The 72,089-nt window shown below is 34.5% G+C and overlaps 1 long non-coding RNA gene and 1 pseudogene across 1 annotated transcript; one reads left to right on the forward strand and one right to left on the reverse strand.

The window, feature by feature from the left end:
• Positions 1–2,948: 2,948 nt before the first annotated feature.
• Positions 2,949–5,761, reverse strand: LOC102952889 (annotated as a pseudogene).
• A 25,273-nt stretch (positions 5,762–31,034) lies between these two features.
• Positions 31,035–37,856, forward strand: LOC122230623. The gene is made up of 3 exons (XR_006207628.1): positions 31,035–31,149; positions 32,583–32,797; positions 37,398–37,856. It is a non-coding gene; the product is annotated as an uncharacterized LOC122230623 (long non-coding RNA).
• The last annotated feature ends 34,233 nt before the right edge of the window (positions 37,857–72,089 follow it).

Here is a 72,089-nt window from a genome sequence, read left to right on the forward strand (position 1 = left end):
GAGTGGTAGAAACTCACTAAAAATTTAATGCCCTATAGCAATAATTAGATTAGTTTGTTTTCTTTATTTAAGACTTAAATTTGCAGAAAATCCTATTACCAGGGAGAATATAAGCCTTGTCTAAAATGTTCTGTGATTCCTCAATTCATCTTAAAACAATTGCTGAATAGCCTGTAGAGGCTGCCCAGCAAGCAATGAGGGAATACCTACCACCATTCGTTTCAGATATAACCAGAGAAGTTAATACATGAGTAGCAGCCTCCAAAAGACTAGAATCAAGAACATCAGGGAAAACAGAAACAGCAGTTCCTTTCAGAGAGTAGAATCAGTGTGTAAAGTGACCATTGCACAATGATGGCAAGATTTAAGAATTGTCAGTACCCTTAGCAGGGCACTCCTCTCATCTCCTAGTTTTACTCGTATATTCTGGTTATTTTTCTGTGACTGTCTCTCCCCGCTCTATTACTATAATTTGATTGTTTAGGGGTGGTGCATAGAAAACTTTCTAGGTCTTACATTGATTTCTTAAAAAGATCCATATTGCCATCTCAAGGATATTGGTATCCATGAATTTGAATTAGATGAAGGAATTGGATGAAATTGTGTGGTGTCTTCATTAACAAACATCCTAAGTAAAAGAGTGGCAGTAAAACATACATTTGGTAACCAAAATGTTAGATTTTTTAAAGAGCACTCTGTGCTCATTAAATGTAGTATTTTCTCTTTCTTCTAGGAATACAGTTAGAATATGTTTCCTGTGCCCTTTTGGAGTGAGTTTGAGCCACAGTCCTAAGTTATAACCAATGGGACGTAGATGAAAATGATATACAAATACTTTTGTGATGGGGCTATAAGTACCTTTCTCACAACATTCTACATTTCCTTTCTTTATCCATTTGTATATCTTATAAAGAGGATACACGAAAATCTCCAGTGCCCTAGGTAATAGTATTTAGTCACTGAATGGTTGCATGGAGATACATGTCCTACAAATATACACACATAATCTCTGACCCTCATGGAATGTTTATTAGAGACACAACAAAGCTTTGCAGTAATAAGCCATTGTGTTTAGGCTTTTTTTGTTTTTTAATTATAGCAACTAGTGTTATTTTTCTTGACTAATAACATCCATGGGAACAACCAATATAAGTTGTACTTTGGAACATCAGAGAATTAATTTAATTAATTATCTTAAGGTTTACTTGCTTTTGAAAAAAATTGAAACCTTTTTTTTTATCATTTACAAAATCCTATTGTTATAAGGTGTAGGTATTTGAGATATTTAATTCCTCTCATTTTTTAAAAAAAATTTAAATGCTTATTTATTTTTGAGAGAGACAGAGAGAGACAGAGAGAAAGAGAGAGAGAGAGAGAGGGAGAGAGAAACAGTGCACAGCTGGGGAGGGGCAGAGAAAGAGGGAGACAGAATCTGAAGCAGGCTCCAGGCTCTGAGCTGTCAGCCCACGTGGGGCTCGAACTCGCAAACTTTGAAATCATGAGCTGAGCCAAAATCAGAAGCTCAACTGACTGAGCCACCCAGGAGCCCCTCCTCTCTATTTTATTCCAATGTCCTTGTCTTTTTTTTTTTTTGCCGGGCATTATACATTTTGTACAATTGTGGAATTTGAGGTAAAGGTTTGCAATACATTTCTTTTTATTTCCTGTCCTATATTTCTAAAAGAGATGATTTCCCATTCTCTCCTTACAACTAGAATGAAGTGGACAAGATTGATTTTTCCACCATAAGTAGAAATGGAAGCTTGTTAGCTAAGTTAACTTTATTATACACCTGGGAAGAAAGTTACATTTTCTGCATATTAGATATATTATAAATTTTAAACTTACATTATTTTTGACTACAGTTGCTTGCTTTTGAATAGGTCTTATCTGGTGCCTTTCTGTGAATTCTATTGTTTTTCCTCTTTTTGTGATAGCTTTATGTATAATTTAAGTAGATATACATAAATATTTTAATTATTCATCATTTATATGCTTTATATAGAAAGATAGGACTTTCTACTTTGAATCTTGTAATTTAACATATTCACATGTTTTGTGAGTTTTATGTCATTATATTTATTCTAACTATTTTATGTTTGAAACTTACCACGCATTCTAATTTTTCTTTTCTAAATTGTATTGGATTAATTGAATTTTCTTTGTTATGTAATATTTAAAGTTAAAACTTATATCTTCACTTTACTGACTTGAATGTTGGAAGAAAATAATAACACAAGTTTTTATATATTTTTTGGAATACAAAATTAATAACTGTTACACTGCAAATATTCACAATTCATAAAATAAATTAATTATAAACTAATTTAAATAAAGCTAAATATTTAAATATTTCAAAAATTAGGAACATAAATACCAAATAAAGAATAATCTAAATATAAATGCTGAACACATGCAGTTATTCTAACATACTTATTAGCAGATGAAATCCATCCAAAATTATAGAAAAAAATACAAAATGAAATAATAAAAAGTTTATAGAAAAATTAAAATGATATGATAGTATTATTTAGAAGGCAAGATTGCCAAACAATATTAAGAAAAGTTAGAAACAAGGCCAGATCTATGTATAGTTTGATTCCAATTACACTGATAAATGCTCTCTCACACACACAGACTGGAAAGAACCACACCAAAATAATAGTAGGAATTATACTGTGCTGTAGAATTATGGGTAATGCCTCTTTTGTCTTTTTAATTTTTTTGCTTCAACATTTTCCATGTATTCTAATTATTTTCAACTAAAGCCTAGAACTGTAGGAAGAGGAAAAGCAATGACAAGACAAATATGGCATGATGCATCCACTAATAATAGAAAGGGACTTCCGAGGACTTTATCCCATGCCCCAATCTGGGAAGCACAAAACACCATCTCTGCACACCCTGGAAGAGTTTCGGATGCCAGTGGACTCTCTCCCCAACTAGCCTCACCTCTCAGCTTTCTGAAGGTGACCTGTGGAAAGACACTATTCCATGATCTGTTGGAAGTCTTCCTCAAATAGCTGCTTAAACAACTTTTTTTAGGTTTGCTGCATTCCAGGACCTTCTTGGTATGCTCTGCATCTAGTTCAGCTCTGAAGCTTTAAAGTTCCTTCCTTTTATTTTTCTTATACTTATGTATCGTTGTAATTCACACTGCCCACATAAATCCTCCAGATTCGGCAGGCAGTTCTCTATCTTCTCAAAACTAGCCTCTAAATAAAAGTCTGATTTGCTGTCATGGATTTTAAGTCTGTTATGAGCGCTGGAAGCTGCTGAAGTTACTCCTGTAATTCGATTAGGGCTTATCTTCTTTTTCTCCCAGTGTGTTGAAAGCGTAGCCACCTCACTATCCACCAACCCTCCAGCACGTGCACATTGCTTGGCTCTTCTGTGACATGTAGCTCTTGTATCTTCATATCTGCTAAGTGGTTCTAGTCTAACAGAGTACTTTGGCAAATATGGAATACTTTGGGGTCAATTTTTCCAGTTGCTGAAAAGCTTTCTGAATTTTATTAGCTAGGGGAATTATATAAAGACTCTTATAACCTAACTCTAAATATTTTTATCTGATTTCTTTAATCCTTGAATAGTATCTCTTTTCAGTAGTACATTTTAAATTGTTTTTTTAAAGCAATGAGACATTTTAATTCATATGAGTTCTGCCTTTTGAGAAAATGAAACATTCCCAGTTCTTTGTCTTCTTTAGTTTCACCATGCTTACACTTCAGTGCAGTATTGCCTATATCACTTAGAACATTCTTATTTTCATACCCTTCCTATTCAAAGACCTTTGAATGAGTGAAAGTTATTCTAGCAATAAAGCTTTGCTTTGTAAATTATAATTGTCTTCCTTCTCTGGAGGAGTTTGTGATTTAGAATTCTTTCTAAACTATGGTATCTTTGTTCCATTCAAAATATTAATGTAGAATTTCAAAGTACGTCAAGGATAATGAGAACTTTTAAATTTTGAATTTCTGCACATCCTTCAAGGGAAAAAATTACAGATCAGTAAAGTTAGATAATAAAATCATCCATAGTTAATACCAACAGCATAACTAGGACAAAGAGAATGCCATACATTTTAATTTACCTAATGGTGAATAACTACCTAAGACCACAGATTGTGTTTAATGCCTGTACTTGAATGGAGCCAGTACCTGAATGGAGAGTCACAGGTAGTTGTGATGAACATAAGGGACTGCTGTTGAATCCTATTGGGAATGACTACAGATAACACCTAATAATATTCATTTTCTATAGTAGAAAAGTAGAACCAGGACAGGGGGCCTGGGTGGCTTAAGCCAAACCAAGCTAGTTGGTTAAGTGTCCGACTTCATTTCGGGTCATGATCTCATGGTTAGTGGGTTCAAGTCCCCCATCGGGCTCTGTCTGTACTGACAGCACAGAGCCTGGTGTCCACTTGGGATTCTCTGTCTCCCTCTCTCTCTGCGCCTCCCCTGATAATGCTCTGTCTCTCTCTCTCAAAAATAAATTAACATTAAATTAAAAAAAAAAAAAGAATGAAAGAAAAAGTAGAACCAGGGTAAGAAAGCGCAGAAAACATTAACAGAGAACGTTAATTGCACTTCAAAATGTGTGCTACCGAGGATGGTGGTGTCATGCAGGCATCAAGTCTGCAGACAATGGAAAATCTTTATAAAGGGACTCCTTGGAGGCCTGATGGTGAAGAGATATAAAGAAGTGCCTGAAAATTAAAGCCTCGTTGGAATTAGAAAATAGCAAAAAATATAAAATGTTGGACCAGAAGAGATTCCGTTAATTTCCATTTGTTAGAGACATCACTGTAGCAACGGGATAGCTTGGTATTGAGCTAAGAAGTGAAGGAAGTCACCAAACCTCACCTTTATAGGCTCTTTGTACTGTTAGTCCCAGAAAATTCAACACACTAATCAAAACAGCAAAATGTGAACCTGAACCCATTAAAGTTACCGTAAGAATAAAAGAAAACATGAGCATTCTATTTCTTAACCAAAAAGTTCTCTAAATTAAAAAACAAAAACTGTAACACCATTCTGATATGAATTAAATGTAATTCAACAAGCATTTTCAGAATCAAAATAGCACTAAAACTCAGAAATACAAAGAGTCTGGCTACAAATGGACACATGAAAGCATATAAAATAAGACCTGACTGAAGAAATTAAATAAAAGACAATAGTCTCTGAGATGAAGACTAAATTGCAAGGTCTCCAACAAAGAATAGATATAGTCAAAAGCATAAAGGGGATTTAGACAATAAAAGTGAAAAAAAAGGCAAGAACAATATTTAAAAAGGCAAAAGTGAAAAGAAATGTGTATGTGTGTATGTATAAAGATCTAAGATATATAGCAAATTAGATGAAGTTTTATAGAAATGTTCTAGTTAATAAATGAAAAAAGTGATGGGGTACAGATCTACTTAGGTATATAGTATATACTCCCTATAGATCATATACTATAGATATACATGTATTATATATCTGTATATCTACATATATAAAAGCTTCAGAGTTTACTTTTCTAGTTACCTAGAATACAATGGTGAAGAAAACAATGGCTTACTCTCACTGTGGTGGAACAGGGCAAATGAAATTTTGGGTTTTATAATCCAGTGAAAGTTCCAGTGCATGTTAGGTGTGAACTAAGATGAGACCCCTATCTTTCTGATCTTCAGCAATACCACATGAAGAGGAGGAACTCCTATTTGATGTAACAGAATTGTCTTGTTGATAAAATAATGGTATTTGATAAAGGCCATTTTCACAACAAAAAGCAAGATTTCCGCTTTAACAAGTTATTTGAGTTTTCCAATAGTTTACCAATGTTAAATCTCAGTAAAAAGAAATCCATACAAAAATCTGTATATAACTTTAATGAAATTCAAGAAGAGTTCACCTCAAATGCAAGCAGCAATAAACATTATAGTTTGTATATTCTATACATATGTGCAAATGCATATGTACACATATACTTACATGTTTTGTTTATAATACCCTCAGTATTAAAATTAATTACAATATTTGTTATTAATGGAGGCAGTATACTTTATAAATATGCATTAAAATGTTTTTCCCTAAAATGTAATCACCATTATGCTATAATTTATACTTTGTATGATGATTCAGAAAGGATTATGAAGTGGGGTGTATGCATCGTATTTTTTTTTCAAAACTGAAGTTATTATATTGATGATAAAGCACACTGTTAGCAAGGGTAAAGAAAGAGACACCTTAAAAACTTCAGTTGGGTGTGAAAATTAGTTAAAATATCTAGAGGGCAATTATGGCACTCATATTTGGGGAAAAATAGAAATATCAATTTCATTTTTAGGAATAATTACCTTTATGGAAAGGTATTACAAAATTAAGTAAAATGAAAATTAACTTAAAATTCATAAATTCTAATTTTATAACTTAAAATATATTTCTAGAGAGACATAAATGTTGATATTCAACATATAAAATTAATATAAATATTTTAGAAAATACTGAACAATTAGGGAAAAAAATCACTAAAATTGATTATTTTATCTCATGTGTTTTGGGATAATAGCCACATAGTTAGAATGCTTTTTAATGTTGTTTTGCTTCATGTTATTTTTCTCAAAACACGTGTATTTCTCATAAAAATATGGAATATTGCCAAGATCCAAATAAACAACAATTCCAATATTTATAATGCTATATTGTTGATGTTAATGCTACATTTATTACCATATAAAAATACAAAGCGCATATCAAAAAATACTTATTTTTCCTCACAATTATTGTTGTAGTAAGACATACCTTTGAAGTTTTCATCAATGGTAAGAGTAAATGAATGTATGTTTTAATAATTCAAAAGATCTTATTACCTTCTGCTGCAAGCTAGAACCATCATTGCAAGAATGACTAGGGATAGGGGTGCCCAGGTGGCTCAGTCAGTTAAGCATCTGACCTCAGGTCATAATCTCACAGTTCATGAGTTCAAGTTCAGTTGGGCTCTGTGCTGACAGCTCAGAGCTTGGAGCTGGAGGCTGCTTTGGCTTCTGTGTCTCCTTCTCTCTCTGTTCCTTTCCCGCCTGTGCTCTTTCTCTCTCAAAAATAAATAAATAAACATTAAAAAAAAAAAAAGAATGACTAGGGAGAGATAAGCCTTAAGATAGTTGAATATTTCTTTATAGTTGCCTAACTTATTAATATCTTTAAGAAAAATTAACTCATTTCACTTAGCATAATACCCTCCAGTTCCTTCCACATTGTTGCAAATGGCAATATTTCGTTCCTTTTGATGGCTGAGTAATATTCCAGTGTATAAGAGACAAATCGAGAAACTCTTAACCACAGAGAGCACACTAATGGTTACCACAGGGGAGGTGGGTGGTATGGGTGAAACAGGTGATGGGATTAGGGAACGCACCTGTCGCGATGAGCACTGGGTGTTGTATGGAAGTGTTGAATCACTATATTATACACCTGAAACTAATATTACATTGTATACTAACTAACTGGAATTTAAATAAAAAATTTTTTAAACAAAAAAGGAAAGAAAAAGAAAAATTAACTCTCCTTGTCCTAAAATACATAGGAAATTTATGTTATTCCTCACAGTTATTAAATGATTTATATCTAGTGACTTGTTTATCAAATGGTAAAGTAGAATATCAAAAGCAGCAAATGTTCATTACACAATTAAGGCACTCAGGAAGCACATTATGATCCATTACAAATTATTTGTCAATTTTAACATTTTGTCAAGAAATCCTTACATTTTACTACAGTGGACATGGGAAACAAATTAACAACAACAAAAAAGGGATGATGATATATGTGATTTAACATATGTGTTTGCTCCACATTGTGCTTGTCTGAAAAAATGTTTAAACAGTCAAGTGATTTCATCTGTTTAGTCAAGCAAGAATACAATAAGCATTTTTCCCACAATACCATAATAACTGTATTACAGAGCTTCTATAAATTATAAATAATCTATAAAATAATTATAAAAAGCATGAGCCCTAGAGGTGAAAATTTCTGGATTCAAATCCTGGTTCCACTAGTAATCAGAAATGTGATTTGGAGAAAGTCGTATTCATTAGCTTCTTCATCTTTAAAATAAGGTTATTATGAAAATAAAAATGATTAGTATCAGACACGAAAAACCACTATATAAAACTTAGTCATGACTATTATTATAATTGTTATCATCTTTGCTGACAATACTATATTACCAACTACTGCTAGTGTTAGTAATACTGAAGGTAGTTATCATTTGAATTTTATCTGCCATAAAAACGCAATAACCTCTTCTGATAGCCTTTGGTAGAATATAAATTTCAACTTCCTGATCATGAAGCCATTCTTAATGTACAACTGAAATCTTAGTGTTTTTTGGAAGACAAACAACACAGTAGCGGGAGAAGCATTCATTATCTGCAGATTATGATGTGCAAACTTTTAAGCATGTGATTGAATTTTTACAACAGTCTTGAAGTAATTATTTGTATTCACATTTTGAAGATGCTGAAACTAAGTTCTAGTCTATAAATATCTGGCAGAGCCAACACTGCCTTTTACGGACAAAGGAATAAGTCAGTCTTTGACCCACAGTATTACAATTAAGCCATTCTTTAGGTTCAACACAAAGTAGCCCCATGTGTTTATTTTTCTGATGTTGGAGTGATACTATTACCAGATTATCTATCTAGAGAAGATGTAGGACTATAGATAGAATGTTGCTCCAGAGATTGAGAGACTTAATGTTGCCTAAATCACAGGGTTCTTGAGAGGGTGCAAGGAAATGTTTACAGAAATAAATTTGTGAACTGTGAGAATATATGTCACTGGAATACTACATAGCTTTGAGAGTGTTGTGATGGTTTTTGACAAAAATGGAGTATTCTGTAAAGTTTTTTTAAAGTTTATTTTTGAAAGAGAGAGAGAGAGAGAGCGGGGAGAGAGCAAGCGGGCGAGGGGGAGGAGCAGAGAGAGAGAGAGACAGAAGATCTGAAGCGGGCTTGCACTGACAGCCAAGAGCCCAATGGGGGGCCGTAACTCGTGAACTTGTGAGATCATGACCTGAGCTGAATTTGGACACTCAACTGACTGAGCCACCCAGGTGCCCCTAGTTTGTATAATTTTTAATAACTCGGGAGTCTCACATATCCAAGCAGAAATGCAGTTAACTTTTTTCATTTTGCTTTTTTATAATATCATAATCCACACATGATTTCTCTTTTTTTGGAATACTGTTTGCTAAATGTTGTTTTACTTCTATTCCTTTCTTTTTTTAAATATATTATAAACATTCAGTAACGGTCCTTGAGGGGCGCCTGGGTGACTCTCTCAGTTAAGCATCCGACTTCAGCTCAAGTCAGGATCTCCTGGCTGGTGGGTCCGAGCCCCACATTGGGCTCTGTGCTGACAGCTTAGGGCCTGGATCCTGCTTTGGATTCTGTCTCCCTCTCTCTCTCTGCCCCTCCCCCAGTCATGCTCGCTCTCTCTGTCTCTCTCTCTCAAAAATAAATCTAGAAAAATTAAAAAAAAAATGGTCCTTGAGAATTTACTTGCCTCTTGGAATTTGTGGGTACAGATAATCCCAAAATTTTAATTTTGCAATTATGAAACCTGTTACTAACTTCTTCAAGAATAATTATTTAAAAAAGAAATATATGCTGGGGTACCTGGGTGGCTCTGTCAGTTAAGCAGCCGACTTCGGCTCAGGTCATCATCTCACGGTTCACGAGTTCGAGCCCATCGTTGGGCTCTGTGCTGACAGCTCGGGGGGCCTGGAGCCTGTTAGGATTGTGTCTCCTCTCTCTCTCTGTGTCCATCCCTCCCTCAAGCTCTGTCTCTCTCTGTCTCAAAAGTAAATAAACATTAAAAAAATTAAAAAAAGGGGCGCCTGGGTGGCTTGGTGAGTTAAGTGTCCGACTTTGGCTCAGGTCATGATCACACGGTCCGTGGGTTCGAGCCCTGCGTAGGGCTCTGTGCTGACCGCTCAGAGCCTGGAGCCTGTTTCGGATTCTGTGTCTCCCTCTCTGACCCTCCCCGGTTCATGCTCTGTCTCTCTCTGTCTCAAAAATAAACGTTAAAAAAATTAAAAAAAAAGAAATATATGCTAATTTTGATTGAACGCAATTTTAGATGGTACTTCCTTTTGCTATCCTATATTATAAATAATGTTTGCAATGAAACTAGAAAATTTCAAAGTAATGATATCTTCATAGAATTGGTAATCACAATAGCTAATAATTCTGAATACTTGTATATCTGTCTCTTTTATGCCATTTCATCTTCATAACACTCCTAAGAGTTTTGTTATTGTCTATGTTTAAAGATAATTAAATTGAGGTCTCAAAAGGTTAGTTAGTTTTACCAAGATAGGGAAGTAAGAAATAAAAACTTAAGGTCTCAAGTATGATCCAGGATTCAAATGAAAGTGTCTGACTTCAAGAAAAATGTACTACTATGAGACATAGGGTCTTGATGAATCATGATTGCTATGTGAAATATGTAATTAGAACTATTAATATTCTCCTTATTCACGTATCTTCAGTTTACACCTACATTTCACCTATTGAAATTGTGAATTCTTAACCATTGTATCTTAGTTTCTTTCTATTCCCTCTCCTCCCCTTCCTCATTAAACATTTAAATAATGCTTACTATATCTAGGCACTGTTGCAAGTGCATCATATAGCTTCCATATCCTCAAAATTCTGCTCATTTTTATTTTGTGATTAAACTGCACTCTATTAGATCCAGTTTTGTTGAATTCAATTTTTAGGTCTAAAAATGCACCATATCAAGACATAGGTAGTTGCTTTGATTTGATTTGGATTTCTTTAAAAGTTACATTAAAATTGTAAATTAGGTGGCTGCATATTTTACATGTGAACTGAAACAATTTTGAGAATGAAATGGACAGTGAAAATAAATGTGTCAGAACAAGAGGAAAAATGCGGGACTCTCCTAGCATACCAGTCAACCCACTCATAATGAATAAATTAGAGTTCTCAATAGTAGGAAACAATTAGGCTAAGTGAACAACTTTTTAAATTTTTTGTAGGATGATCTTTTGAAAATATATATGCTAATGGTCAGCACTTCAAATGCTGAATTATTAATTCACACCTACTGTTACTACATTTGGTCATATCCTTAAAGTCCCAAAGTTTGCACTTTCAGTTGTAGAATTACACATAAAAGAATCACTAAAGCATTACATTTCAGCCTGTATAGACCCAAGAAACAGGTTATTCAGTGAGTTTGTTTACAGATGATATCTCAATATAATATTGCTTGAGGCAGATCCTGGACCTCCTCAGTACATCTCATTGCCTTCTAGGGATTTAGAGTGTGGATATGGGGGGATTCTGTCACAAGAAAGCGACTAAAAGTGGCTCTATCTGCTTCCATTTTGATTTAGCCTGCAAGTCACTAAAGGAAGCTTAAGTTGATTTGTAGACTTTCATAAATTAAATTTCAGAAATACCATGGGTTTCATTAACAGAATTTCAGCATTGCAATTTTGAGCTTTTATATCTCTCCAAGTTACTTACTGAAATAAATGATTGTGAGATCTTCAGCACTATCAGTGTCTGGCACATCATTATGATCGTCATGAAACATTTGGATAATTCTCACTGTATGCTAGGCACAGTTCAAAGAGCGTTAGGTAGAGTATTTCCTCTTACCCATAAGATCAAACTAGTATTGTCGTACTTATTTTGCAGATAACTAAACTAAGGCACAAAGAGACTAAGTTACCTGCTAACGGTACATAGCTGGAAGGTGGCAAAATCAGAGTTGGTTCTTCAGTCTGCACTCTTTAACCATTATACCATGTTGCTCCTGATTTATATTCTATTAATGATACATCTGTTATCTCATCTGAATTTTAGTATAAACCAGTGAAGTAGTCCGGATAGCTATTGTATTCTCAAATTATGGATAAAAATAATCAAGCTCAAAATTACAAATAAAAATAATTCAAGCGTCTTGCGCAAGCTTATGCAACAAGAGGTACAAGTGGCATCTGGAAAGGGAAAATCTAAATATAATTCCAGTCCTCTTTCAACTACATCATCCTAAATTAAAAGGCTAGAATACATCTGAAGAAAAGTGGGGTATACTGAAAGAATGATTCTAAACTTAAATTCACTTTTTTTTCTAAGACTAAATATATATCAGAATATGTTTAATGTTAAATCATAACTGGGAGGGCACAAGCAGGAATACAGACACAAGAGCAAGGCAAAGAATGATGTGCAAATGCCTCTAATAAACTAATTGCACAGAATATTTCAAAGACTCAGCAAGCACCTTTATCCATGGTGAACATGATTCATCATCCATGCCCACTTCCATATGTAACTCCTTCATAGTCTTCTTTCCTGCATATCTTTTGTGTTTCCTGCTTTAAATGCCCAATTTTTAAAGAATCATTAAGCTAATAGGAATATGTACTGGGAAATTCATGAGAAGCTGAATACTAATATATCTTTTGCTTACTCTTCTCCTTAAACTTGAATTAATTGGGAGTCTATATTAGTAATGTCTACAGCCTTATTGTTCCTATATAATCTTCAAACATTGAACTCTAGAATAATAATCTTAATCAACTCCCTGGAGTCTCTGAAACTTTAATTTCTTCACCTAAAACAAAATCAAGCAAAACAAAGTGATATCCTAACTACTTAGTTGTCATTAGGATCAAATGAAATAGTATATAAGGAAAGCTATGTAAAATGTAAAAAAAAAATTGAAATATAAAAACAGTAAATCCATGTGAATCATATAATAAATTCTTACCAAATATTAGGGGCTTTGTATATGGTTATCTTTCCCACTTTTTATGAAACCTATTTTATGGGACTTGTTTTTAACCTACCTGCTTATTTCCAATTCAGTTCTTGTGTTTATTGTTGTTTTGTCATCCTTCACTACCTCCCTGAGTGGAGAACTGATCCTGAAACCAGATAAACTGACTCCGATTCCATTCAAGCAGTTCCTACTAAATAGAATGAAAAATGTGGTCATTTGATTTGTGTACTTAGTGAAGATAAATACCTAGTGCTGAATAAATATTGGATGCTTATGAACTTAAAATTAAGCTACCAGATAAGTAAAATTTCTGGTCTGTCCTCTGGACCAGTTTCTTACTATGATTTATTTCCCCCTCCCCTCTTTTCTTCTTTGTATCTCAGCATCAAACAGGATTAAGGCAAACTAAATATCTTGGTCACATACTTTGTAATTAGTATCCAGCCTACTGTAATCTGGCATCTTTCGCCACTGAAAATTGTCTATTCTAGCGATTTAGTTCAGTCTTTTTCATTTGTTCTTTGAACATTTGAAACTATTCATAACCTTTTTTTTCTTGAAATTTTTTTACTATTTTGCTTCTACAAAGCCATTTTGCTCACTTATGAACATTTCTTCTCAATCCATACGTCTGTTTTCTTTCCTTCCCCTGCAATCTGACACTCCTCCCTTGATTGTTTCATCCATTTCCTGATTGGTTAGTCGTACTCTGAAGGCTTCTAAATCTGTATCTCTAGTCCAGGTAACTACCCTGGGTTCCAGAAAAATATATAACTAAATATACATTTTCTCCTAGTGCTCCCATAGATATGTAAAACAAGCAAGCCAAATGTGAAACATGTTCTTTCTTACTATTTCCTATAGTAACTAACAAGTGGCTAAAGCCAGAATTATGGAAGCAGTTTAGACTACTTAAAACATTTTATCCCTTTTTCAGAGCTGTCATTAGATTCTGTATATTGAACTTAATATGACTGTCTCCACCTCTGCAGTTTTTGGTCTCATAGTATCTTGGATATTGTTATCTAATGTTGTAATATCTAGCATTATAATATAAAATCACACAGTCTGGAGTGCCCCATCAAATGTCCCTTCGCAACTGTAAACTATATACTTGTACTAAAGTCATAATTGAGTTATTTTCCTGTTTAAAAATATTTAATGACCTCTGTCATGTACAAAATAGATCTCAAACTTCAAAAAAATGGACTGAGAGACTTTTTATGATATACTTCTTCTTATCTTTGCAATCTTTAACCTGTTATTTTCTTTCTCACTTAAACTACTGTTGAGTCTTAACTCGTATTTAAACTTTCTGGTTCAATTTATATGTGTTTTTTTTTTCCAAGAAATGTACATACACTACTGTAAATGTAGTTTCTCCTCCTCATGATTTTTTTCTTGTAATTTTCTTAATAACATTTTCTTTTCTCTAGCTTAGTTTATTGTAAGAATACAGCATGTAATACATATAACACACAACATGTGTGTTAATTGACTATTTAAGTTATCAATAAGACTCTGGTGAACAGTAGGTTATTTGTAAATTTGGGGGGAGTCAAAAGTTATATGCAGATTTTCCACCGTAAGAGGGGTCACTGTTCCTAATGCTTGCATTGTTCAAGGGTCAGATGTATAGTGATTGGCTACATCTACTTCCAGAACATACTATAATGTGGTTTGCCTTCAGATCTCTACTCACCTGAAGATGAGTATAATTCCTGAAATGGTACATCCTGTATATCTTAACACGTGTATCAAGGTTTAGTTAAAATATCATTCTAAAGTAAAATGTTCATTCTATAACTAACCTAGGATTTTCTCACATATTTTTTTCATCAATCAGGTTCTGTTTTGTTTTTGTTTTTGCCAGGTCCACATGCAGTCATGGTTTAGATGCCCTTTACTTATTTTGCGATTATTCTTTGCTGCTAACTCCATTGAAGTAACCCTTTTCTTCTTACCACTTAGACCTAATTCTCATTTCTCATTCTAGGCATGCCATTTGCATTTGGTTACAGACATTGTTTTCACTCTGCTTTTCCTTGAATAAGATGACACTTATTCAGTGTCTATATTCATCTATTCTCAGGTTACATAATTCCTTGCATAAGCAGCCTAGGCTCTTAGCCACATTGCAGAGAACATTACTGATCTTTACTGTGAGCCGTTTTCGTATCATATGTGGTGCTGCAGCAAGATAAATTGCCAGTGGATTTGTGCAATCCTTTTGTTGGGAAAACACAGCACTTGTAATTAAACACTTAAATTGAGTCTTTTGGGTCAAAGACCTAGTTATTTCATCACAATAACAGTGAGATTCTCAATGAGATGCATGGTGTCCTCCGTTACCTCTTGTTTTGCTAAGTGAAAAGTTTCAAGAAAATAGAAAACTTCAGGCTTGTAATGTAGGTCACAGATGTCAGATTTCAGGTTTACCTAAGTTCTTTAATGCTTTTAAAGCTTTAATGAGGTTTAGTTTATGTACAATAAACTGCATATATTTAAATTCTGCATTTTTGATATAACATTTTAAGCCATCATCATATTCAAGGTACTAAATATTTCTATCAAATCCTACAGATTCTTATGGCCCTATTAATATACACCCTTCACTATCCCATTCTCAAGCCAAAACTGATCAGATCTGTGCCACCATTGAATTGATGACATATTCCAAAATTTTATAAAAATATAATAACATATGCAATCTTTTCTTTATGTCCTCTTTTATTCTAGAAAAGGATTTTGAAATTTTTTCATGTTGTATATAGCAATAGTTTGTTCCTATTACTGATGAGTAGTATTCCATTGTATAGATTGTATAGATTCAATTGTAGAGATATACCATAACTTGTTTTTCCATTTTCCTACTGATGACGTTTAGTTATTATACATAGTTTCTCTGTATGTGCACATACAAGTCTCTTAAACACGTTTTAATTTCTCATGGTAGTGAATTACCAAACTTGTTTCCAGATTGGCTTATGATGTATATTGGCTTATGTTACATTACAAAGTGGTCTTTTTATGTTTTAATTTTAATTTATTAGAATTTTTTCAAATTCAAGAATAATCAACATACAGTGTTATATTAGTTTCAGGTGTGCAATATAATGATTCAACAATTCTATGTTTCTCAGTGCTCGTCAAGATAAGAATACTTTATTTTTAAGATAAAGATACTCTTAATATCCTTTATTTCACCCATTCCCCTCACCCACCTCACCTCTGACAGCCATTAGTTCTCCATTTTTAAGTTGTTTTTTAGTTTCCCCTTTTTTTTTGCTTCATTTGTTTTGTGTTTTTTTTTTTAATTCCACATATGAGTGAGATAATATGGTATTTGTCTTTTCTTGACTTATTTTACTTAGCATTATAACCTCTAGGTCCATGTTGTTGCAAATTGCAAGATTTCATTCTTTTTTATGACTGAATCATATTTCATTTTGTGTGTGTGTGTGTGTATGTTTGTGTATACCACTCTTCTTTATTCATCTATCAGTGGACTCTTGAGTTGTTTCCATGTATTGGCTATTGTAAATAATGCTGCAATAAACATGGAGGAGCATATATCTTTTCAAATTAGTGTTTTGATTTTCTTTGGGTAAATAGCCAGTAGTGGAATTAATAAGTCGTATGGTAATTCTATTTTTTATTTTTTGAGACACCTTTATACTGTTTTCCATAGTGGTTGTGCCAGTTTGCATTCCAGCTAACCGTGCACAATTTTTCCTTTATTTCTTGTTTTTGTTTTGTTTTGTTTTTTACTTTAACCACTTAACAGGCATGAGATAATATCTCATTGTGGCTTTGATTTGTATTTTCCTAATGATTAGAGACATTGGGTATATTTTCATGAGTCTGTTGACCATCTGTATGTCTTCCTTGGAAAATGTCTTTTCATATTCTCTGCCTGTTTTTAATTGGATTGTTTGCTTTTTTTGTGTTAAGTTATATGCTCTTTATATATTTTGGATACTAACCCCTTATCAGATATATCATTTACAAATATCTTCTCCCATTTAGTGCGTTCCTTTTGTGTTTTGTTAATAGTTTGCTTCACTGTGCAAAAGCTTTTTATTTTAGTATAGTCCCAATAGTTTACTTTTGTTTTTGCTTCCCTTGCCAGAGGAGACATAGCTAGAAAAAATGTTTCTATGGCCAGTGTCAAAGAAATGATCACCTTTGTTCTCTTCTAGGTTTTTATTATTTTGAAGGCTCGCATTTAGGTCTTTAATCCATTTTGAGTTTATTTTTGTGTATGGTATAAAGTGCTCTAGTTTTTGCTTTTGCATGTAGCTGTCTAGTTTTCCCAGCACCATTTGTTGAAGAGATTGTCTTTGCCACAAGATGGTATTTTTAAATGTCCAGGATTCAAATTTTAATTTACTGAAATCATCTCCATAACAATGAGTGAGACAAGGTCTTCATCCCACTTCACCCATCTGTAAAATGGGGACAAAATATAACCCCATTTAAAGGTTGTATGACTAAAACTAATAATAAACATTAAGCATAAAACAGAGTGATTAGAAACATATTCAAAATTGCATTATCAATATGATTGGTTTCATGGCATGACCTAATTGGTAGATTGTGGAAAATAAAACTTTATGAACTATCTTTTTTTTTAAGTTTATTTATTTATTTTTGAGAGAGAAGGAGAGAGCAGGGGAGGTGCAGAGAGAGAAAGAGAGAGAATCTCAAGCAGTCTCTGCACTGTCAGCACAGAGCCTGATGTGGAGCTTGATCCCATGAACAGTGAGATCATGACCTGACTTTGGTATCATGGTAATGCAGGCTTCATAGAGGGAATTTGGAAGCTTTCCTTACTCTTTTATTTTTTTTGGAATAGTTTGAGAAGAATGGGTATTAAACGTTTGGTAGAATTCACCTGTGAAGCCATCTGGTCCTGGAGTTTTGGTTGTTGGGAGTGTTTTGATTACTGATTCAGTTTTATTGCTGGAGGTCCATCTGTCCAAAGTTTCTGTTTCTTCTTAATTATGTTTCAGGAGGGAATATGTTTCTAGGAATTTATCCTTTCTTCTGGTTGTCCAGTTTGTTAGCATACAATTCTTCATAATATTCTCTTATAGTTCTTTGTATTTCTGTTGCATTGTTTTTAATTCTCCTCTTTCTTTTGCATTTTGTTTGCATACCCTCTCGTTTTTTATGAGTCTGGCCAAGGATTATTAATTTTGTTGATGTTTTCAAAGAGCCAGATCCTGCTCTCATTGACCCATTCTGTTTTATTTTTCTTTTTAGTTTCTGTTTATTTCTGATCTAGTCTGTATTATTTCCTTCCTTTTACTACTTTTGGGTTCTGTTCTTTTTTTAGTTCCTTCAGAATTTCTTTTTCCAACGTTTATTCATTTTTTGAGAGGGGGGGAGGGGCAGAGAAAGAGGGCGACACAGAATCCGAAGCAAGCTCCAGGCTCTGAACTGCCAGCAAAATGCCTGACATGGGGCTTGAACCCACAAACCGCAAGATTATGACCTGAGCCGAAGCCAGATGCTTAACCAACTGAGCCACCCAAGCACCTCTCTAGTTCCTGTAAATGTAAGTTAGATTGTTTATTTGACATCTTCTTGCTTTTCGAGATAGGTCTATGTTGCTGTAAACTTCCCTCTTAGAACAACTTTTGTTGAATCCCAATGATTTTGTACCATTGTGTTTTCGTTTTCATTTGTGTGTATTTTTTTTAATTCTCCCTTGATTTCTTGTTTGACTCATTCATTGTTTACTAGTATGTTATTTAACCTCTCTATATTTGTGTTCTTTCCAGATCTTTTTCTGGTGGTTGATTTCTAGTTTTATAGCATTGTGGTTGGAAAGGAAGCATGTGTCATATGACTTCAATCTTTTTTAATTTGTTGAGGCTTTTTTTGTTGCCTAACGTGATCTATTCTGAAATGTATTTCATGTGAACTTGAAGACAATGTGTATTCCACTGTTTTGGCATTGAATGTTCTGAATATATGTGTCGAATCCATCTGTTCCAATGTGTCGTTCAAAGGCACTGGGGTTTTTTTTTTGTTGTTGATTTTCTGTTTAGATGATCTATCCAATAATTTAAGTGGGGTGTCAAAGTCCCCTACTATTATTTCATTACTATTGATTACTTTGCTTATGTTTGTTAATAGCTGGTGTATGCATTTGGGTGTTTCATGTTGGGTGCATAAATATTTACAAATATCATATTTTCTTAGACTATTTGTTTTATGATTGTGTAGTGTCCTTTATTTTTTGTTACAGTTTTTGTTTCAAAATCTATTTTTTCTCCAATGTAATTATCCTGCCCAGCTTTTTTATTTCATTTGTGTGATAAATGCTTTTCCATCACTTTATTTTCATTCTGCTTGTGTCGTTAGATCTGAGAGAAGTCTCTTGTAGGCAGAATATAGATGGGTCTGCATTTTTATCCATTTCACTACCCTATGTATTTTGATTGGAGCATTAGTCCATTTGCATTCAAAGTAATTATTGATAGGTATGTACTGTGTTTTGTGGTTATTGTTTTTGTGGTTGTTTTTGTAGTTCTCTTTTCCTATCTTACTCTTTTCTCTCAGGGTTTGCTGGATTTCTTTAGTGATAGACTTAGATTCCTTTATCTTTACTTTTTTGCATATTTATTAGTGGTTTATGATCTGTGGTTACATTATGTTTGTACATAACATTTTAAGCATTTAGCAGTCTGTGTTAAGTTGATGGTCACTTAAATTCAAACCCCGTTCTAAAAACACTACATTTTACTTCCCCCCCATTATGTCTTAGGTATATGGGGTCAGACTTTACAATTTTTTATTTTGTGTATCCCTTGACTGATTTTTATAGATATTTTTAATTTTACTGCTTTTGTGCTTCCTACTTTTCTTACTTCTTATGGTCTTTCCTTTCCATGCAAAGAATCCCCTTTAACATTTCTTCTAAGTCTGGTCTACTAGTGATGATGCCTTTAATCTTTGTCTAGGAAACTCTTTATCTTTCCTTCTATTCTGAATGATTGCTTTTCTGGATAGAGTATTCTTAATTACAGATTTTTTTCCCCTCTAATCATCTTGAATACATAATGTCACTCCCTTCTGGCCTGCAGAGTTTCTGCTGAAAAACAGCTGATAGCCTTACGGAATTTCCCTTGTGTGTAATTTTTTTTTCTGGCTGCTTTTATAATTCTCTATAATTTGTTTTGTCATTTTAGTTAGTGTGTGTCTTGGTGTGGACCTCTTTAGGTTTATTTGGCAGGGTGGAGTGTGGTGCTTTTCTGTGCCTCCTTGATCCAGACTTCTGTTTTTGTTTGTTTGTTTGTTTTTGTTTTTGCTTTCCCCAGATTTGGGAAGTTTATAGCTATTATTTCTTCAGATACATTTTCTGCCACTTCTTCTCTCTCTTCTCCTTCTGCATATCTATAGTTCTTTTGCTTCCTCTAATCTATTTAGTCTAAAGGGACTAGTATATTTTTATTTTCAGTTATTGAATTCTTCTTCTCTTGTTCATTCTTTATGTTTTCTCTTTGTTGAGGATCTCGCGGAGGTCTTCCACTCTTTTCTCAATTCCAGTATCTTTATGACCATTGCCTGAAGTTCTTCAACAGGCATGTTGCTTATCTTGGTTGCATTTAGTTCTCTTGCTATGATTTTGTCCTTTTCTTTAATTTGGGGCATATCCTCTGTCTCCTCATATGTACACTTATGTAAGTACTTGCTCTGGCAAGTGGTGGCCTTTTGAAGAGGTCCTGTGGTATCCTGAAATGCAGTATTCCTGTTCATCAGAACCTGGAGCTACAGGGATTTCTCTTATGTTTGTGTGTGCACCCTACTCTTGCAGCTGAGTTGTTTTTGCCTTCATTTCAGTCATTTGCAATGGCTATCTTTGCCAGTTTTGTGAAGGGTTTGGTCCCTGTGTCAGTGTGCCAGTCTGGGGCTGACTTGGGCTTGAGTTTGGTCAGACCAGGTGTTTGCCAGAGCTGCAGTCACACCCAACTGCAGGGCACTCTCCCTATGAGGTCCTTCAAGATTTTTCTGTTGGGCAGTGACTTCAGTCAGACAAGATGTCTTTCCCCAGTGCAGTACTGGGGCTGCAGTCAGACTGGTGTGTGTCATTATCCTTTCAGGACAAGAGTCACTTTGGAGAGATGCCAGCCACTGTCAGGGCTGTTTGCATACTGCCATGCTTTGTATGGACTCCCGCCAAGTCTGTGTTGGAAGGAGCAGACTGCAAGATAATACAGGGGAAGGGTGAGTGGTATTAGCTTAGTTGGCACAGGTTTGCTGTAGGAGGGGACCTGGAGTAGCTTTGGAGAACCACCAAGGGTTGGCCACAGGAGAATGCAGAGACAGAGCTGCTATTAGAGGGGAATTGGAGCTGCTTTAGAGAACTGCTGAGGGGGTAGAACTGTTAGAGGGGGTAGGTACACAGGTGAGTATCCAGATTGGATTCACTGTTAGCAGGTTAGATGGAGAATGTTCATGATCTTCTGGTTTCCGCAGGTATCCCTGTATTTAGGCTGGGGCAGGGGAGATATCATGCCTGCCATCTCTTTTGTTCCTGCATAAGTCTCTTAAAGATCACTGCTCTTCCCGCACACTTTCTGAGATTAGTAAATGCATTTCCTTTGTTTATATTCCAGGTGGTTTTCAAATTACTGCCTGAATGCTGTATCTTAGGAGGGCTGTTTGTTATGTCATCTCTTTAAGGGCAGGGAGTCCTTTTTTTTTTTTTTTTTTTTAAATCATCCCTGATTTTTTAAATTCCAGATATTTAGCACCACTGATTGTAAGAACTCAAGAAGTTAAGCTCCTCTGGTTGTCAAGCCCAAATATTATAGGGCTTCCTCTTCCCCGTGTGGGGTTTCTGTGCCTGGGTTGCCTCATGTGGGCACCCTTCTCTTTGCCTGTAGTGTCCCTGTCTCTCAAAGTCTCCTGGGCCAGCTTGGTTCCTGGTCACGTCCCTCCCATTCCTTCCATTTTTCATTTGGCCTCTTCTCTACATTTTGCTGTGGAGAATCTGTTCTGCCAGTCTTTAGGTCATTTTCCAGGTTATTTACACCGATGTGAGTGTTATCTAGGTGTGTCCCTGGGATGAGGTGAGCCTAGGATCTTTCTACTCTATCATCTTCCCCAGAAGTCCTCTTATGTTATTTTCAAAAGCTGCTTTGATTAGTTACTATTAGAAATCCCTGACAAATAATTACTCCCCTAGGTGATATTGAAATTACAGTACACTTCATTAGGTATTAGATGCTTTGTATAGCTTTTTAATGGAAAAAATAACTTTTATATTAACTAGATGTCTGCAAGGTATTTTTATTTCTCTTGGGAAATGCTTGTGCTGTTACCCTATGTGTAGGGAAACTTCTATTTAATTCGTACATTTATGTGAATAGATTTTACTAATTGGATTCTAGCTCACAATTGATTTATTGTGAAATATTTATTCAGAAAGTGCTAGTGAATGTGATGTATTGGGAAGATTTTATAAACAAATTGTGTTCATTGCCTGTATCTTGGCAGAAGTCCTCTTGACTAGTAATCCAACATCTATTATGTAACTGACTCACTTTTGATTTTCAGTAACTTCAATAAAGGCATTGAATAACTTCTGAATTGTATGTGATTTTGATCTCCATATGAAAGAGGTAATTTTAAAGAATGCAACGTGCCAGATGGGTAAGAGAGATGAAAGTGAAGAAATGAAGCGAGAGAGGTATGCGAAGGAAGAAAAGGAGAAATTTAAGTTATTGGTGGAGAACAGTTGAGGAGAATAAAAATATTTACAAACTCAAGTCCACAAATAACATTTAATAATATAGTAAATATGCAGTGAGAAGAGGAAAGCAGTTGTCTACTTAGCCTCTTTAATTTCTCAAAATATTATTGGAATGTATTTCTCTGATCTCTGCCTTTTATACACATATATACACATAGGAGAAAATACTTTTAAATACAGAAGTATATATACAGTTAAATACAATAATGTTTTTGGGGAAAACGACAAATTCCTAGAATGCGTTACAGGCTACACATTATTCCTTTTACACTGATTTTTAAAAAGAAGAAAAATAAGTAACAAGAAAAACTAAAATGTATTGATCTTTCAAGATAGCTATTAAGTGTTTCTAGATGGCTTCCAACTCCTCCTAACCACTGCAGTGCTAGAAGGAACAGCTTCACATATGCCCCCTTATGAACATATGCATGCCTTTCTCTCAGATAGGACTTTGGGATCATCAATTATATTTAATTTGAGTAAGCACTCACAGGTTTGTCTTCAGACGACTGCACCGAACCCTTACCAATAGTGTGTGTTTCTGAATCACATTGCCTGCCAAATTTTGCATTATTCAGCTTTAATTATTCAACACCTACATATCTAGTTCCAATCACTCTTTCAGTTGCTAGGCATGAACAAAATATTATTTCTAATTTCTATACTACTAGTCAGGTGAGTGAACAAAGATTTATTTTTCATGATATAATTTGCATTTTTCTAGTTACCAATCCATTTGAACATCACTTTTTTGTGGTATTTATTGTATTTCCTCTTCTGTAAATTGTTGGTATATTTTGCCCATTTCTTTATTGTATTTTCTCTTTATATTTTAGATATTAGTTTCCTGTCTGTTTTTGATGTAAACATATTGTCATATTCTGCAAATTGTCTATTATCTATCTTCAATGAAATGTGAAAATCATGATATAACTATTATGATCTTTTGTGTGGTTTATGCACTTGTGACTTAGCTTCAGAAATTCTTCTCTCTAGGGTGCCTGGGTGGCTCAGTTGTTTAAACGTCTGACTCTTGACTTTGGCACAGGTCATGAGGTCATGGTTTGTGGATTTGAGCCCACATCGGGCTTTGTGCTGACAGTGGCAACCCTACTTGGGATTCTCTCCCTCTCCCTCTTCCTCTCTTTCTGTCCCTCTCCTGCTTGCATGTTGTCTCTCTCTCAAAATAAACACATTTTTAAAAAAGAAATTATTTTCTCTAGAACAATATATTGTTTTATATATATTTTTTCATTTTATCTTTAACATTTATGTCTTTAATCCATGCAGATTCCACTATGGAATATTATACTACCAATCTCTTTAATTTTCTCTCCACATTCGGAATCAGTACCAGGATGAGATAAATTATGCTGAAATAACAAAAATCTCAAAATCTGAATGACTAAACATACACTACAAATATCTATTTCATATTCACACTACATACACAGCATGGTTCAGAGAAGGAATTCTGTCCATTGTAATAACTCAGGGAGGCTAGGATGATGAAAGTATTACTACCTTAGCAACATGGCAAGTTGAAAATACAAAATTGGCTTCTTAAGCCTCACAAAAGAAGTTGGAAAGTGTCCTCTATTCTGGAAGAGTTTGTATAAGATTGTTGTTGTGTGTGTATGTATGTTTTTTTTTCCATTAAGGCTTAATTGAAATTGAATTTGACAAAATAGTGATCTGTGAATTTTCTTATGTGAGAGTTTTCATACTCAGTTTCTTTAAATAGATATCAACCTATTATAAATATTTTATTTCACCTTGTGTCAGAATGAGGTGAAGATGTAGGGTTTTTTTTAAAAAAGAATTTGACCATTTTGACCATTCAAGTTTGTTAAAGTTTTTTTTTTAAATATTTACATTTACTTTTCATGTGTATAAAATATGGTGAAGATATAGGTTATTTTTGAAGAATTTGACCACTTGAACCACTCAAATTTGTTAAATAAAAGGGTTTGTTAAATAATATTTACAACAATGCATGGATCCTTTTTCTCCACATCCTCGCCAATATTTGTCATGTCCTGTGTTTTGTTTTAATTCTGACAGGTGTGAGATGATATCCAATTATAGTTTTGATTTGCATTTCCCTGGTGATGATTGATGTTGGTCGTCTTTTCATGTGTCTTTTGGCTGTTTGTCTTCTTTGGAGAAATGTCTGTTCACATCTTCACATTTATTAATTGGATTATCTGGTTTTTGGTATTCAGTTGTATAAGTTCTTTATATATTTTGTATATCAAATATATCATTTGCAAATATCATTTCAGTACATTGCCTTTTTTTGACTGTTTCCTTTGCTATGCAGAAGCTTTTTATTTTGATATAGTCTCAATAGTTTATTTTTGCTTTTGTTTTTTATTCCCCTTGCTTGAGGGGACATATTCAGAAAAAAGTTGCTATGGCCCATGTAAGAAGAATTACTGCCTGTGCTGTCTCTTCTAGGATTTTTATGGTTTCAGATCTCTCATTTAGGTTCATAATCCATTTTGAGTTTGTGTGTGTGTGTGTGTGTGTGTGTGTGTGTGTGTGTGTGTGTGTGTGTATGGTGTAACAAAAGGGTCCGGTTTCCTTCTTTGCATGTAGGTGTTCAGTTTTCCCAGCATCATTTGTTGAAGATACTGCCTTTTTCCCAATGCATATTCTTGCCTTCTTTGTCATAGATTAATTGACCATGTAATTGTGGGTTTATTTCTGGGGGCTCTATTCTGTTCCATTGATCTATGTGTCTGCTTTTGTGTCATTATCTTACTTTTGATTACTTCAACTTTGTAGTATAACTTCAAATCTGAGATTGTGATACCTCCAGTTTCGTTCTTTTTTCAAGATTGCTTTAGCTATTTGGTGGCTTTTTGCAATTCCATACAAGTTTTAGAATTATTTGTTCTAGTTCTATAAAAAGCGCTGTTGGTATTTTGACAGGGATTACATATAATCTGTAGATTGCTTTGGGTAGTATGACCATTTAAATAATATTTGTTCTCCCAATCCATGAGCAAGGAATATCTGTCCATTTGTCATCTTTAATTTCCTTCCTCACCGTTTTATACTTTTCAGAATACAGGTCTTTCACTTCCTTTGTTAAGTTTATCACTAGGTATTTTATTATTTTAGGTGCAGTTGTAAATAGGCTTGTTTTCTTAATTTCTTTTCCTGATATGTCAGTATTAATGTGTAGAACTGCAACAGATTTCTGAATATTGATTTTATGTCCTGCAACCTTACTAAATTCATGTGTAAATTCTAGGAGATTTTGGTGGAATCTTTAGGATTTTCTATGTATAGTAGTATCATGTCAGCTGCAAATAGTGAAAGTTTAAATTCTTCCTTACCAATTTGGATGCTTTTTATTTTTTTTTCTTGTCTGTTTTGGCTAGGATGTCCAATGCTATATTGAATAAAAGCATTGATAGTACAGGTACATGGGTGGCTTTATCAGTTAAGCAATACTACTCTGGATTTTGGCTCAGGTCACTATCTCGTGGTTGATGAAATCAAGCCCCGTGTTGGTCTCTGTGCTAACAGGATGGAGCCTGCTTGGGGTTCTCTCTCTCTGTCTCTCTCTGCCCTTCCCCTGCTTATGCTCACTCTCTCTGTGTCTCAAAATAAATTAATTAATTTTTTAAGTTGTCAGTGGATATCTTTGCCTTGTGCCTGACCTTAGGGGAAAAGCTCTCAGTTTTTCACCATTGAAATGATGTTAGCTGTGGGTTTTTCATATACAGCCTTTATTATGTTGAGGTATATTCCCTCTAAACTTACCTTGTTGCAGTTTTTTTTTTTTATCATAATGGATGTTTTACTTTGTCAAATGCTTTTTCTGCATGTATTAAAATGATCATGTAGTTTTATCCTCCTCTTGTTGATATATCACATTAATTTGCAAATATTGAGCCACACTTGCAACCCAGGAATAAATCCCACTTCATTATGGTGAATGACTTTTTACTGTATTATTGGATTCAATTTGCTAATATTTTGTTGAGAGTTTTCCATCTATATATATCAGATATATATATATCAGATATATATCAGGTAGTCCCCCCCCTCCCACCTTTTTGTTTCTTTGTAATGTCTTTATCTGGTTTTGGTATCAAGGTAATTCTAGCCTCATAGAATGAATTTGGAAGTCCCCTTCCTCTTCTATTTTTGGAGATAGTTTAGGAAGAAAAAGTAATAGTCATGAGGGATCAAGCCCTGCATTGGGCTCTACACTGAGCACAGAGCCTACTCAAGATTCGCTGTCTCTCTCACTCCCCACTCACACTATCTCTCTCTTTAAAAAACAAACACAAACAAAAAACAAAAAAACAAAAAACCTGATACAATTCACCTGTGAAGCTATCTGGTCCTGGACTTTTGTTTGTTGCCAGTTTTTTATTTCTGATTCAATTTTATTGGTGGTAAACAATCCATTCCAATTTTCTATTTCTTCCTGATTTATTTTTGGAAGTTGTATGATTCTAAGAATTTGTCCATTTCTTCTAAGTTGTCCAGTTTGTTGGCATATGATTTTTCATAATATTCTCTTTGTATTTATGTTATGTTTGTTTTTATTTCTCTTCTTTGTTTTCTGATTTTGTTTGTTTTTGTCCTCTGTCTCTTTTTGATAAGTCTGGCAAAGGGTTATGAATTTTGTCAAACTTTTCCAAGAACTAGCTCCTGCTTTCATTGATCTGTTGTCCTGTGTGGTGGTGGTGTTTTAGTTTAGATGTCATTTAGTTCTGCTCTAATCTTCATTATTTCCTTCCTTTCACTGCTTTTGTGTTTTGTTTTTTCTTTTTCTAGTTTCTTTAAATGTAAGGTTAGGTTGTTTGAGATCTTTCTTGCTTCTTGACATAAGCCTGTGTTATAAACTTCTCTCTTAGAACATCTTTTGTTGCATACCAAAGATTTTGGATGATTGTGTTTCTATTTACATTTGTCTCTGTGTATGTCTAACTTTCTCTTTGATTTCTTGGTTGACTCATTCATTGTTTGGTAGCATGCTATTTAGTCTCCATGTATTTGTGTTCTTTCCAGATTTTTTCTTGTGGTTGATTTCTAGTTTTATAGCATTGTTGTCAGAAATGATGCATTGTATGTCTTTAATCGTTTTTAATGTGTTGAGGCTTGTTATCTAACATGTGGTCAATTATGAAGTATATTCCATGTGCACTTGAAGACAATGTGTATTACACTGTTTTAGCATTGAATGTTCTAAATACATGTGTTAGATCCATCTGTTCCAATATGTCATTCCAAGTCACTTTTTTGTTGATTTCTGTTTGGATCATCTATACAATGATTTAAGTAGGATTTTAAAGTCCCCTACTATTGTACTATTGATTACTTTGTTTATGTTTGTTAATAGCTACTTTTTGTATTTGGGTTCTTTCACTGTTGGGTGCATAAATATTTATAAATGTTATATCTTCTTGTTGGATTGTTCCTTTTATGATTATATAGTCCTTTATCTTTTGTTATAGTCTTTGTTTTAAAGTCTATTTTCTCCAATGTAATTATTGCCATCCTGGCTTTTATTTTTCACTTCCATTTGCATGATGAATGCTTTCCCATCACTTTATTTTCATTCTGCATGTGTCTTTAGATTTGAAATGAGTCTCTTGTAGGCAACATCTAGATGGGTCTTACGTTTTTATCCATTTCATCACCCTATGCCTTTTGATTGGAGCATTTAGTCCATTTATGTTCAAAGTAATTATTGATAGGTAGATGCTCATTGCCATTTTGCTACTTGTTTTATAGTTGTTTCTGTAGTTCTTCTCTTGCTCCCTTCTCTCACAGTTTGCTGGCTTTGTTTATTGATATACATGAATTCCTTTCTCTTAATTTTTTTGCAAATATTAATTTTTGATTTATGGTTACCATTAAGTTTGTATATAACATCTTGAGCATATTAAGTTGATGGTCACTTAAGTTTGAACCCATTCTAAAAGCACTAAATTTTTACTCCTTTCCCTGCCATATTTTAGGTATATGGTATCATACTTTGCATCCTTTTATTTTGTGAATCCCTTGACTGATTTTTATAGATATACTTAATTTTACTGCTTTTGTGTTTCCTATTTTTCTTACTCCTGTTTATGGTCTTTCCTTCCCAAAGAATCCTCTTTTGCATTTCTTCTAAGGCTGCTTTATTGGTGATGATTCCTTTAATCTTTGTCTAGGAAACTATTTCTTTTATTCTGAATGATAGCCTTACTTGTTAGAGTATTCTTGGTTGCAGGTTTTTTCTTTAATCACTTTGAATACATCATGCCACTCCCTTCTGGTCTGCAATGTTGATGATGAAAAACAGCTGATAGGCCTTATGGGGTTCTGCTTCTATGTAACTGTTTTCCTTGCCCCTTTTAAAATTCTCCCTTTGTCAGTCTTTTAGCAATTTTAATTACTATACATCGGTGTGGACCTCCTGTAGTTGATTTTGTTAGGGGCACTCTGTGCCTCCTGGATCTGGATTTCTGTTTCCTTTCCCAGACTCAAGAAGTTGCCAGCTATTATTTCTTTAAATACATTTTCTGCCCACTTTTCTCTCTTCTCCTTATGCAATTCCTATAATGCAAATGATATTATGTTGGTGGTGTTGCTGAGTTCCCTTAATCTATTCTCATTTTTTTATTCTTTATTTCTTTCTCCTTCTTCAGGTTGGTTCCTTTTCATTACTGTGTCCTTCAAGTCACTCATGTATCTTCTGCTTCCTCTAATCTGCTATTTATTCCCTTTAGTGTATTTTTAATTTCAATTATTGAATTCTTCATCTCTGATTGGTTCTTTTTTTTATATTTTCTCTTTATTGTGGGTCTCACAGAGTCCTCCACTCTTTTCTCAAGTCCAGTGAGTATCTTTATGACAATTACTTTAAGTTCTCTCTCCTATGTATCACTTATCTTTGTTTACCTCTCCTGCTATGATTTTGTCCTGTCTTTCATTTGGGACATATAGAACAGACAAAATGATGAGACAGAGGAATGTTTTAAGAAAGTCAGCTAAGTCTCCTATTCTTGTAAGTAGTGTCCTTTTGAGTATGATGTCCTATAATGCCCCGTAGTAAAATGTTTCCTATCAACCAGAACCTGGCACTTCAGAGTTATCTCCGATGTGTGTTGTGTGCTTTGTGGCTGAGCTGTTTGTCTTTAGTCCAGTCATGTACAATTGCGCTTGTTGCCTGTTGTGGGGAAGGTTTTAGTCCCTGTATTTTTAAAATAATTTTTAAGTTTATTTATTTTGAGAGGGGCTGCTGAAGGGGCAGGGAGGGAGGGAGAGAGAGAGAGAATCACAAGCAGGCTCCACACCATCAGCATGGAACCTGATGCTGGGCTCACTCATGAACCATGAGATCATGGCCTGGGCTGAAATCAACAGTTGGATGCTTAATCACCTGAGCCACTCAGGCACCCCTAGTTCCTTTATTGTTAATGACTAGTAGTCTAGAGTAACTTCGGGCCAGAGTTGATTCAGACAAGGCATTTGCCATAGCTACCATTGTATAGAACTGTAGGACATAATCCCTATGTTGTCCTCTGATAATCTTTTTTTTTTTTTTTGTAGGCAGGGCCTACTCTCAGAACAGATGTCTACTTCCTGTCCAGTGTTGGGGCCACAGTAAGAGTGGTTTAGGTGGGTATCTTCCCTACTCCCCAGGGAAAGGGTTACTTCAAAGTCATATTTGCCTCTGGGCTGCTTGTACACTGTCATGTCTGTGGTATGGCTTTCGATGGACTCTTGCCAAGGTCATGTTTGTGGTGGCCGGTCATGGTGTTAGTAAAGTTTGGACTGATATGCTTGGAGGATGCCTGTACCATCTTTGGAAAACTGCTGAGAGCTGGTTAGAAGGGATGGACCCACAGAAGAGCACAGGGATGAAGCCTGCTATTAGCAAGTTAGGTGGAGAGTGTTCAAGGTAGTTTCTGCAAGTGTCCTTGTATGTGTAAACTGGCACATATTTTCTTTACAAATAACCATAAAATGTATTTAACATGGAAAAATGCATAAATCATATTTAACTATTTCCTAAAATATAATTGAAAAATAAAAATTATAAATTCTGCAGATTATAAGCTTTTATATCACTGCATAATATCTGTCATTCATATTGTCTTCACTACCCACACACACAAAATTGTGGTTGTATTAGAATATATTTAGTTCAAGTTTATAAAGTTAAGTCTTATAAACTCAGCTACACAAAGGAAACAACAGCAAAATATGTATAAAATCTACAACTGAATAACATTTTCAAAATTTCCCACTGTACAGATTTTCTATTACATTTAGTTGCTTAATAACCACACTCATAAATTTCTATTCTCCAATCTCTTTACCTACATAAAGGTATATGTGAATGTTGAAAAATCCTAATCCACACCTCCATTTCTTCAAGTTCACATATATGGAGTTTGTTTTCTCAGGCAAGTTCTTGTGTCTTTGCAGATATGGATTCTTGTTATCAGAAATTCTTGACAATTTCCAAATCTAGAGACCCAGGAAAGGCCTTGTTCTAGTCATTCGCGTGGGCTAAGGCAAAGTTAGAGATATTGCCAATCTTTTAACACAGTGAGTACTTTCAATTTTAACAGTCCACAGATCAAAATTTTAACATCTTTTAACAACATCTTCTCTGTCTATAAGCAGTGTCCTAATGAAGTCTTTTACATGGAAATTCAAATGTCTGAGATACCTATAAAAGAAATGTTTGGCAGACTTTTTAATCAGAGGATATGGCCCTAATGTCCTTGTACCTATGGTGGCTGAAGTGTGGAAGCCTTATAACCCCTATTTATATATGTAGAATATCACAAGGGTATTTGTTTACTGGGACAGTGGGAAAAATGCTTCATTTTGGATGCTAATGTGGATAAATCTTCAGTTTTAGTGACAAAATGTTGATCTTTTCCATCAACAAAATTGCCTCTTCTCTTTTTAAATTATTTTTAAACTTTTGGAAGTATTTTATTTCTTTTAAATATAATTTTACTTTGAATTCAGTATCTGAGAACTGATTCTAAAGAAAGCCTATAAAACATTAAAATTTAATGATCATCTCCTTATAGAAGGCCAAAGGATCTATATATTTGTATGTTCCTCCTATGTTTTGACACAATCTTTAGCACTTTGGTCTTTGCAGAAAATAGTGAACTACTTATTTGAAAATACCAATTACAAAACAATCTCAGGAGGCCTGAATTAGGGAAGCTAAGTGCATTACTCAAATGCATCATATCCCCTGTGTTTTATCACTAGATAAGTTTACTCAACCTGGCAAAATTTATAATCATCAACAAAATAGAATACATTCTCTCTGTGTGTCCTCTGAGGTATTTTTTCTTTCATTATTTACTTTACACGTAAGGGATCAATTTTCTTCTCTATTCAACTAATACAAATAAGTACTTACTTATCCCTTGCTTTAATGTAAGATTTTGGTAATGATTTGCAGCAAAATCGTTAAAGTCCCTTTCATTTTGTTTATTTAGCAGTAATTATCAAATTGTTCTTAACTTTGAAATGTGCATATCAACTCCAGTTATATACAACTTCAAGTTCCTGTTATTTGCCAAAAGAATAGACACCAAATCAGAGAAAAAAATTTGCAATGTAATCACAAACCTTAATGTAGACTGATTTATATCTGTATTTCATAAATATAGACTAATTTATATATCTGATCATTAGTATGAATGGAATATTCCTGATACAAAGCTGTATCTAGTATTGATAATGTTTTCCTAGTATGATTATGAAATAAAACCTAATAGTATTTTAGCAACATATGTGTATTCAAAAACATTCAGATGATGTCACTTTTTAATGATAGTAATTGTCACATTTTTTTCCTTTAGTTATTTAAATTGCATGGGCCGTCACTTAAGAAATAATCCATATTTTTCCAAGGTTGTTTTGACATTAATAGCATTTTACTGCAGTTATTCTTTAACATTGTTCAATTACCGTACTTGAGAAATGTTATATCCTTTTCTGTTTAACAGTTTCTTATGATTCACTGAAGTCTGTGACTGAAATGAAATAGAAAGAAATAGACTACCAAAATTGATAATGTTAAGATTGACAGGTGTGCTAAGAAAGCAAGTCACAGTTGGACCTAGAAGTCATCAGCCAAAGAAAGTCATTGAATCCAATAAATGCTGCTAACATCAAATTGAACAGCTTTCTTATGTTAGCAACTGTGCTTGAAAATAACAAGGTAAATGCATAAAAATTTTATTTTTATTAAAATAGTAAGTAGATATAGATATATAAATAGTAATTATGTAATTATTATATATACATATGTAATTATTATTTAGAGATATACAATTAGCAGTATAAGTCTTAACAATAATCTCATCTCATCCTTCTACGTTATCAGTTCTACTATGACAAGGTAAAATTTCTTATGGTGTAATCCCTTTATCCTGGTACTTACCTTGATATTTCCAGATAATTTTATATCTCTATTTTGATCAATTAGAGATGAACATTTAGCTTTTTTACCCCAACACAATACGCTTCTGTCTCTGTTTACTCCTTAGCTGTATCACACTTTCTGATTGAATCAGTAATTTCATGGTGTGTTATCTATGTAGTTCACTATGATTCTTTTTTCTTGTGTGCAATGTTGCAAGGTTTGGTTATAATACTGCTTTATGTTTCACCTACAAATTTGCAAACACCAATTCTTATTTTGACCTATTAGTACTGTCATAGTTTAAATACATATACTTTTTGTTTGTCTTATTTGCCCAAAAGGCAAACTTACTATTTTGTTTCTCAGTCTCACTGTTTCACTTGGGTCTGGTTGCACTCTTCCAGGAGCTTATGAAGAAAAGGTGCTAGGAATATTAAACCTTTTTTTTTAATTGCAGTGTTAACTGCATTTAATACATACAGTGTTAAATTAGTTTCATTGTACAGCTTAGTGATTTGATACTTATATACAACACCCGGTGTTCATCACAAGAGCACTCCTCAATCCCCATCACCTATTTCACCCATTATGCCACTCACTTCCTCTCTGGTAACCATCAGTTCTCTAGAGTTAACAGTCTGTTTCCTGGTTCACCCTCTCTTTTTCCCCCTATACTCATTTGCCTTGTTCCTTTAATTTCCCATATGAGTGAAATCATATGGCAAATGTCTTTCTCTGACTTAAACTTCGCATAGCATTAGACTCTCTAGCTCCATCCATATCCTTGCAAATGGCAAGATTTCATTCTTTTTATGGATGAGTAATACTCCACCATACATATATGCACCACATCTTTTGTTTACCAGCTGATGGACATTTGGACTGTTTCCATAATTTGGCTATTGTAGATAATGCTGCTATAAACATAGGCGTGCATGTAGCCCTTTGAATTAGTATTTTTGTATTCTTTCGGTAAATACCTAGTAGTACAATTGATGGATCATAGGATAGTTCTATTTTTAACTTTTTAAGGAATCTCCACACCATTTCCCATGGTGGCTGCACCAGTTTGCATTCCCTACAACAGTGCAAGAGAGTCCCCTTTCTCCACATCTGTTGTTTCTTTTGTTGATTTTAGCTATTCCGACAGGTGTGAGGTAATATCTCATTTAGTTTTGATTTGTATTTTGGTTATGAAGGACGAGGAGCATTTTTTTATGTTCCTGTTGGCCGTCTGTAGGTCTTCTTTGGAAAAATGTCTATTCATGTCTTCAGCCCATTTTTACTTGTATTGTGTTTCACTAGATGCTGTGTTTTGTAGAAGTTCTTTATATGTTTTAGACACTAACCCTTTACCAGATATATCATTTCCAAATAGTTTCTCCCATTCCTTAGGTTGCCTTTTTTCCTTCGCTGTGCAGGACCCACAATTATATGATCAATTAATCTTTGACAAAGTGGGAAAGACAGTCACTTCAACAAATAGTGTTGGGAAAATTGGACGACTTTCTTATACCATACACAAAAATAAATCCAAAATGGATTAAAGACCTAAATGTGAGACATGAAACCATTAAAATCCTAGGGGAGAACACAGGCAGTAACCTCTTTGACATCGGCCATAGCACCTTCTTAATAGGTATGTCTTCTAAGGAAAGAGAAACAAAAGCAAAAATAAACTATTGGGACTTCATAAAAATTAAAATCTTCTGCACAGCAAAGGAAATAATAAAACTAAAATGGAATATTAATCACTTAATCATTTATAAGAAAATACTTATAATCTGATAAATAAATTTATATGTATATAAATTACATATATATATCTGCTAGAAAATATAACAGGTTTTTTTTCCTTCACTCCCTGATAGAAAAATGTTTTTAAATTATTCTGTGTATTCTAACTACTAGTATTTGGAAGACCAACGATACTATGATTGTAATTCTTGGTATTCCTAAATCCTGTGTCTTACTCTAAGTTTTTAGGACTTCTCTAAATGTTTTAAATTTAGCTATTTGGATTATGCTTTCAAACTGATAATTCCTATCCTTTTCAGGACTTCGTTGATAAGTCCCTCTATCAACTGTCCATGTTCATTTTTTCTTTGACAGAGTGTGTATCTATTTGAAGTTTCCTTTAATTATCTTTCATTGCCTGCTGTCTAGGGCAAAAGACCAAAGTATTTTGTTCTTTGACTATATATTATTCAGAAAAATACTGCTCTTCTCTGCATGGATGTAATACATGCAATATGTTGCATTGTTTTTCTTGATTTAAATTTTCTTGTATGCTCTGAATTGTCAGTGTTTCTCCAGACACCTTTATCTGCCTACTGTGCTTTCTGATATTTCCATTAGAAATTTCCTCAAGTGGAATAAAATTCATGGCCATCCTTTCAAATTTCAAAATAAGTCATTAAGAAAAACCTTGGAAAGTGTATTTCAATCAGAAGGTTTGTTCACTGTAAGGCTTTATTCTAGGGTGATTGAACAAGGGACCTGACATTTTTGAGTGACCTCTAAAATATAGATAGCTTAAGATTTTGTGTCTGGGATAGTTCAGCTTTTAAAATAAATATTGCAAAAATTTCTGCTTAAGCGAATATGCTGAACTGAAGAATTTGGATAAGAGGAATTGGATAGCCAGTCCATATGGAGAATCTTATAATACCTTATATTTTTTTCCTTTGGCCCACTGCTACTCTCCATTGCACTTCTGACTTTCTTCAATTTCATTTTACCAATCCAATTCAGGTCTATCAGAATAAATGATGATTTTTATGTCAAACACTTTGCTTAGAACTATATGCATTACAATACATTACCTTCATTTTAGCAGGGAGAATAAATGCATTTTCATGTGCCATATTTAGCTAAATGTTCTTACTGGATACACATTGGGTATTCTCTTTTTTTTAGAAGCCTCATTATTATTGATAACTCTATGACGTTTACTGTAATTAAAATAGTTACATTCTCTTTTTCCTATTTTCTTTTTCCCATGGGTAGATTATTTTAAGAAAATTAAACTTGAATGTTATTCAATTCAAAATTATTATATATAGAAACTATCCTTCCATCGATTTTCCTTTTAAAGAAATAGCTATATTGTAGAAGGATATACATGCAATAAAATCACCGTTTAAAATGTACACTATATTTGGGGCACCTGGGTGGCTCAGTTGGTTAAGCGTCTGACTGGCTCACGTCATGATCTCACGGTCCATGAATTTGAGCCCCGCGCCGGACTCTGTGCTGACAGCCTCGGAGCCTGCTTCAGATTCTGTGTCTCCCTGTATCTCAAAAATGAACATTATAAAATTTTTTAAATAAAAAAAGTAAATGTACAGTATATTTTAGTTTATTCAGAATTGCACTACTATCACCACTATTATAAAACACTTATAACATCCCAAAAGGAAACCCTGTACACATAAGCACTTATTACCCACATCCCTCTACCCTCCTAGCTCTAGACCAACACTATTTTATTTTTATTCTCTATGAATTTCCCTATTCTGGACCTTTCATATAAATGGAGTAGTTTGTGGTATTTGTTATGGACTTCTTTCATATACCATAACGTTTTCTTTTTTCCTAACTTTTTGAGATGTAAATGATATACAACATTGTGTAAGTTTAAGCACTTGATAAAGCATATATAAACTTTGACAGGTAACACCTTCACTACCTCACATAATTTCCTACTTTGCATATGTAGTGGTGCCATTTAAGATCTTCTTCTTAACACTATTGTATATTCTATACCTAAAACATGCTAACTGTAGTCACCATGCTATATATTATATCACCAGAACTTATTCATCTTACAACAGAAATTTGTACCCTTTCACCAATATCTCACCACTTCTCTGACCTTAATTTTCAAAGTTTGTATGTGTTCCATAAAATGATATATAGATACACATACAAACACACACAGCAGGTATGGTTATTCCATCAAGGCATTCATAATATTTAAGTATAAAAATTTATATTAAAAATAGGAATACAGGACTTTAAGAGAAAAAGTACAACTTTGAAGTTAAGTATTAACAGTAAATTTTAAGTAATTATACATCTTCTGTTTGTAAATCAAAATAGATCATATGACAAAGAATATATTTCTCCATTTAATTTCCAAAAGAAAAACAACCTTATGTTGCATAAAAATCACTTCTATGTTCAATATCAGATGTAATTGGCCAATGGTATCATTAAAACATACTGACATCAAACATGTTCTACAAGTATAGTTCCATGTGAAAATGATATTAAGAGAAATGCTCTGACAAAGCCTGTTCATGTAATAGCAAGTGAGTATGGCAACTAAGCTCAGTAAAACTAGTAATTCCCATCTTTTAAAACCTTGTTTAGAGATACTTTTGTTTTTCAGTGAACAGCCATTCATGGAGTTGAACAGTTTCCAGTCTAACATGGCAACATAGGAAGGCCCTGAACTCACCTCCTGGATGAAACACATCACATTATAACTATACAATAATTCCTCCTGAAGAAGAATTGAGGGCACATTAAACATCTTCTACACAACTAAAGATAGAATAGCAAAAGAGAACAAGAGACACTGTAACAAAGGAAACTCCAAAGCAGTGGAATGGTCATAGGGAGGGATAGCATTCAGCAACCAGGCATAGATTCCTCTGTCTCTGAAAATAGGAAAATAGCCACAATTTAAAAGAGCAACTAGCACAGGAAAGACAAAACTAGAACTACACCAAGCAATGCAAAGTGCTACAAGAACACGCTCCAGGTATCAGGGAGTGGAGGGGGGTGGGAAACTGTTACTACCCCACCTTAAAAGCCTAGACTAGAGTGGGGTCCAGATGCCATTATCAACAGGTCTGGTGCTCAGTGTGATTTGGCAAACACTGTTCTCAAGCCCACACCATCCTTTGTGGTGCTGGAACATAGAAAAGAAACCATGGGTTGTTTTATCTTTTGTATTATGTATGAATTAAAAATTATAAATTTGTTTTTTTTTACTTTGTGGTTTTACTTCGTGGATTACTTTGTGGTTTTCATTTTTGTACTTCCTAATTTTTTTTGTCATCTTATTTCTTATTTTCTTCATTCAGGAAAAATCCAGAATTTAAAAGAATAACTAACATAAAAACGTAGCTCCTGCCAGATACCAAAGAAAGGATACATAAGAACATTGCAGCAAGTTTAAGAGGAACCATTCTGCCTAAATTAGAATAAGTCAAGACATCTCTTAGATAACATCAAGTGAACAAACATTCATATTATAGGGGTCCCAGTAGAATAGAGTAAGGGGTAGAAAATTGATTTGAAGAAATAATAGCTGAAAACTTCACTAACCTACCTCAAGGTCCAAGAAGTACTGAGAGTTCCAAACAAGATATATGCAAGGAGGTCCACAGCACATCACATCATAATTAAAACGTCAAAGACATTGTAAAAATCACAAAAAAAGCAAAAAGTGACCTACATGGGAAAACCTGATTTTTCAGCAGAAACCTTGTAAGCCACAAGGGAAGGACATGATTAATTTAACATGTAGAAAAGGGGGTGGGGGTAGGAAACATACACCTACCAATGAGAATAGTCTACCCAAGGAGGCTCCATGCTGCCAGTGAAGGGCTTAACACAGGGCTCAATCTCATGAACCGTGAGATCATGACCTCAGCCAAAATCAGGAGTCAGATGCTCAACTGAGCCACCCAGGTACCCCTATACATTCTTTTCAGGTATACATGGAACATTCTCCAGAAGAGATTACATGTTAGGCCACAAAACAAGCCTGAATAAATTTAAAAGAGGAAATTAAAAAAAAAAATATGTCGAGACAAATGAAAATCAAACCAGTCCAAAATCTTTGGGAGGCAGCAAAAGCCATTCTAAGAGAAAAAAACATATAGTAATACAGGCCTACCTCAAGGAACAAGAAAAAGCTCAAATAAACCATGTAACCATATACCTAAAGGAACTAGTTTCCTCTTTGATTGCTTTGTTGACACATTGGTTGTTTAGTATCTCATTGTTTGGCCTCCAAGTGTGTGTATTATTTTCAGGCTTTTTCTTGTGATTTCTAGTTTCATACTACTGTGATTGGTAAAGATGCATAGTAGGATTTCAATTTTCTTAAATTCATTTACTGTTCCATTTTCCAAGGTAGAAAGCTCAGTAATTGAAAATTACCTCAACCCTCTCCCTCTTTATGACTGACCTAAAATTCTGGTTGATTATACCTCAGAAAAGTGTTTCAAGTACAACTTATCCTTACCAGGCCCATTGTCTTGGATTTTGTTCAGAAATTGAAGACAACACAAAGAAATGGGAAACATTCCATGATCATGGATTGGAAGGACAAATATTGTTAAAATGTCTATACTACCCAAAGCAATCTACACATTTAATGAAATCATTATCAAATTATCACCAGCATTTTTCATAGAGCTAGAACAAACAATACTAAAACTTGTAGGAATCACAAAAGACCCCAAATAGCCAAAGCAATCTTGAAGTCCAAAATTGTGATGCCTCCAGCTTTGCTTTTCTTTTTCAAGTTATATTACAACATTGTAGTGATCAAGACAGGATGGTACTGCCACAAAAATAGACATGTAGATCAGTGGAACAGACTAGAAAACCCAGAAGTGGACCCACAGTTATATGGTGAACTCATCTTTGACAAAGTAGGAAAAATATCCAATAGAAAACACTCTATTCAACAAATGGTGTTGGGAAAACTGGGCCACTTTATTACACCATACACAAAAATTCAAAATGTATGAAAGAACTAAATGGGAGACAGGAAAACATCAAAATCCTAGAGGAGAACACAGGCAGCAACCTGTGCTTTTTGACCATACCCATAGCAACTTCTTACCAAGTGTATCTCCTGAGGCAAGGGAAAAAGAAGCAAAATTGAACTATTGGGACTGAATCAAATAAAAACTTCTTCACAGTCAAGGAAATAATCAACAAAACTGAAAGGCAGCCCATGGAATGCAAGAAGATATTTGAAAATGACATATTGGAAAAGAGTTAGTATCCAAAATCTATAAAGAACTTACCAAACTCAACAACCAAAATCAAATAATTCAGTTAAGAAATAGGCAGAAGACATGAATAGACATTTTTCCAAAGAAGACATCCAGATGGCTAACAGACACATGAAGAGATGTTCAACATCACTCATCAGGGAAATACACGTCAAAACTACAATGAGATATCACTTCACACTTGTTGTAATGGCTAAAATTAACAACTCAGGAAATAGATGTTGGTGAAGATGCAGAGAAAGGGGAATGCTTTTGCATTGCTGGTAGGAATGCAAGCTGGTATAGTCACTCTGGAAAACAGTATGGAGGTTCCTCAAAAAGTTAAAAATAGGGGCAACTGGGTGGTTCAGTCGGTTAAAGTCTGTCTCAGTTTTTGGCTCAGGTAAAGTTGTGGTTTTGTGAGTTTGAGCCCTGGGTTCATCTGGAAGTGCAGAGACTGCTTGGGATTCTCTTTCCATCTCTGCCCCTCCCTCACATGTGCTCTCTCTTAAAATAAATAAACTTAAAAAAAATTTTAAAATAGAACTATCCTACCACCCAGCACTTGCACTACTCGGTATTTACCCAAAGGATACAAAAATACTCATTTGAAGGGGAACATGCACCTCAATATTTATAGCAACATTATCAATAATAACCAAATTATGGAAAGGGGCCAAAGCCTCATTGACTGATGAATGGATATATATGTATACATACACCACATCTTCTATATCCATTCATCAAATATATATATATATATATATATATATATATATACACACACACACACATACACATATATATATACATATATACATATATACATATATACATATATATTTGACTGATATATATATGTCTACACATATATTTGACTGATATATATATTATATATGATATATATATATGTATATATATACATCATATATATAATGGACTATTACTCAGCCATCAAAAAGAATGAAATCTTGCCATTTGTAATGACATGGATGGAGCTAGAGTCTATTATGCTAACCAACATAAGTCAGAGAAAGACAAATACCATATGATTTCACTCGTATATGGAATTTAAGCAGTGAAACAGATGAACATGGGCAGGGGGAGAGAGAAGCAAACTATAAAAACAGATTCTCAACTATAGAGAATAAACAGGGTTGCTGGAGAAAAGGTGGGCAGTGGGGTGAGTTAAATGGGTGATAGGCATCAAGGAGGGCACTTGTAATGAGTGCTAGGTGTTATAAGTAAGTGAAAAATCACTAAAGTCTACTTCTGAACTATTACACTGTATGTTAATCAACTGGAATCTAAGTAAAAACTTGAAACTGCAAAAAAAAAAAAAGAAAAGGAAAAGCAGCATGCTGATTGGTGACTGTGGGCTCTGCTTCTCTCTGCCTGCACCAATGCCCTGTTCTTGGCTAAGATTTTTTCATGATTCCATATGTCTCAGCACAGATTTCTTATGGTTCTCTGAAATGTGGCTGCTCATACTTCCCCCTCCTCAAGGTAAATACCTAGGAGTGGAATTGCTAATATGGGCTATCTCAACAAACAAATCAAAGCTCACCTGGTGCAGGGTCCAAAACATCACTACAAGTAGGGAGATAAAGTAACCAAACTCACAAGAGAGAGCAAGTAACATTCTCCAAAAAACACCCCCTGAAGGGCAAGGCCCTGGACAGTGCATGATCCCCCTTTAAAATAATAATACTTGCAGGTGCAGGGCACATAACAAGCTTTTAAAACAAAGAAGGGACAGAAAACTAGCCAAAATGATGAAAAAGAAGAATTCTCCTCAGGAAGAAATGACAGCTAAAGAATTGCTCAAAACAGTTATAAACAATATAACTGAACAAGAATTTAGAATGATAGTCATAATAATTACTGTGCTTAAAAAAAAACATAGAAGACAGCAGAGAGTCTATTGCTGCAGAGATAAAGGAACTAAAAATAGTAATGATGAATTAAAAAATGCTATCAATGAGGTGCAAAATAAAATAGAGGCAGTCACAGCAAGGATTGAAGAGGCAGAGGGGAGAATAAGTAAAATAGAAGATAAAATTATGAAAAAATAGGAAGCTGAGAAAAAGATTAAAAAATTCTGGATCATGAGGGGAGAATTAGAGAACTAAGTGATTCAGTGAAATGAAAAAATATCCGTACCATAGGAGTTCCAGAAGAAGAAGAAGAGAGAGAAAGGGGCTGAAGGTGTACTTGAACAAATCATAGCTGAGAACTTCCCCAATCTGGTGAAGGAAACAGACATTGAAATCCAGGAGGCACAGAGAACTCCCTTCAGATGTAACTTGAATCAATCTTCTGCATGACATATCATAGTGAAACTGGCAAAAGATACAAAGATAAAGATACAAAAACAAAGAGATAAAAGATACAAAGATAAAGAGAGAATTCTGAAAACAGCTAGGGATAAACGGGGCCTAACATATAAGGGCAAACACATAAGTGTAGGAGCAGACCTATCTACTGAAACTTGGCAGGCCAGAAAGGACTGGCAAGATCTTCAATGTGATGAACAGGAAAAATATGCATCCAAGAATCCTTTATCCAGCAAGTCTGTCATCCAGAATAGAAACAGAGATAAAGGTTTTCCCAAAAAACAAACAAACAAACAAAACTGAAGGAATTCATCACCACTAAACCATCTCTGTAAGAGATCCTAAGGGGGACTCTGTGAGTGAAATGTTTCAAGGACCACAAAGGACCAGAGACATCACTACAAACATGAAACCTACAGATAGCACAATGGCTCTAAACCCATATCTTTCAATAACACCAAAATGTAAATGGACTAAATGCTCCAGTCAAAAGATATAAGGTATAAGAATGGATAAAAAAACAAGAACCATCTATTTGCTGTCTATAAAAGACCCATTTTAGACCTGAGGACACCTTCAGATTGAAATTGAGGGGATGGAAAACTATCTGTCATGCTACTGGATAGATAAAAGAAAGCTGGAGTAGCCATACTTATATCAGACGAACTAGACTTTAAAGGCTGTAACGAGATGAAGAAGGGCATTATATCATAATTATGGGGTCTATCCATCAAGAAGAGCTAAAAATTATAAACGTGTATACATCGAATTCAGGAGCACCCAAATACATAAAACAATCACAAACATAAGCAATCTTATTGGTAAGAATGTGGTAATTGCAGGGGACTTTAATATTCCACTTACAACAACGGATAGATCATATAGACAGAAAATCAGTAAAGAAACAATGGCCCTGAATGATACCCTGGACCAGATGGACTTGACAGATATATTTAGAACTTTTCATCCTAAACCAGCAGGATATACATTCTTCTGTAGTGTACCTGAGACATTCTCCAAGATAGATCACATACTGAGTCACAAAACAACCCTCAATAAATATAAAAGAATTGAGATCATACCATGCACACTTTCAGATCACAATGCTATGAAACTTGAAATCAACCACAGGAAAATGTTTGGAAAACCTCCAAATTCATGGATGTTAAAGAGCATCCTACTAAGGAATGAATGGGTCAGCCAGGCAATTAAAGAAGAAATTAAAAAATATATGGATACAAATGAAAATGAAAATGCAACAATACAAACCCTTTCAGATGCAACAAAGGCAGTCCTAAGAGGAAAATACAATGTAATACAATACATTATAATCCAGGCCTATCTCAAGAAACGAGAAAAATCCCCAATACAAAATCTAACAGCACACCTAAAAGAACTAGAAGCAGAACAAAAATAACAAAAAACTGAAACCCAGCAGAAGAGAAATAATGAATATCAGAGCAGAAATAAACAATATAGACTCAAAAAAAAAGTAGAATAGATTAATGGAACTAAGAGTTAGTTTTTTGAAAAAAAATTGATAGACCTCTAGCCAGCCTTCTCAAAAAGAAAAGAGAGAGGACCCCAATAGGTAAGATCACGAATAAAAATGGATTTATCACAACCAAACTCTCATAGTACAAGCAGTTATCTGAGAACACTATGAAAAATTCTATGCGAAAAAACTGGACAACCTGAAAGAAATGGAAAAATTCCTAAACACCTACACACTACCAAAACTCAAGCAGGAAGAAATAGAAAATTTGAACAGACCCATAATTAGTGAAGAAATTGAATCAGTTATCAAAAATCTCCCAACAAATAAGAGTCCTGGACCAGATGGCTTCCCTGGGAAATTATACCAGACATTTAAAGCAGAGTTAATACCTATTCTTCTCGAGCTGTTCCAAAAAAATAGAAATGGAAGGAAAACTTCCAGACTCATTCTATTGAAGCCTACATTACTTTGATTCCCAAACCAGAGACCCCACTATAAAGGAGGATTTCAGGCCGATATCCCTGATGAACATGGCTGCAAAAGTTCTCAACAAGATACTAGTAAATTGAATTCAACATCATGTGAAAAGAATTATTCATCGTGATCAAGTGGGATTCATTCCTGGGCTGCAGGACTGGTTCAATATTCACAAATCAATCAATGTGATACATCACATTAATAAAAGAAAGGATAAGAACCATATTATCCTGTCAATAGATGCGGAAAAAAGCATTTGACAAAATACAACATCCTTTCTTAATTAAATCCTCAAGATAGGCAGGATAGAAAGAACATACTTAAACATAAAAGCCACATATGAAAAGCCCACAGCTAATATCATCCTCAATAGGGAAAAACTGAGCTTTCCCCCTGAGATCAGAAACATGACAGTGATGTCCACTCTCACTACTGTTGTTTAACATAGTGTTGGAAGTCCTAGAATCAGAAATCAGACATAATGAAATAAAAGGCATCAAAATTGTCAAAGAAGAAGTCAAACTTTCACTTTTGGCAGACATCATGATACTCTACATAGAAAACCCAAAAGACTCCACCAGAAGACTGCTAGCACTATAACATGAATTCAGCATGGTAACAGGATACAAAATCTATGCGCAGAAATTGGTTGCATTTTTATACACCAATAATGAAGCAACAGAAAGAGAAAGCAAGAAATATCCCATTTACAATCGCAGCAAGCACCATAAAATACCTAGGAATAAACCTAACCAAAGATGTAAAAAGATCTGTATGCTGAAAACTATAGAAAGCTCATGAAGGAAATTGAAGAAGACACAAAGAAATGGAAAAACATTCCATGCTCATGGATTAGAAGAATAAATATTGTTAAAATGTCAATACTACCCGAAGCAATCTACACATTCAATGCAACCCCAATCAAAATTGCACTGGCATTCTTCTCAAAGCTAGAACAAACAACCCTAAAATTTGTATGGAACCACAAAAAGACCCCGAATAGCCAATGTAATATTGAAGAAGAAAACCAAAGCAGGAGGCATCACATTCCCAGACTTCAGCCTCTACTACAAAGCTGTAATCATCAAGACAGTATGGTATTGGTACAAAAACAGACACATAGACCAATGGAATAGAATAGAGAACCCAGAATTGGACCCACAAATATATAGCCAACTAATCTTTGACAAAGCTAGAAAGAGTATCCAATGGAAAAAAAGACAGTCTCTTTATCAAGTGGTGCTGGGAGAGCTGGACAGCAATGTGCAGAAGAATGAAACTAGATAACTTTCTTACACCATTCACAAATATAAACTCAAAATGGATGAAGGACCTAAACGTGAGACACGAAACCATCAAAACCTTAGAGGAGAAAGCAGGCAACAACCTCTTTGACCTCAGCTGTGGCAATTTCTTACTCAAAACATCTCCAAAGTCAAGGGAATTAAAAGCATAAATGAAGTATTGGAACTTTATCAAGACAAAAAGCTTCTGCACTGAAAAGGAAACAATCAACAAAAGTAAAAGGCAACCGATGGAATGGGAAAAGATATTTGCAAATGACATATTGGATAAAGGGCTAGTGTCCAAAATTGGTAAACAACTCACCAACCTCCACACCCAAAAAACAAATAATCCAGTGAAGAAATGGGCAGAAGACATGAATAGGCACTTCTCCAAAGAAGACATCCAGATGGCCAACTGACACATGAAATGATGCTCAACGTCATTCATCATCAAGGAAATACAAATCAAAGCCACACTGAGATACCACCTCACACAAGTCAGAGTGGCTAAAATGAATAACTGAGGACACTACAGATGCTGGCAAGCATATGGAGAAACGGGAACCTTCTTGCACTATTGGTGGGAATGCAAACGGGTGCAGTCGCTCTGGAAAACAGTGTGGAGGTTCCTCAAAAAGTTAAAAATAGAACTACCCTACAACACAGCAATAGCACTACTAGGAATTTATCCAAGGGATACAGGAGTGCTGATGCATAGGGGCACATGCACCCAATGTTTATAGCAGCGCTATCAACAATAGCCAAATTATGGAAGGAGCCTAATTGTCCATCAACTGATGAATGGATAAAGAAGTGGTGGTTTATATATACAGTAGAATACTACTTGACAATGAGAAAGAATGAAATCATGCCATTTACAGCAACATGGATGGAACTGGAGGGTATTATGCTAAGTGAAATAAGTCAGTTCAAGAAAGATATCCTATGTTTTCACTCATATGTGGATCTTGATAAACTTAACAGAAGACTGGGAGTAGGGGGAGAAGGGGAAAAAATAGAGACAGAGGGAAGCAAACCATAAGAGATTATTAAATACAGAGAAAAAAAATCAGGGCTGATGGGGAGTATGGGAGGGGGGGAAATGGGTGATGGACATTGAGAGGGCACTTGTTGGGATGAACACTGGTATTGTGTGTAACCCAATTTGACAATAAATTATATCAAAAACTTTTTTTTTAATTAAAGATATAATACAGGGAAAAAACTGCATAAAAATTATTTAATCCTCTGTATCTGTAAATTTGTACAATGTGCTTTGATATTCGTGTTCTGGATTTCTCACCAAAAACTTTTTCCCCAACATCTTATGCTGATGAAGCCCAACCCTTCGATGTTAACAGGCATTAAAGATCATTAGGCTTAGCCCTTCAGTAGGCGTATGAGAAAACCTGAATTCAGAGGAACTACATCCCTACAACTGAATGGTATGATTTTCCAAAGATAGGTAGCTTGTTAGTATAGGGCTGGGACTAGAAACCAGATCTGCTGATTCCCCCATTCTGACATCTAAATGACCAGATACCTTAGTATAGTTATCCAAAAGAATGCCATGGAATTTTTAGTCCAAATCAGAGTTTTAAAATAAGAGTGTAAGTTATTTCATCTCTGAGCAAGCAGTTTGACAAGGCTCATTAAGCTGAAACTATTATTGAAGTTATTCATCTTTTCAAATGTTAGATTTCTTTTGAGACATTAAAGACAGTTCTAAATTACTCCTGTGATGTAATTTTATATTGTATCACTCCAAGTAACTTCACTTTACCAGTTCTAAAACTTTGTCTTAATGTTTTTCTGATCACAATACTCTTTAAAATTATCTATCGATTGTTTTACTTTGTTCTTGTCTCTTTCCACTAAGTATACTATAGATTTCATAAAAGCAGGAACTTGTCTGCTTTGTTTGTTGCAGTAACTCAAGAATGTAGAATACTGGATACTGTTGACACTTAATACATATTTTTCAATAAATAGCTCCAGTGGTTTATTGAAATTTTTTTTGAAATGCATTCTAATTTCTGAAATAGAAATGACTAGCTTCAAAACCATGACTTTGAGTCATCTTTAAACATTATTACATTTAAAAGACATTTTAAAGCAAATAAAATTGTCACTCAAAAATATACTAACAATATCAGTACTAACAATATTAAACAATCTTATTCCTTACACCAGGTTCAAGGTACTTGTAACGGAACCCAAGTTTATCTGCCCAGTGTCCAGAAAAGCCAATTACTGAGGAATAAGTATGCAACAAGGAAAGGGGTTATTTGAGAGGCAGCCAAAGAGGAGAAAGACAAGGCAAGCCTCAAACCACATCCCAGAAAGGATGAGAGTGAGGGCAATTGGAAGGCAAACAAAAAAAGGTCTGTTGCAGTTGCCCTTCTTAATCCAAATAACCCTTTGGTAAGCCTTCCAATCCCGACTTTCTTTTCATCATTCCTCATTCTTGAGGCAATTGGGATGATGGCCTCTCTAGTTACTTCCTGCTGAAATGGGGTGATCACGATTATAGGAATTGAATCCTTCTTCACTCATTTTTACATATTCTTTAGTTCAAGGATGAATCCCAACATTCCGAATTAACAAGATTTTTGTACTTTGGTTAATAGTGCTTATACTATGTTTTATCTAGAGCCTTAGTGGAGATTTGTTGCAACTAAATAGCTTGTTGTACTTACGGATGGATTTCTTTGGATCAGTTCTCCCAAATAGTTCTAGGTTCCTCAGAGGCTTGTTGGTCCAACCAGTGTTCTTGTTGATGTTCTCCTTGCTGACAGGGTATAGGGAACTTGTGGATTCTTTGTAACTTCAGTGTGATGAATCCACAGCTTAAATCCCTTATGATATCATTGAAGAATGGGTAGTTAACAGCACCTCATAAAGGTATTGTCCAACAAAGTTGGATATGGTTCTCTGGCTACTTGCTCTTCCAAGTCTTTAATAAATCTCCAGGATTCAGGTGGTATAAAAGCACATCTGTGGGGTACATAAACCTGATGAAGTAAATTTATGTACTTAATGTACCTGATAGTATCTAATTCTCTAATGTGAGCCCCACCAAGTCGTGAAAGGAGTGTCAAAAAAAGTCTTCCATATAACATTTCATAGCGGCTTAAACCAAGCCTACTTCTAGAGGCTACTCTTACCTTACCTCAGGGTAATTAGTAAGGCTTTTTCCCAAGTTAAGTTGGTTTCTCGGCATATCTTTGCCAAACTTCATTTTTTCTGTTTTTCCAGATTGTTGAGGGCATCCAGGAAGGGTAACTTCCATTGAATGCCCAAGGCATTGGACACTACTTGTGTGATTTTTGCCATAAATACTGCTCCATTGTTTCTCTGCATGGTTAGAGGCAATCCAAACCTAAAAATGATTTTGCTTAAAAATTTTACAACTTCTAAAGTTTTCTCTGAATAGTATGGGAAAGCTTCAACTCAGCTTGTAAAGGTGTCCACAAATACCAGCAAATATCTGAGTGAAATCATATGGTACTTATCTTTCTCATTCTGACTTACTTCATTTGCTATAATACCGTCTAATTCCATCCATGTTGTTACAAGTGGCAAAATCCCATACTTTTTTTTTATGGTGAACAAAACAGACAAAAAACATAAGACAAAATAGAATCAGACAAAAATATACAGATAACTGTTGCCAGAGGGAAGGGGTAGTGGGAGAATGGGAAAAATGGTTGAAAGAAAGTAGAAAGTAGAGGCTTCCAGATGTATAATGAGTAAGTTATGGGGATAAAAGGTATAGCATAGGAAATACAGTCAATAATATTGTAACAGCATTGCATGGTGACAGAATGTAGCTGCACTAGTCATAAGCATAAGGTATAGAGATGTTGAATCACTATGTTGTACACTTAAACTCATATAACATTACATGTCAACTGTACTCAGATTAAAAATGTTAAAAAATAGATCAGCAAATATTGAAAATCACCTGTTTTCGGCACCATGGTAAAGTCTGCCAGGTAAAGATGCCTCTAAGTTGTATAGCTTTTAGAACTGCTGGGGCTCCTGTTTTAGGATTGTTTTTAGCAAAAATGTCACATTTTTAAAACAGGTCTCTGATGATTGGGACCTCTATATATTTCTGGATCTACTGGAGTAGCATCTCACCCATAATGGGTGCTTTGGTGAATATGGTTAATTATTTCTTCCATAGGAAGTTCTGGGATAAGGATTTATTATATTTCTAGCCGTCTTTAGTGCCAACATGGTGTCTAAGTCCCATTTTTTGCTCATCTTAGGACCTCCAGGGAATACTAGAGTTGCTATTTAGTGAAGTCTGTGTCTGATACTGAAGTCATTATAGAGTTTTGGAGTCTTGTATAGGCTGCCATCTTGGCAGCTTAATCTGCCCAATTGTTCTGGGGTCCTCCGCAATGGACAAGAGCCGAGTCATCACTGTATCTAGCTCTTCATTGTCCTTGATCCAGAAAACTGTTCCCAACCATGAACATCTCAGAGTCTGGATTTTACAATTGCTGATCAAATCAGGACGGCTGGAATAAACGTGTTCAATTACCTGTAGGTATCTGGTGATCTTTCTGAATAGCCCATACAGCTGCAGGCATGAAGATTGTCTAGGGCCATTGTGGCAATTTTTCTCTGAATGTTACCTCAGGTTGCCTAGCTTCAGGTGGCAGGGCTACAGGAAAAAATAGTACTTTTAGTTCTCAATGATTATAAATAAAGAGAATGGGAGAACCTTAGTTTGAATAGCCATATCCAGACCTTACAGGAAATCAGAATTTAGGATCCAGTCCAGTTTTATAGGCAAACAAACATTCAAAGACAGTTAATCAGAAATAGGATCTAACATACACAAAGGTGTGTTACTGAAAGGTAGTTCTCTAAAATCAGCTTCATTTCCACCAAAGATAGTCAAATTAAGACTAATTTTTAAAATAAGTCCACTTTTAACAAACTTGGCCTAAGCACAGAAAGAATAATGATTGGCCACATAGTTGTTTAATTTGTTTTGTTACAACTTTTCATTCCTTGAAAAGGAATTTCAAATTACTTTTAAGAGCCTTTTGGGGCTAAAAAGCCAAACCAGATATTTTCCATCAGAGTTTTGCCTGTAATACCTATACATTTTGGTTGATTCCTCTCTTCTCAAGGTCCTCAAAACATCCTGAGGATCTGGCACCTGCCAGGAAGTGACCCTCTTTACTCACTTGGCAAGGCTGTTGGAAACCATGTAATAAACAAGGTAACAGGCTGATTTTTCCAAGGGATTTCATTGGCTCCATAATACCAACCTAGTTCCTTAAAGCTGTAAGGTCATATCTGAGTCTATGCATATCTCCCTAAATATGACATTCCAGTCAAATCTTTGGTAATATGACCAACATTTCCAATGGTGTCCTATCATAAGGATAACAGATTCTTATAGAACTTCTGCAAATAAATGCAGTGCCATGAAAATATAAGAATACTCAGTTTCTGAATTCCGGAGGGAGGAAAAGGGTATTTGTTACCAAATTTCTTTAAGTTATACATAGCTTACAAGAAACAGTTTCCTTAAATCTGGAAGAGTAAAAAGACAATCAGCAGTGTTTTTAATGAGTCATAGTATTTTTTTTCATATTCTCTAGTAATCCCTGGAGGTATTGAGTTGGTAGTTCTTTTAAATCAGGAACCTGAATGTATAGCTCTTTGGCAGTCTTCCAAAGTTGACAAAATTGAAATCTTTAGAATCTTTGGCTGTTTTTGCTCTCATTTCTAACCTTGCTCCTGCCTTCATTAGATAAATCAGATAATCCAGCTCCCTAGCAGTGATTGGTGAGCTATTTAACCATTGGCTTTGTTTCCAGAGCTGAAGGTAAAGATCTTTAGGAATCTGAGAAGCTTCTGTGGATAGCCTTGGATAGACATATTGCTGAACATAACAGTGTACTTTCTCAATAGCTGGGGGGAAATTTGATCTATTGTTTCTTCAGGAACCACCTTTAATCTTTCTGATAATGATTTCAGAAACCACTTCAAGTACATAAATATTTGAATCTGGACAGTTACTAAGGCATTGCTAACAGTTCTTTGCCTTCCTGCTCTTACTGCAATCACATGTTCAGAGAATAAGTCATGATCCTTATTTGGGTTGTCACCTGCATATTTTTGGCTTCCTTCAAAGAGTGCTGATGCCAAATAAGCCCTAACAAATTCATGATAAAAAATGATAGGACAAGTTGACAATGAGTCTAAACAGGTTTTATTCATCTTGGATCTCTTAGCATAAAATGATAAATCTACCAGTGTTTCATACTTACATGCATACTTGGAAGCCTTTTTTTTCTGTCCTTTGCTATTGCTAACAGAATTTGCTTCAATGTACAAAAGGACTCTATAGCATCTGAGACTGACAACTCTTCTTCTTCAATTCATTCAATCCCATGTCTGTTTGAATGCTGTTTTCCAATTCTAGAAATTATCACAGACCTGCAGTTGTCAAAATCTTTCTATGAAGATTTTTATGAATTTCCTTAAAGAAGAAATACATTTGCAAGAGCATGAGAGTAAAACTATAACTGTAAATGGCAAGACTCAAAGAGGGCCGTGGTTTATCAATGCAATTGACAAGGAGATTTGATTATTTCTGTGATTATACTAGCACATATCAAAACTTTAAGAAAGTTTCTGGAACAGTGATCACATTCGCCCATACAATATAACCTAAGAAGATTTACCATCATTTATTTGACAATGCTTCCCTTGTAATTTGATATACCAGATCAACAAGCCTAATTACTCAAAAAGCCTTTATTTAGAAGTCGAATTTTGAGAGGTTCTTGGGTGGCTCAGTTGGGTAAGCAACTGACTCTTGATTTTGGCTGTCATGATCTCACGGTTTGGGAGTTTGAGCCCATATTGGGCTCTGTGCTGACAGTGTAGCCTGCTAGACATTCTCTCTCCCCTCTCTCTGCCCCTCTTGTGCTCTCTCTCACTCTCTTTCTCCAAATAAGTAAAATATACTTAAAAAATTAAAAACATAAGTTGAATTTTGAGAATTTTGTCTGAAATATCAGGTTTTAAAACACATACCTAAATAGGATTATAGATCATTAGAAAACTTAATTATGTATTTAGAGAAGGTGGCTATAAGAGATTCTAAAGGCAAATGCAGAGGGTTATATAGTTGTTAACAAAATAGATTTTTTATTTATTTTTTATTTAAACATTTTTTTAAATGTTTTATTTATTTTTGAGACAGCGGGAGACAGAGCGTGAGCAGGGGAGGGGCAGAGAGAGAGGGAGACACAGAATCTGAAGCAGGCCGCAGGCTCTGAGCTGTCAGCACAGAGCCCAATGTGGGGCTCAAACTCACAAACACAAGATCATGACCTGAGCCAAAGTCAGACGCTTCATCGACTGAGCCACCCAGGTGCCCCAAAACAGCTTTTTTGATATTGAGAAGATTCAACTTTCTGAAGTAATCAAAGACCTATAACGACAAAACAGAGATTTCGTTTTCTAGACTGATTAGATTGATTTTTAGACTTATTAAAGATAAATAAAAACACTTGTTTACAATTTAGACCAATAGTATTAATAACACTGTCATTTTAGCAAGGAGAAAAACCAAATGGCAATCTTACGTACTTCCGAATTAAAACTCATTCATTTCTACTAGATGGATTTTTTAAACACTTTATGTAATCCCTCCTTTTTCCTCCTGTCACTCCCATGTTGATATATACTTATTGGGACTAGGACATTCAGAGCACTGTATGGATCTTAGTTCTTGTGGTAAATGCTGAAATGTTCAGAGTCTCCAACAGGAATGAAGGGCCTCCAGCTGTAGGGAGGCCACCAAAACTCTCAACTCTCAGATGTTATTGGGGATTGCCTTGATGAAAGACAGCTGTGTTGCTAAGGTTCTCTCCTTTTCCCAGGTAGCCACATCCAATGACCATTATAAAAGTGTAGCCCTTTGCTCCAATTTAAGATGGTTTTCAAGGGCAATCCAACTTTTAGAACTTCTTAGAAAATCAACTAAGTGTTCTGTTAATATTGTATCACCTCTCAACTTTCTGCCTAAACTTGCTTCTTTATTCTCCCTTCTCTTCTCCATGTGTTGATGGGCCCCTAATAAGCTTTTTTATATACTAATTCTCCTTAATCTTACTGTTGACTATGCCCAAAATTCTTTTCTAAATGTTTCCTTCTCACAAACCTCTACAACATACATTTTTACATTCATTCAGATTTTGTCCTAAGTTTTCCCTCTTAAACAACTGGTCTCTTTCCTTGCATATTGTTTCCCTTATTTTCAGTAGTCTTTATTACACTTATTAAAATCACTTACCTCGGGGCACCTGGGTGGCTCAGTAGGTTGAATATCTGACTTTGGCTCAGGTCATGATATCACGGTTTGTGAGTTCAAGCCCCACACCAGACTCTGTCATGACAGCTCAGAGCCTAGAGCCTGCTTCCGATTCTGTGTGTCCCTCTCTCTCTCTCTGGGCCTCTTCTGTTCATGCTCTGTCTCTCAAAAATAAATAAACATCAAAGAAATTTAATAAATCTATATCTATCTATCTATCTATATCACTTACCTCTGCTTCTGTTCTTAGATTGCCCATAAAGCTTGCCCATGGAACAAAATAAGGCATTAGACAAAGTTCAAGGTTTTTTTTTTTTCCTTACAAACTTTGCAGTAGAGATAACATGAACTTACTTGACTTTCAGTAACCATAGTTTTATATGTAATACTGATAATATTTTTATATGTAATATAAAAGTTTTATATGTAATACTGATAATTCTTGAGACAAGCCTATCTTAATTAAGATAACCTTAAATTACCTTTAATACCAACTATTTTTCCCAGATCATGTTGACTTGTAAATCATTTGAGTTAGTGTCTATCTTTCTGAGATTTGAAGTACACAATTCTTACAAGCACTTACCTTTAAACCAACTAAATAAAGCCTTTTTACAAATTAATTTTATCAGTATCATCCAGGGGTAGAGAAAATCTTTCACATTTACAAACATACATGGACACACATACAAATATACAAACAAAATGAAAACAAATCTTAAAGACACAGTTTCCAGGTATCTCCCTTTTACAACACTAATCTAATTGCAAGATGGTATTATAATTTATGGATGCATTAACTGGTCGTTTTTCTCTGGTGTCTAATGTTGTGGCCAAGCAGTGTTGCAAAAAATTGACAACTTTGGAGAATACAGTCTGAAGGCCTGCATGTGGGATCAAATTCTCATTTCCCATTTTTCAATTAGAACATGGCTGGTTTTATTCAAAGATACTAAAATCTGCATCAACAAACCAACCAAATGAAGCCCTGAGTGCTGCTGTGAGCATTGGTTCCTCCCCAAAAGTCAGGGCTTTAGTAACTGAAGCAAATGGCTTCCCGATTTCTAGTTTCTCCCTAAAAGTCAGAGTTTCACTGAACTAAACAGCTTCCAAGTCAGCCTTTTCTTAAGCAAGAAAAGAACACAAATCCTCTATTTGGAGGCAACTGAATGGAAAAATTCTAAGTCAAACCAAATGGGAGGAATAAGTTCATGTGCTATTACACACGAAATACTCACCAAGAGATGTCTGTCCAAACCAAACCCAAAAACTTTCCTTGTCACAAGATTTAAGTTAAGCACTGAGGCTAGAGTTCCCAGCTGGGGGTAGGGGGGGAAGGATGGCCCAAGAACAAAGAGCCTAGGCAGCTGCTTGGCCTTGTCACCAGTCTCTGGTTACTGGCTGGGGCCTAACAAATCATGGACAAAGATCTCCTGGTTGGCTGGCCAAATTTGTAACCAAACCCAAGTTTGTCTGCCAGATGTCCAGCAAAGCCAGTTACTGAGACATCAAGTATGCAACAAGAAAAGGGTATACTTGAGAGGCAGCCAAATAAGGAAGTGGGAGAGCAAGCCTTAAATCCACCTACTCAGAGGAGGAGAGTCAGGGAAATTTAAAGGCAAATAAAAAAGCCTGGGCAAAAAGTTGCAGCTGTGCTTATTAGTCCCATTAACCCGTTGGTCACCGGTTTACCTGTGCTATTATTATGTAGAGTATGTACTCAGTAAATTCTTATCAAATAATAGAAAATATTGTTAAAATAATGACTGATAGAAAACTATTACCTCTTGGTCTCCTATTATAAAACATACTTAGAAACACACAAACAGACGTAATTCAAAACCATTAGTCCCTTGAAAATAAAATAGACCAATATTTTTAGGAAACCATTATCATTGGAAATGTTCTCATTGCAAGTAAACAGATGACTAATAATAACTTAAAAATAAAGCTTTATTTTGCTAATATAACAAAATCTATAATTAATCCTTTCTTTTGGAATTTTATCAGTGACTTAAATATCACACATATTTATAATTCTCTGGGCCTTTTTCTCCTGATCACAAGATGGCTATTTCATTTCAAACCACCATACCTACATTCCGTGATGAAGAATGTGAAAGTAGGAAGGATAAAGGACTGAGGAAAACCACGTCTATCCCCTTTATCACCAAAAAAGAAACCCTTTCCTCTCATCAGGTTTTGTCTTACTGGCAAGAACTTAATCACTTGACCACATTTATCTGCAAAAGAGGACAATAAGTTATGCAATGCTACAGTTAATTTGGACCAATCACACACCATGGCTTGGAGTTGGCCCCATTATTGCTTCAAAACAGAATGTGTTACAGATCTATATCTCTCATGAATATAGATTTAAAAATTCTCAATATAATATTGACAAATGAAGTCAAACAACCTATAAAAAGAATTATACACGATGGCCAAGTGGGACTTATTCCAGGTGTTCAAAGCTGGTTTAATATTTGAAAATTAATTAGTATAATCCATAACATTAACAGATTAAAGAAGAAATATCAAATGATTATACTGATTTAGAAAAGGCATTTAATAAAATTCACCCATTAATGATAAAAACTAAAAAAAAAAAAAAAGAGGAATGGGGGAACTTCATCAAATTGATAAAGAACATCTACAAAAATACCCTAAAGATCATGTTATATTTAATGTAAGAGATTAGAAAAATTTTCCACTAAGATCAGGAAGAAAGCAAGAATGTTCCCTCTTACAATTCATTTTCAACATTGTGTGGGAAGTCCTACCTAATGCAGTAAGGCAAGAAATCATAGCAAGTTATTTTATGTATGTAGAAACCTGATTCTAAAGCTTATATATAAAAGCAAAAGATTAAGAATAGTCAATAACACAACTGTTGAAGGAAAAAATAAAGTCAAAGGACAGACACCATGCAACTTCAGGATTTACTATAAAGTTCCAGTTATCAAGTAAGCAAATTATTGGTGAAAGAATAAATAGATCAATAGAACAGAAGAGAACCCAGATACACCCACACAAATATAGATAACAGATTTTTGAGAAAGAAGCAAAGGGAATACAATGGAGAAAAGATAGTCTTTTCAGCAAATGGTGTTGAACAGCTTTGTATCCATGTGCAAAAATGAATCTCAACACAAATCTTACATATTTTCACAATTAATCCAAAATGAATCACAGACTAAATGTAAAATGCAAAACTAAAAACTCCAAGAAGACAGTATTGGAGAAAATATAGATGAATGTGATTTCATGATGACTTTCTTTATACAACTCCAAAGGTATTATTCATGAAAGAAAAAATTGATAAGCTGGACTTCATTAAAAACAAAAACAAAACTTATCCATGAAAGACACAGTCAATAGAATGAAAAGAAATAAACTAGGAGAAAACATCTGCAAAAGACATATCTGAGAAAAGACTATTATCCCAAATATACAAAGAACTCTTAAAACTCTATAAGAGAAACCCAATTTAAAAATGGACAAAATATCTGAATACCTTAAGAGACGACACACAGATAGCAAATAAGCATGTGAAAGAATGACCAATATCAGATGTTATTTGGAAATTGCAAATTAAAACAGATACCACTACACACCTTGGTAGAATGGCCAAAATCCCAAACACCTAAAACACCAAATACTGGTAAGGATGTAGAGATATAGGAACTCTCATTCATTGCTGGTGGGAATACATAATGTACAGCTACTTGGGAAGACAGTTTGGTAGTTTCTTGCAAAACTAAGCATATGATCCGGCCAACTGTGATCTTTGGTATTTATCCAAAGGAGTTGAAAACATGTCTGTACAAAAACCTGCTTTCTTCATAATTGCCAAAACTTGGAAGCAACTAAGATGTCTTTCTTAGTTGACAAATGAAAAATTAATAGACAAATATACTATGGTACATACATAAAATGAAGTATTATTCAGTAGAAAAAATGAATGAGCTAATACACCATGAAAAGACATGGAAGAAATTTAAATATCTATTACTAAGTGAAAAAAGACAATCTGAACAATCATATAAGTTCCAAATATAAGACATTCTGGGATAAGTAAAACTATAGAGATAGTAAGAAAGATCAGTCATTGCCAGTGGTTTGTGGACGAGAAAGGAATAAATTGGTGGAGCACAGAGGATTTTTGGGACAGTAAAAAACTTGGTGTGACACTATAATGGTGGAGGTATGCCATTATACATTTGGCAAAACCCATTGAATGTACAACACCAAGAGCAAACTCTAATGCAAACTATGGATTTGGGGTGATAATCATGTGCAAATGTTGACTCATCAATTGTAATAAACATATCACTCTGGCTTGGGATATTGATGGTGAGGGAGGCTATGTGTTTATATTGGGAAGGAAAAAATTTGTGTATATACATATATAATATACATTACACACACACACACACACACACACCCTTATAAAAAGAAATGAGAATGTGTTGACAAAGAGGAAAGGAAAAATTAACATGTAAACATCTAAGAGTACCTACCTTAGATTCAGTGGCTAAGACAGCAATAGAATACTTTGTGTCAAAAAGGAATAAATGTGCAAATACCCTTTACTCACCTTTTTATATTATAATCTGGGCTATGTATCAATTGCATTCATATAACTATAATTATATAATTATAATTAATTATCTCATTTTATCTAATATTATGCTTCAGGGTAACCCTAATGTTGATTAGTGCAAATTTCTAATTTATAGAGGTATTCCAGCTTATAAGTGAAATAGGAATGAGAGAAGTATCTTTTGATCATTTTACAATCTTTATGTGATTAATGAATCAAGGTCACATGATCACCAATATCTACTAACATAACCAAAAGAAAGATGACCAAACATTATTGTGCCTCCTCCTGGAAGGCATATTAATTTAAAAAAAAATCACAATTGGATCAAACCTCTAGATGTAACTAATTAAAAAAAAACACGTTACAAAATAACATGTGCAACCTTACCACTTGGATGAAGTAAGCAAATTTTATTTGGGGAAAATTGTATAGTATAAACAACTGTTTCTTCAATAAATAATTTTAAGTAATATAGTACATAAGCCTATAAATTAAAAATATTCATTAATTATATTTTCTAAGTTTTAAATACATACATTTCAAAGACTTCACATTAATAAGAGTTATCAGACAATACTAAATTACAATGTGTGGACTTTTTTGTATCCTAACTCAAAAAAAAAAATACTGTAAAAAAGCTTGTCACAAAGAATCACAACACAATCATGCCTAAAATTTTTCAGTAATTACAAATACCAACAAAATCAAGTATGTTGTCCTATTTTTCCAATTGATTCTTTGTTGTTTAGAGAGACACTAAAATATTAATGGATGAAGTCATATTGTGTCTGGTATCAGGTTCAAATAAGCTTGCTGGTGGTTGAAGTTGGGAGTTAAGTCTGGATTCAGAGGAAACAAGATTGACTATGATGAGATCATTGCTGAAACAGGGTAATGGATAGAGATTTTTGTGGATATTTTTGTGTATGTCTGACATTTGCCAGAGATTGGTTGATTTTTTTCTGAGGTCCAAATTCTCCTCTGAAGTCATGTTATGTTTAATTTGTATTTTTGGAAATGATTGCTGGTGGTGGGAAATAAATTCTTAATTAGACCTTCACTGATTTGAAGGCAAAATGAGGATTGTTTTCTGGAATAAGGACATACAATGGCTTGATTAAAAAATATCTAATTTATTTTAAGTTTTTAATTTTCTAATTTTTTTTTCTAATTATACCATAATCTTTGGTAATATCTTTGATCCTATTGCTACTTTGACACAATGGCCTTTCTAAAGAAACATCAGTTTGTGGAGACAGTTATGAGTTGGCAATATGTAATCTGCAGTAAAAGCTAGTGATTGTCTAAGGTTAGATGACTGGGTAGGGTGACAAGGGGAAATCAGGACATATTTGTAGGATATGTAAATATCTCTTGGGAACTTCCAGAACTACATGGTGAGAAACAATTTTGTAAACCCCTCAACTCTCAGAGGTGAAGCAAGTTGTAGATTCATTTTTTTAATTTGTTTTTTAATGGGCCACTAAAGAAATGTGCAACTGTGGAAGGGGCAGACTAGATAACTGGTGATATAGCATTAACTTTTAATTTATTATTGAGGGTGAAGTCTCCAAAGATAAATCAGGAGCATTCACTCAAAGTAACTTGTTATTTTCACAATGTAATTACTTCTTCCTAAAAAACAAAACAAAAAACAAAAAAACAAACAAACAAAAATTTGGTAAGTCAAAACTATGAGCATTTGATGGTTTTATAGCTCAGCTTGTAAGGTGATACATATTAATTAAATTTTATAAAATTATAAAGGAATATATCTCAAAGATTCCATATGAATAATTTTCTCTGGAAACTAAATGGCAAGGCAACAAATTATTACTCTGGAATGTAAGTATTCCTCCAAATAGCACTTGAGAATTCTTTCTATGAACTAGCAGTTCAAATCATGCCTGCAATGAGATATAATTTGTAGTAGTTAAATGGAAAACAGTAGTTTTATTACTCAACTGAAGTAATACATGCTAGAAGAAAAACTGGTAAAATATTTTTAATTTGATAATACAAACCTTAAAGAAAGATTTACAATGCTACCTGCAGGGTTAGTGGTCTTCTGGATAGAACATGAGTTTTAGCAAACTCCTGTTATCAGTGGGGTTTGAATACCATGATAAACTGAACTCTAATATTAACAGTAAACAAATCTTTTAACTAGCATATTATGGGTCCTTATTCAATATAAAATGTGAATACATAACAGTATCTTTAATTTCTTTAATCATGCTTTTACTTTTAAGTTCACTTTGGCTGTGTTAGCCATGAAGTAGTTCCTGGTCACAGGTCATAATAATTCAAAAAGATTGTGGCTAGCAGCATTTACGTCCACGAAATAACTTACCCTGAGTTTGAAGATAGCTAATTAACTTCATATCTGAGGAAAATCATTGAATTTCATTTCTAACATTTTAAATATAGATCAAAATAAAGTTGGATGAAAGTCAGTATAAATCACAGTAGAATCTGAAATTATATACTTTGTATGTCAGTGCTAGCATTTCTGTCAGAAATCTCTTTAAATATCAGAAAAATCCCTTTGTAGTTGTGTATATCAAAGAAGGAAATATATGATCCTTTTTTTAATTTTTTTTTTTTACATTTATTTATTTTTGAGAAACAGAGTGAGACAAAGCGTGAGCGGGGGAGGGGCAGAGAGAGAAGGAGACACAGAATCTGAAGCAGGCTCCAGACTCTGAGCAGTCAGCACAGAGCCTGATGCGGGGCTTGAACCCATGAACTGTGAGATCATGACCTGAGCCAAAGTCGGACGCTCAAACAACTGAGCCACCCAGGTGTTCCCCCCACACACACACTTTTTTTTAAATTTTTTTTGTCTTAATGTATTTTATTTTATTTTTTTCCAATATATGAAATTTATTGTCAAATTGGTTTCCATACAACACCCAGTGCTCATCCCAAAAGGTGCCCTCCTCTATACCCATCACCCACCCTCCCCACCCTCCCTACTTTTTTTTTAAATGGTGAGTGCTTTAGGGATCATGTCATGACAAAGTTGAAAAAAGCTTAGTAGTGGGTTAGTATGAGACGAGAGGTAAAACTAATAAAATTAGCTTTTCTTTTTAATTTCTAGCCTGCATATATATAAATGGGATTCTTTATAGTCTATACTTTTATGAATTGAAATAACTATGTACATTCTATATATTTTTTTGTACATATTTGGTTGTTACTTTCAAGTACTATTTCATTTACATATTTACTTATGTTACCTTTAACACCCATGTTGGTGGGTGAGATAGAGAGCAAGCAGGGGAGGGGCAGAGAGAGAGAGAGGGAGACAGAGAATCCCAAGCAGGCTCTGCAGCTATGAGCACAGAGCCAGATGTGGGGCTCAAACTCAAACTGTGAGATCATGACCTGAATCAGAATCAAGAGTTGGATGCTTAACCGACTGAGCCACCAAGGCGTCCCAATTCAACAACTATTCTTTTTTAAAAAAAGTTTTTTTAATGTTTATTTATTATTGAGAGACAGAGAGAGACAGAGCATGAGCATGGGAAGGGCAGAGAGAGGAGGAGACACAGAATCTGAAGCAGGCTCCAGATTCTGAGCTGTTAGAGCCCGACGCAGGGCTCAAACTCACAAACTGGGAGATCATGACCTAAGCTGAAGTCGGATGCTCATCCAACTGAGCCACCCAGACGCCCCTCAACAACTATTCCTAAGCATTATCTTATACAAGAACCGCTCTAGACCCTAGAGTCAAAGTAGTGCACACAGAGAAAAGAATTCTCTCATGAATTACATGTGCTGGTGGGAGAGACAGATATTAAACACACACAAACACATATGCATACACATACATACATACATAGCAGGTGGAAATAAGTATTAGGAAAAGAAATAAAGTAAAATTATGGGAATAACAATGAGGTCTATTTTGTATCAGGAGCACAAGAAGTATCTCTCTGATGAGTGATATCTGGCAGTTCTTAGGGTAGTTTTCCCATAAGAATGAAAAGCAAATGGAAGGGCCTTGAGGCATTAGTATACTAAGCATATCTAAGGAACAACCAATAGGCCAGTATGGAATCAGCTGGTGGATCCTCCAGATAGGAGAGAGCTAGGGCTTGTCAGCAGTGGTAAGATTTGCTTTAATTCTGAAAAAGATGGGATGCTTTTGAAATATTGTGAGAGGATAAGATAGATTAGATGTAGATATAGATATTTAGATATAGATATTTAATTGGAGAGAAGTATTAGAAGCTTAGATCTGGAAGATAGGTGAGTTCCTAGCTACTGGGTGTCAATGCTTCTAGGCCCTCTCAGCAGGGTAAGGTACAATATATGTATATCCATGAATAGTTCTATATGTACCCATATGTATCTGTATTAGGGTAATATGAGTTCATACTGATGTTTTCAAGCCAAACTGTTACCACATAGAATATTGTGGCCTACTCTCTTTGCTCATCTGTAACCTCCTACTCCAACTATAAGAAAGCTGGCTGCAATCATCCATCTTCATGTACTTAACTGTTCAATTCCAGTATACACGTACAGTGGTTTCAGATATTAACTGATAGGAAACAACTTTATTAACTAGAGTAAAGTGTTGTGCACAGTTACTTTGCCTTTATTCTTAAGGTTGCGACTCACTCCCAACAGCATTTGGACCAGCAATAGTTCCTCCCGTTCTCTTCAGTGAGATTGTTTTCATACATTTATAATAAAGTTAATTTCTTTTGTCACATTAAGCATATCATTCTGAGATCTCCTGGTCTACTAAATGATTTCTTAAATATTTTCATACACTAGGTTCCCTCTTGTTCAACAAAATTCTATGAGTTTTGACAAAAACATAGGATAATATGTGTATCGTTACAGAATTATACAGGAGAGTTTCATCCCCTAAAAATTCCCTGAGCTTCATCCAATCAACACTTCCTCCCCACTCACCCCTGGAAAACCTGATAAATTTCTCATATCTTTAGTTTTCCCTTTTCCAGAATGTCATATAAATGGAATCATGTATTATGTAGCCTCCTAAAGCTAACTTTTTTCACTTAGTGTTACCATGGATTATATTTTCCTATCATGTCAGTTTTAAACTATCTTAAAGTTGGGGGTGCCTGGGTGGCTCATAGGTTAAGTGTCCAACTTTGGCTCAGGTCATGATCTTGAGGTTCCTGGGTTCTAGCCTTGTGTTGGGCTCTGTGCTGACAGCTCAGAGCCTGGAGCCTGCTTCAGATTCTGTGTCTCCCTCCCTGTGCCCCTCCCCTGCTTGTGCTGTCTTTCTCTTTCTCTCTCTCAAAAATAAGTAAACATTAGAAAAAAAATAAACTATCTTACAGTTGATAAACTTTTTCTTCCCAAAAAACACTTACCTCTAGAGAATAAACAGATGGTTATCAGAGGGGAAGTGGGTGGAGGGATGGGTGAAATAGGTAAAGGGTATTAATAGTACACTTACCTTGGGGCACCTGGGTGTCTTGCTCGATTGAGCATCTGACTTCAGCTCAGGTCATGATCTCATGGTCCGTGGGTTCAAGCCCCGCGTCAAGCTCTGTGCTGATCTCACGGTCCGTGGGTTCCAGCCCTGAGTCCAGCTCTATGCTGACAGCTCAGAGCCTGGAGCCTCCTTCAGATTCTGTGTCTCCCTCTCTCTCTGCCCCTCCCCGCTTTCACTCTATGTCTCAAAAATAAATAAACATTAAAAAATTGAAAAAAGAAAAGAGTACACTTACCTTGATGAGCACTGAGTAATATATGGAACTGCTGAATCACTATATTGTACCCCTGAAACTAATGTTACCCTATATGTTAGTTGCACTGGAGTTAAAATTTTTTAAAAAGTTAAAGTTGTTTTTTTATAAATAACAATTTGAGTTGGGTGGGCTTGTTTTTCTAATCCAATCGGAAACTTCATCTTTTAATTGTATCTAGACTATTAACCTTAAAACTGACTATCAATATGGTTAGATTAATATTTGCCACATGTGTGGCTATTATTCTACCTATTGCATTTTGTTTCTTTTTTCTTTTATTTCTCTGCTTTCTCTTGTTTTAATTGTGCATTTCTATGATTCCATTCTTTCTCCTTTCTCAGCACAGTATTCCTTAAAATTTTTTTCTTTAATGGTTTCCTTAAATTTATAATATGTTTTTAAATAATCTAAATCCACCTTCACATAACCTTCTACCATTTCATATTTAGTGCATGTATCATATGAGAGAATACTCCCATTTCCTGCTATTCCTTGTGGCATTGCTGTGATTCATCTTATTTTGCCATATGCTGTCATCACGTTGCTATTATCGTTACTTCGAATATTTACATATTAGGTAATTATGAATAAAAGAGTTAAAATATTTAATTTTATCTTCAATTATTCCTTCTCTGATTCTTTTTTTTCTTTTTGTAGATCTGAGTTTCTGATGCATATCGTTTTTATTCTCCCCAAGAACTTCTTTAACCACTTTTTTCAGAGAAAGTCTGCTGGTGACAAATTCCTTGATGATAATTTTTTGTTTGTCTGAAAAGCTCTTCATTTATCTTTCACATTTAGAGGATAATTTCTCTGAACATAGAATTCTCGGATTTTTTTAACATCAAATATTTCACTCTAGTTTATTTTTAGTTTCATAGTTTCCTACTAGTCTATTTTAATTTGCATCCTTATTTCTCTTATGATAAAGTATAGTGTTCTTCTTGACTTTTTTCTTTTGCTCTATTCTCTATATTTTTCCTTCTGGTATTCCAATTATGTGTATATTTACTGTTAAAAATTATCACATAGTTTTTTGTAAAAATATATATTTTCTCTTTTCATTTCAGTTTGTAACGTTTCTCTTGATCTGTCTTTAAGGTCACTGATTCTTACTTTGGCTGCCTCGAGTCTACTGATGACTGCACTGAAGGAACTCTTCACATATGTTACATTTTTTATTTCTAGTTGTTCCTTTTGATTCTTAAAGTTTTAGTCTTTCTTACACATTTATTTTCACATGTTATCTATTATTTTAATTACATCTTTCTCTCTCAAAAATCAATAAATAAGGAGGCTCCTGGGTGGCTCAGTCAGTTAAGCATCCGACTTCAGCTGAGGTCACGATCTCATGGATTGTGAGTTTGAGCCCCACATTAGGCTCTGTCCTGGCAGTTCAGAGCCTGGGGCCTGCTTCAGATTCTGTGTCTCCCTTCTCTCTGCCCCACCGCTGTTCACACTCTGTCTCTGTCTCTCTCAAAACTAAATAAACATTAAGAAATTTTTTAATTAAATAAATAAGTAAATAAACTTAAAAACAGTGATGATTTTCAAGTTCTTTACATTTTTAACTGAAAATGGAAGGTTGCATTTTAAGGGCTAATAAGTAGAAAAAAAAGATTATAAGGGACTGGTATGGAAGCAAGTGTGATTTTAAGAGGCAGTTGCATTTTGGCTATATTTCAAAGAAAGCCTCAAAAGGTTGCATAAGTGAGTGAGTGAGAGAGAAAGAGAAACAGAGAGAGAAAGAGAGAGAGAGAGAGAGAGAGAGATGTATCAAAGATGACACCATAGTTTTAAATCAGAGCAATAGAAAAATTGAGTTCCCATTTACTCACATTAGGGAAAGACAGGAGGAAGCAAGGAAACAAAAGTTTTGTGGGTTGGCAAAAAAAAAGTCAAAGATGTTTTTATTGACAAAACAGTGATTATTAAAAATTGAAACTACTATTAAGGAAATGTTTAAAATAAAGTACATAATCAGGAACAATAAGGTAATTGTGTTAGAGCATAAAGGGAAATTTGGAAAGAGAAATACTTTATTAGAATTTAGGGTTTGCTTGTTGGGGAATGTCATGGAAAAGACATGACCACAAATTGACCTGTCAACTGGACCCAGGCAGAGACTCCTCACCCTCCCCCCTGTCCTTGGAATGTGGGTTCTGCTGATCTTTTCCACTCCCAGGGGCTGCTCCAGAAACATAATCCTGAGAACCTGCATGGTATACATGACTGAGCCCAGTTAAGTTCTCTTCATAGCTTTTAAGATTTGGTGGGCAGGAGCAGGGATCCATTCGTCTTGCTGCTGCCCAAGACCAGCCTCCTGTGTAACTTCCTTTGCTCATTAAAAATGCCACTTACCAAATTGGAGTGGCTTACTTCTTTCTTTGGTTTCTTTGGTTTCTGCCTTCTGAGTACAGGGGACAGTTTCAGATTACAAGGAGGCTCCAGGGAGGGTTACGAACCAATGTTGTTGAGAGCTAAAAATCCTTTCAAATACTGAATTCATCATAGCTTCATTTTATGTATGAAGAAAAGTAAAAGTAAATTAAATTTGAACAGAGAAATATCTTGTAAACCAGGGTCGTTCTCACAGCTCCTTAGCTCAGCAAATTATCACTTAAGATATGTTTCCTCTTTAAATTCCTCTACAGCTATAAGTGATAAAATAACTACTTCTCAGTACACACTGATTATGTTAAATACTACTTACAAATTTATGTTTCTTTTTCCATCACCAAATTTTTAATTATATTGCAATAAACTTAGTTTGTATTGTGATCTAATGTTTTCTATAAGTTTGATTATGATGGTATATGTCTTTTAGAGGTTTCTAAAAGTTCATCTGTAAATTTGAAAGCAAATGAGAAGAGTATATTATAAAAAATAATCCCAGTTTAATGAAGCTGACACTTTCTTCCAGTCTTATTCTGAGATCTTCAGCAGCAGAAATACACTCCTTTAATTATTTAACTACATCATTTTCTGGTGTTATTTAGAGGATGGAGACTCAGTGTATTCTTAAACTTAACACATATATTTAGTTTAATACTGAATTTAATATGCATAGATGATTATGACTCTTATGGAAATTATTAGTTACATATTAAAATGTAAAAAAACTTTAAATAATCTTCCGGGATACATGTTGAAACATTTACATTATTTTGTAAAATTCTAATTCATTGTGTTTACATTTCATATTTTTTAATATGTAACTTTAGCAACTACAAAATGCTCTATTTCTTTTTCCAAGTATTTTCTCTCATACTGTGTCCTCAGTTGGAAATATATTTAGATTAGTTTAAAGGCCTAACTATGAAGAGAAAAGAGGAATGAAGGGCCTGGAATAGACAATAGCAGTGAAATGGAACCAGTAAGTTAAATGTTGTGGGTTTTTTCACTTTCTCCTTTTTTCCCTCCTTTCCCTGTCTTCCCTGGTGTTTTCAATAAATCCCACCCATCCTTATTAAAATGTTTTCAATCCCCTAGTTTCGTTGGTAAAGCAGTTCAATTAATATGACCAAGCCTTACCCTCCTACATTTAAGAAACTGGCCTCAGAGAGGGTATAATCCCTGAACCAAAGAGTATATTTCTACAATCGAAGAGTATATTTCTCTTTTAGCGAAAAAAATAATCTCACCCAAGCTGGACTGTTTGGCATCCAAATATCAACTGTGCCATAACTTGATAATGTTGAGTCTGAGTAGCACTAATCTTCTTTTAGATGTTACCTTGGAAAGGAGTCGATAGAATTATTTCTAAGATGGTCTGGATAATTATATTTCTAAAATGATATGGGTGATTAAAGATAAATATGTGGAATAGCCTGGACTAGCAAAGGATTCATTGTAATATTCATCTCTACTTAAAACTAAAATTAAAGCCAAATTCCTTTAAAATAAAATTAAAACAGGGGTGCCTGGGTGGCTCAGTTGGTTCGGCATCTGACTCAGTTTCAGCTCAGGTCATGATCTCATAGGTTGTGATTTCGAACCCCACATCAGGCCCTGTGCTGACAGCTTGATGCCTGCTTGAGATTCTTTCTCTCTCTCTCCCCCCTCTCTGCCCCTCCCCCACTTGTGTGCATGCTCTCTCTCTCAAAATAAAGAAACAGAATTAAAAAAAATAATAATTGAAACAATCACTGTTTTCAATTTTTTTCCAGGAAATTATCAGAGCAAACTAAAATATAAATTACTTCCAAGATGAGGGGAGAATGGGTACATGGCCTATTTCCAATTGACCAGGTGTAGACCAGAAGAGACAAGATGAACAAGAGTTCATGTGATGATATCTTAATCTTTTCCCTTGATAGTTACTTGATGAGTTACTTAAATAGTTACTTACATACTCTGATAGAGTCTATGTGGAATGGACTACTGTGTGCTCTGAAATTCAATATAAAAGCCATAAGTGATCAAGTGGAGATGAACACATCAAAATATTGCAGTGTGAAAATATCTGAAAAGAACTAATACTTTTCCACTAAATGCATAAATGAATCCCTCTCCTTCTTATGGACATTTACTAAGTATTAAATTGTAACATTTTGAGTATGTGTGGAAATGTGCACACCCCTCACCCTGCACTTACAGGAGGCTTAACTCACAGCATTCATTCATCCACCTGCCTAAAGTGCTTGGGTTTAGAGACAGTTTCTTTTTAAATATGGTAATTTCAACATGATAATTATTTGACTTTGGCTATGCTCCTCAACTTATCTGTGCCTCACTATTCTCGTCTACAAAAAGAAGATAACAGTATCCGCTTAGGAGGTGTATTCTTGGAATTATATAAAATAATGTTTTCAAAATTTCTGCCACTCAATATATGATCAAATAAATGCAACCATTGTGATTAGCTTTATCATTAATCATCATCATCATCATCATCAATTATTAAGTAATCACTATGAGGAAGGAGTGATAAGTGATACAGGGACATAATGATAAATCATATAATTTTCTATGTTTAAGCTATTCATGCAGAAACTTTAATCTTATAAGTAAGAGCTGATGACAGAACTGAACTACAGAATTCTCATGGATGACCCTTTATAAGGAGTGTTGGTTTTATACTGCATTTATATGCCGGAAAGTTAGAACAAGTGCTGACAATTGTGATGTGCCCACAGTCAAGTCTTCCATTACTGACTCTGATCTTTACAAATTTCCACCTTCATTAATTTGTTCTAGGTCCCTTTGCCTATTCCCCATTTGTCCACAGAGCACTCTCAATGCTTTAACAAACTTTCACACCAAACACTGAAGTTATAAGTGAAAGGTATATTTCTCATAATTTGGATGAGAATATTTCTTATACCACAGGTGTTTAAAAATGTTTCTCTGCCTGGGGACCAAGCAACTGTTTCAAACTACCATTTGATTTTTGCAGTTCCGTTGCAAGCAGTTTTAAAGTGCAATTAACTATTCTTGGAAAGTCCTTGTTTTCTGCTATCATAATAACCTACCTGTAATGAACCATGACTTGTAGTTATGAAAAGTCATCAGCCCCAGTGGCTTCATTGGCATTTCTGTCTGCCAGAGAAAGCAACATAAGAAATAATAAGACAAAACAAAACTGCAATAAAAAAACTCACAAAATATTATTACTAAAATATTTTTCACCCCCTGGACAGAACATAATCAAATATAATAAGGAAAGGTTAACATAATATTATAAATCCTTATCTGTCCTGATATATCAATCCATTAGAAGTTAATGCATAATATTTTCTTCTTTCTTGCAGTTGTAACAATATGTTAGAAATAGATAGCTTTGTCTTTATATATATTATATATATACCTAATTTAATATCCTTTATAATATTTATGTTATATATCCACTTAATTCTAAACACATGCAACTACTTTGTACTTTGCAGTTTTTGTCACATACAATTGCAATGCATTTATGATTGATTACAAAATATAGTAGTATTATTTCTAAAAAGTGATATACTCTAATGGATGTTAGTTGATCAAAACTACTCTAAATTAGAGATGAAAATTATTTTTTGTATCTCTTTCCTCATAAGGAAACAGAGGAAAATAATATAAAACTTTAATATTGGTATTGGTAGAACGTATACTTTCTATTTCCAGTGATTATTTTTATGTTCACTCCAAGATGTACATATGAAGTTTATTCTTATAAAAATAAGAGTAAACAGTTTATTTGCTTAAAAAATTAAGTTAACATGTTCACTGATAACTATTGTAATGTTTAGTTGCTTTGAGTTCTGAACAAAATCACTCAGTGTGATTTCTTTTCTTTCCCAATTGATGAGAGGCCTCCAGGCAGGACTTTGTATCTAGATTAATAAACTGGTTACCTCTCCAATTAGTTGTGTTTGGTCAAGGCTTCACATATACTGCAGGGACTTAATAATTTAACTAGTATAAAAGTCCATGCCATTTTGGCATAGTCATCAACCATTCCTATGCTCTACTTACTATTTTTATATATACCCCCATGAAATATCCATAGCATTCTTATTCTCTGCATTGGCCTTTGCAGACTTCCTGAGGTGTCCTCAACACATTGATCTTTCCCTCTACTGGAGCTCAGCTTAGACTCTTAACTACACCTGGAGTGCAAAGTTATCACCTCTATCTAAAAAGAAATCGCTGCCTTTTCTTCCAGCGTAACTGAAAGACACATCCACATAAAACTTTTTCCTGTGGGAATAAAGCTTTTCCTCTACCATTTATCTGCAGTATTACTCTTATTTACAATGTGAAACATTTTGTCTTCTACAATAGGCAGTGTGTACATGTTTGCCTTCAATATTCTGTGTAATCTCTGTAAATTCAATTTTAAAATTTGCAAAGATTAGCATTCAATAAGTGTCTTTGGAAAAAAAAACATGTAAATACCATTTTTGTATAAATGTGGAAACTTGGGTTAGGAGCATTATTTTAAGTAACAATATTTTTCTAATAAATGGCTAGAAACAAAATTGCCTGGAATCAATGATTTCCCCCATCTGGAATCAACTTCATCCAGTATCTTTTTTTCCACACCCTGTTCCTATTTAGATTCTGCTTCCTGCTAAATTATTTGTAGCAATCCTCACCTTAAAATTAAGGAGGTCAGTTTGTAAAGGATGTGTGTGAAAAGTTGGATTTTATATGTGGGTCATTGTTCATTTGTGCAGCACTCTTAGCCATGACTACTGGGGTCTTGTTTTTAGAACTATCAGGTAAATTAAAAATCTAGGTGACAGAATCACAGGTCTGCAGAAAAAAATGACCAGGAAAAATTGTACAAAATAAGTTTAGTGTGGCATTATGAAATTTGTAAGAAAAAAATGTAATTATTGTACAATTTGGCTAATCTGAGTCTTGACTTCATCCTGGGAACATTCCATTAATTCTTGCTAATAATATCCCTTTAAAGAGATAGTTATCTATGAAAGTGAATACAAGGAGATATACCTTGTTTTCTACCCTGAAGTTTTCTACACTGATAATTACAAGCATGTGAGGAATCTATCGGCAAACAATTTGAGAGAGGGTTATTATTTGAATAGATAGATAGATAGATTCCATTTAGTCAACCTGTAAAGTAGGGAAAGTAGATATTCTTGTTGATAAATGAAGAAACAAGATAAAAGAAAAATGACTTGCCCAAGTTCAATGGCTAATAACTGGTTGATCTGGGGTCAGTTATTCCTACTACTAGTCTATTTCCCCCCATTCTCTTACCTTGCATTCACTTAAGAAACAATTACTTCGGATAATGAAACACGGTT

This window comes from Panthera tigris, chromosome C2 (genome assembly GCF_018350195.1).
Source record: "Panthera tigris isolate Pti1 chromosome C2, P.tigris_Pti1_mat1.1, whole genome shotgun sequence".
NCBI lineage: Eukaryota > Metazoa > Chordata > Mammalia > Carnivora > Felidae > Panthera > Panthera tigris.